General features: G+C 50.8%; 2 protein-coding genes across 9 annotated transcripts; both read right to left on the bottom strand.

Moving 5' to 3' along the window:
* Positions 1-8,599: 8,599 nt before the first annotated feature.
* On the bottom strand, positions 8,600-25,306 carry GAL3ST1 (galactose-3-O-sulfotransferase 1). Of its 7 annotated transcripts, XM_034637915.1 has the most exons (4): positions 13,663-13,939; positions 11,622-11,669; positions 10,810-10,949; positions 8,600-10,014 (listed from the first exon to the last, which is right to left on the bottom strand). In XM_034637915.1, the coding sequence occupies exons 2-4, from the start codon at positions 11,640-11,642 to the stop codon at positions 8,871-8,873; spliced, it is 1,305 nt and encodes a 434-aa protein (XP_034493806.1). In that variant the 5' UTR covers positions 11,643-11,669; positions 13,663-13,939; the 3' UTR covers positions 8,600-8,870. The 7 variants fall into 7 exon arrangements, with proteins under 7 accessions (XP_034493806.1, XP_019651220.2, XP_034493804.1 ...); XM_019795661.2 differs by lacking the exons at positions 11,622-11,669; positions 13,663-13,939 and adding an exon at positions 23,414-25,306; XM_034637913.1 differs by lacking the exons at positions 11,622-11,669; positions 13,663-13,939 and adding an exon at positions 23,414-25,306 and having other exon boundaries at positions 8,600-10,011.
* Positions 25,307-25,461: 155 nt separating this feature from the next.
* On the bottom strand, positions 25,462-40,610 carry PES1 (pescadillo ribosomal biogenesis factor 1). Of its 2 annotated transcripts, none has more exons than XM_002915562.4 (15): positions 40,459-40,610; positions 37,193-37,272; positions 36,270-36,423; positions 34,917-35,026; positions 32,285-32,456; positions 32,105-32,194; positions 29,426-29,542; positions 29,233-29,307; positions 28,963-29,049; positions 28,695-28,825; positions 28,200-28,325; positions 27,901-28,085; positions 27,261-27,433; positions 26,952-27,113; positions 25,462-25,957 (listed from the first exon to the last, which is right to left on the bottom strand). In XM_002915562.4, exons 1-15 carry the CDS (start codon positions 40,480-40,482, stop codon positions 25,874-25,876), a joined length of 1,770 nt encoding a protein of 589 aa, XP_002915608.1. In that variant the 5' UTR covers positions 40,483-40,610; the 3' UTR covers positions 25,462-25,873. The 2 variants fall into 2 exon arrangements, with proteins under 2 accessions (XP_002915608.1, XP_034493802.1); XM_034637911.1 differs by having other exon boundaries at positions 26,952-27,110.
* Positions 40,611-58,373: the final 17,763 nt, after the last annotated feature.

Raw genomic sequence — 58,373 nt, 5'->3', positions numbered from 1 at the left:
CTGCCTCACTGGGTCGTTATGCAAAATAAATAAATAAATAAAATTTAAAAAGGCAATAAAAAACACAGATTGTCTTACTCAGTGCCCGGCACAGAATAAGTCCTCAAAAGATAGTAGTCATTCTTATGACTCCTGAGAGTAGCCAGCCAAAATGGCCCCCCGTGAGCCATACCTCCTGATTTTCACCCCCTTGTATAGTCCCCTCTGATGCTAAGCAGGGCTGATCTGTGTAACCAAGAGGATACTGCAGGAATGATGCGGTATGACTTCCAAGGCTTGGTCATAATGACGTTGCCACTTCCTCCTTGCTCTCTTGGATCGCTTGCTCTGGGAAAGCCAACTGCCATGTTGTCTGGAGAGCTCCCTGTGGAGGAGGAACTGAGACCTCCTACCAAGAGCCAGCACCGACTTGCTGGCTATATAAGACAGCTTGGAAGCACACCCTCCAGGCCCACTCAAGCCTTCAGATGACCACAGTCCTGGCTGACACCTGACTGCAACCTCACGAGACATCCTGAGCCAGAACAAGTCAGTGATACCACTCCATAATTCCTGACCACAGAAACTGGGAGATAAGAAATGTTTGGGACCCCTGGGTGGCTCAGTTGGTTAAGGGTCTGCCTTCTGCTCGGGTCATGATCCCAGAGTCCTGGGATGGAGTCCCGCGTCGAGCTCCTTGCTTAGTAGGGTGGAGGGGGAGGAGGGGGGCCCTGGTTCTCCCTCTGCCTGCCTCTCTCTCTCTCTCCTTCTCTCTGACAAATAAATAAATAAAATCTTAAAAAAAAAAAAAGAAATGTCTATGGCCAATTTAAATGGTTATGTTTTGGGGCGCCTGGGTGGCACAGCGGTTAAGCGTCTGCCTTCGGCTCAGGGCGTGATCCTGGCGTTGTGGGATCGAGCCCCACGTCAGGCTCCTCTGCTATGAGCCTGCTTCTTCCTCTCCCACTCCCCCTGCTTGTGTTCCCTCTCTCACTGGCTGTCTCTATCTCTGTCAAATAAATAAATAAAATCTTTAAAAAAAATAAAAAAATTAAAAAATTAAAAAAAAATAAATGGTTATGTTTTGGAGTAATTTGTTATAATTGATATAGCGATAGCAATAGATACCTAATACACTCCTCTTTATGCCCGTGACCTTCATCCCACTCCACCCTCTACCCCCACTTTAAGCTGGAGTAGGAGGCAGTCGTCCCGAGGGCTGGGCAGGGCAGATAGCACATCCTGGATATTGTCCCGGAGCAAAGTACGGAGTGGGGAAATACTCAGGTCAGAGGGCCTCCATAGTGCGGTCAGCCACCGTCAGGTCTACAGACCTCACCTGCCCTTGGAGAGGACCCACTAGTGCTAGAGGAGCCAGGGCCTGGGGCAAGTCAGGCAGTAGCTTTCCCCCTCTGGGAAATGGGATAGTAACAAGCCAGTTGCCCAAAGCTTCAGAAAGGATTAAACATGGCTTAAAAGCAGTGTGGAGTTACCTGCCAGACTCTTCCCTCAGGCTTGTGGGGGCAGGCAGGAGCCCTCTTGAGACGCTTGATCTCCATCCTCAGAGCTAGTTCTGGTGGGAGGGTAAGCTACATGGAATCTGAGGCTCAGAGAGGTTGAACAATTTGCCTGGTGTCACACAGCCAGTGAGTGTCAGAGTTGGGAAGCAAATCACGCATCTGGCCAAGAGCCCATCATCCTGGCCTAAGTGAGGGGTAGCTTGACCTAGTCTGTGAGGGGATCTTCCACAAGCAGGCCCTAAGAGTGCTGACCGTGGCTCAAAGCCAAACTTCAATATTGATGAATCTGGCAGAGGAAAGAGCACTGGACAAGGAGTCAGCAGCCCCAGGATGGCCTTAATTGGGTCACTTCCTCTCTCTCTGGGTCTCGGTTTGCTCAGCCTCCAAAAGAGGGCTCAAAGGTCTTTCTGTGAGCAAACCCCCACCCCAAATGAGCTGTTAACCTTTGTTTTCAAGGACATAAGGGAGTGTTTGGTCCTGGGCTAAGCATGAAATTAATCCCAACATGATACTGTTATTATACCCATTCCCCAGGTAAGGAAACTGAGGCTCAAACTCATGATGTGATTTGCTCAGCCCAGATCTGAACCCAATTCTTGACCCCAGCTGTCTTACAACAAGGTTTATTCCTGACCTGGGAGGAAAATGCCCTCTTCCTGATGCCGAACACTTTGAGGACAGGAATCAGGGCCTCCACTGCCTAGTTGCTCCCTCTGTGTTCATGGAAGTGTGTGAATCTCCCTGGAGCCCATGCTTGCCATGAGTAAACACGAAGGAAAGACCCTAAGGACCCTCAATGGCTAGAGAGGAAAACCCATGCCTACCCCACCACCACCACCACCACCTAGGCCAGCATAGCTAAGGTCATGACCGGCCTCTCCCCCCTCCCAGGCCAGCAGCCCTTACCTGTGCCGTCCACAGTTAGGTAACACTGGAGGTGCCTAGTGCGAGTATGAAATACACACAGGATTCCAAAGACTTGCTACCAAAACAAACAAACCAACCACAACTCAGTTGTGATTTCTGTATGGATTACATGTTGAAATGATAATAGTTTGGCTATATCGGGTTAAATAAAATATATTATTAAAATTTATGTCACTTGTTTCTTTTTACTTTTTTTGAATGTCGCTACTATAAAATTTGAAATGACACATGTGACTCGCATTTGTGGTTTTTGTTATATTTCTATTGGGTAGCGCCACCAAGACCCTCAGAGTTGGAAAGAGACCCAGAGCTATAGAGCTCAGAGGGACTTCAGGGCCTTGGGTGCTGCCTTTCCTAGGACAGAAGGAGAAACAGGCCAGTGTAGGGGTCTTTCCCCTGACTTACGTGGCCCAGTGTCTTCTATTGTGATCAGATCACCCACTTGTCCATGCGCATTGCCCACAATGGCCAGGATGGGGTCTGACTCTTGTCTTGGGTCCAGGTCCCATTCTGTGGCTTCCTCCAGGCCTCCTGTCTTTTGCCCAGTGGCAGCCCTGCCATGCCTACTCCTTCCCCAGAAAGCCAGCCCCTTCCTGTCTGGCCTCTAGTCCCTACCTCAAGGTGACTTGCAGGGCCCATTCCTTGCTAGGTCCCTGAGGCACTGGCCCCTGGACTTGCTGCCCTGGGTTCAAATAGTCATTTGTAAAATGAGGACAGTGATGCTTGCCCCACTGCATTGATGTGGGTGTGTTGAAAGTGACACCATCTGCTGTCACACACACACACACACACACACGCACACACACACAGAGGCAGCTGTCCACCCTGCCTCAGTACCCCATCCTCTACTCCTGTGGTCCCATCAGATGCCTCCTTGAGCTGGGTTGGCCACTGCTCACCCCCAACAAAGGCCTGGAGCCCACTGTCATTGTGTCCCAACGTGTCCCAGGCTCCATCTACCACCCAATGTATCAGGAACAACTGCCCATGATTCATACAGTTGTTAGAGCGGGTGGCTTCGGGGTGAGGAGAGACTTCCAGGGTCCAGACCCAGCAGGTGGGTGTGTAACCTGACCTTCGGGTGAGGGGTGATGGGGGACTCCTGGCTACAGACTGTCTCCACACCCCCTGGACAAGCAGAAAGCCAGAGCCCAAGACAAGGACACATGAGATTGTCACCGGTGAGACTCCCTGACTCCCTGAACTCAGGACACTCCTAGGAGCTTCTGCCTAAAACTCTCCATTTCATCTTTTGGAAACTGACAAAGTGCTGGACAGGAAAAGAAACATTTGAGGAAGTTGCCTGTACAGGTAAATCATAAATTGCCCAACTGTTAGCTTCATTCTCACGTTAAAACCTCCCTCCGAATATTCATCCCAAGCCCTAAGAAAAGGAGCCTGCTTACCCCTGTTCAGGGATCATGGCTTTGGGAATTATTCCCCTAGATCTCCTTATTTGCTGCAAATAAAGATCATTTTGAGAGGTAGTGCCACGTGGTGTAGTCTCCGCTTAAAGCTCACCAAGGAGCGGCCCCCTTCAGTCCGATAACAAGACCACGCTACGTCCATTGGGCCTTGCACACAGTAGGTACTTGTCTCAGTCTGGTTCGCCCAGAGGCAGACTTGGAGACCAGGACTCCAATGCAGGTAGTTTATTCCAGAGATGATCCCGGGAAAACCCAAGTAGGGGAGAGGGGGTAGTGAGCCAGAAGATGGGCGGCAGCTGCGCAGGGAGGGTAACCAAGGGAGCGAGGCAGAGCTCTATCCCCGTGTGGACTAACGGAAGGCGGTGAGCTCCCACCTGATGGTTTTGATGGTTTGAGGGTATTTACACACCAGCTTCCCTCGGTGAGAAACTGCAAAACCCTTAGACTGAAGTGCAAGACCATTTGGGGTCCTTCTGGAGCTGAATTTTCCTGCTTGCCCTCTTATTCCAGGCCCCTCACCTCTCCACCGTTCCCTGTCCAGGTTTTTCTTCTGCTGTTTCCTCTCCCTGGAATGCCTTTCCTTGCAGTATCATCCTGCATCCGATGCCTGCCTCCCTCAAGGCTTACTTCAAATGCATCCTCTGCTCCTTCTAATTTGTTCTGTGAGTCTCCCCACCCTGACTGAGGTCTTATACCTCATTGTCATCTCTTCTCCGCCCAGCTGTTGTGAGCCCCTCACAGGTCCCTGCCTCGGACTCCTTGAGAGTCTGGTTCATCTTCGTATATTCCCACCTGAGCACCCACCATGGTGCATTGTACACAGAAGGTGCTTAATAAGAGCTTACCAAAGATGTGATGGCAAGGGAAGTTGGCAAGGGCCGCCTCTCCTTTCTCAGTTTCTCTACTGCTCTCTAGCGCCCCGGGGTTTCCAGCCTGCCCAGGGCCTGCCTACTCCCCAGAGCAAGCGTAGCCCAGGCTCCCTGCCTCTTCCCGCTCGTGTCAAAGATTACCTGACCTGTGTCCCATCCCAGCGACACATGACTTTCCATCTTGTGAACTCATTCCTGCACTTGGTGCACTGGCTAATGTGTTACCTTGCAGTGAAGATAGGGTCTTGGTCACTTAAGGCAAGTAGGCTCTGGAAGGCCCTCAAGGGTGGAAGTACCTTTTCCTCTCCCTACTGCCCTATTTTCACTCTCCCTTTTCTGTTTCCACTCTTCCACCTTCCCTCCTTTCCTTCTTTCCTCTCTTCCTTTTTTTTTTGGGGGGTGGGGGAGAGAGAGAATTTCAAATAGATTCCCCACTAAGCACAGAGCTGATGCGGGGCTCCATTCCAGGACCCTGAAATCACGACCTGAGCCGAAATCAAGAGTCAGATGCTTAACCAACCAAGCCACCCAGGAACCCTTCTTTTCTTCCCTCCTCCCTTCCTTCTTCCTTCCTCCCTCCCTTCCTTCCTTCCTTCTTTCTTTCCTCCCTATTTCCTTCCTTTCTTTCCTCCTTCAACATTTATTGAAAATCAGCTGTGTGCCAGGCACTGGCCTGGGCTCTAGAGGCTGATTGTGTCCAGACAAACGAACATCCTGTCCTGGAGGAGCATACCGTCAGGGCCTCGCAGACAGGCATATCCACAGTTGTGGCCCTGGGTGAGCGGAAGTAAGATGGGGGAGCCTGGAGGACCTGAGCTAGCTTGAGGGCTGGGCTGTCAGGGAAGACGGTCCAGAGGAGGGGGCAGAGCTTGCTTTGAAGTCACTTAGCAATGCTAGACCTGCAACAGGAAGGAGGGCTTCCGGTAGAGGGAACAGCATATGCGAAGCCCCGGGCGTGTGCAGCTGCATGGCTTCTCCCTAAGGGTGAGGGGGACCATGGAGGGCTCAGAGCCGAGGACGGCCTCTGGCTACAGGTGGGTCACAAGAGCAAGCCTGGGGGAGGGAATCCAGGTGAAGGACAGAGGCCTGACCCAGAGCAGGGACCAGGCACAGAGCACCTGTTTGTGTCCTAAGGCTGCTGTGTAACAAAGTGCCACAAACTGGATGGCTTTAAAACAACAGGAATTTATTCTTTCACAGTTCTGCAGGCTGGAAGTCTGAAATCAAGGTGTCAGCAGGGCCATGTTCCCTGAGACTCTGGGTAGAATCCTTCATTGCCTCTTCTTAGCTTCTGGAGGTCACTGTCGGCCCTCGGCATTCCTTGGCTGTAACTGCATCATGCCAATCCCTGTCTTCACATGGCATTGTCCCTGTGTGCAGATACACAGGACATTGCCACTTCTCATAAGGACACCAGCCGTATTGGATTAGGACCCACCCTAATGACTTCATCTTAACTTGATTACATGTACAAAGACCTTAATTCCCAAATAAGATCAGTCACAGGGAACTGGGGGTTAGGACTTCAACACATCTCTTTAGGGGTTACAATTCATCCCATAACAGAGAAGAACGGGTAGCTCCACTGAATTTCTCCCAGGGGACAGCCATGACCCTTGCCCTGGCTTTCACCTGTAGGCCCAGGCCTAACCTTGGGTGCCCCCAGCCCCTCCTGGCTGGGAATATCCTGACTGGATAAAACCAAATTTGGCACCATGGCGCCCTCTGCTGCCCAGGTGTGGCAAGAGCAGTCTGGCTCCTGCAGGCTACGAGCAGCTCCGCCCCTTGAAGACTTCATAACATTTTCAACCATGGAAAAGACCTCCGTCCAGAGGCTGAGGTGGCCAACTGGAGTGGCACCGACGGTCTGGAGGCTGCAAGCAACAGCCCTTGGTGTCTGACAGACCTGGGTTTGCATCCTGCCTCTATGGCTGCCTGGCTGGGTGACCCTGGGCTCGCTGCTTAGCTTCTCTGCGTTTTGGTCGCCTCCGCAGGAGAGCAAAGGGAATTGTCCGTGTTGCTATAGGGCACAGAGCTGAGCACAAAGTGCTCGCTCAGTACCAGGCAACCACTCATTGTTAAAATATTAATTATGTTAATAAGTGAATTAATGACTCTAATGTTCTTAAAACCAACCAGGCAAATAGTAAATGCTAATGGAGCAATTTATATTCTTGGCATCTACTATTTGCCAGATTTATTCTCCTTGGATCCCTAAAGGCTTAGAAGGGCCAATATTAATAATTAATAATTTGATGACATATAATATTGTTATTGGCATTTATAGGCCCTTAAGTGTCCAAGGAAATAAAATTATGGGGTTCCATAAACCCAAGATATTATCATATTGCACTAAGTCATATCTCTCTTTGATTAATAAAAATGTGTGTCTGGGGGAAGATTATCTCGTGAATTTGGAGTCAATAATTTTCTTTCTTTCTTTCTTTCTTTCTTTCTTTCTTTCTTTCTTTCTTTCTTTCTTCTTCTTTCTTTCTTCTTTCTTTATCTTAGCTCTTTCCATATGAATTTAAGGCTTCCAAGGTGTGCTTATTTCTTGCTGCAAAGAACTTTAGGGGGATGTGCACGTTCCTGGGATTTGGGAACTTTCAGTGCAAAAACTGGGACAGTCCCAGGGTACTGAGACAGTTGGTCACCCTATCTTCTTCCCACCCTGCTTGGACCAGAAACTCACTCCCAGGAGAAAGACCGATTCAAATCCAGGGAGGGGTCCAGAGTTGACTGATCCGGCTTGAAATCTGGTTCTGGCAGTAATTAGATGTGTGACCTTCAGTACATCACTTAACCTCTCTGGGCTTTGGTCTCTAAAGCAGGGATGTTGGCGATATTCAGATAAGGTGTACAGGTACTTGGCTTGGAGCCTGGTACAGACAGTTCTCCAATAAACTCATTTGCCTGTGGTTTCTGCCTTTCGTGTCTGGCTGCTGGCTCCTAGTTAGAGACCCAGGAGTCCTGGGCCCCAGAAAGGGCCCTTGTCCCCCTGGGGAGGCTGAGGGAGGTAGGTGGTTAGAGCTGATGCATCCTCACACTGCAGCAAGGGGTTTGGGGTCCCAGGGAGAAGGTTTAGTTTGCGGTCTGATGTGTACCTCAGTTAAGTCCTTTCTGATCTCTCTCAGAATGTCAAGTCCCACATCTGTAATAAGGGATGGTAATCAGGCCTACCTCGAAGGGTGACTGAGGATCAATGAGATTATACAAGGAACCCTCAGCCTGGGCCCGGGGCCTGCTGCTCAATGCTACACCAAGTACTCCCAATCTCTGCGTCTCTCTCTCTCTCTCTCTCTCTCTCTCTCTCTCACACACACACATACACACACGGACTCTATCTTAATCTGGCCACACACTCCATCCTCCCCGGCCCCTGTTCCAGTCCTACCGCTTACTTGCTGTGTGATCTTGGCCAGATGACTTTCCCTCTCTGAGCTCCCTTCCTCATCACCGGCATGAGGAAACGACAGTTCCCACATTGCTGAGTTTTGATGAAGCTGGACTGAGAACCCACTCAACCTAATGCCGGACACATAACCAGTGCTGGGCTGGAGTCGGTGACCGGTAGAGCCCCAGGATGATCACACACGCACACGCACACACGCACACACGCACGCACACACGCACACACACGCACACACATGATCTTCCAGGTCTTGGTAGCTCCTGTGAGTCCTTCAACCAGGGCTTCAGCACGTAACAGGTGCACACCAAACCCTGCCACACACTGGGCTCTGTCCCACAGACATACTCAGGCACCCTCCCCGCTCCCCTGCGGGTCCCCCCATCCTCCTCAGGCACCTCCCACCCAGGGCCCCACCAGTCAGCACCACTGAGGCTGATTAACAAAAAACACAACATCAAACGCCTTTACTTCTGAAGTCTCCCCTTTAAGGGGAGGCAGGAAATAGAACATTCTTTTTTGGAGGGAAGGGGATTTAAATCTTTAAAAAAAAAAAAGCTATAATTAGTCAAATACTGATCTGAGGACCTGTGTGCCGTGGGCCCAGTCCCCGCAGCAGCCCCACCTCACCCCCAGAGCTGGGGTGGCACCAGGAGGGCACAGGGGAGGCCGGCGTGCCCCCCGCCCAGCACCCCCTCAGCGATCCGGCGGGCAGAGGGGGCCGCCAGTGGGCGGGGCGTCACCACCTCAGAAAGTCCCGGATGAGCTTCCAGAGCTTAGTGACCCACAGGTTGACGCCAAGGTCCATCAGGTACTGGATCTCAGGCGTGAGCATGCGACGGCAGAGCTGCGCGTGCCGCTGCCCGATGCTCTTCTTGAGGTTGTAGCCGAGGATGGACTTGGCGCCCAGCGGCTGCCAGGGCTGCATGGCCGAGTCCTGGATGGCGGTGGCGTCCACGGCGCGGCCCCCGTCGATGCAGATGCGCCGCATGCGCTCGTTGGCACGCCGCAGCGCGGCCACCTCGCGGGCCATGCGCTCCCGCCCGAACGCCTCCACCTTGCGCCAGAAGCTGGCGTTGAAGTGGCGGTAGAGGCGGGCGTCCAGCACGTTCCAGGCCGTGGCGCGCCGGTACAGCTCCCCGGAGAGGCGCGGCACGGCCGAGGCGCGGCGGGCGTTGAGCTTGAAGTAAAGCACGTCCTCCAGCTCCCAGCACAGCAAGTCCTTGAGCAGCACCAGGGACTCGTCGAAGTACTCCTGCAGGAGCACCAGGTGGAAGCGGCGCTCCACCTCCAGGATGTGCTCCTGAACCTGCGGGTCGCCGGGGTCCAGGCCGCTGTCGTAGCCCAGGTCGAAGAAGAGCAGGTTGCGGAGGTAGTGGGCGTTGTAGCCGTTGGGGTCATAGTAGCGGTCTGGGTCCTGCAGGAACTCGGCCAGCTTGTCGCGACCCGAGAGCTTCCACGTGAAGGGCACCACCGAGCCAAAGTAGTGGAAGGAGGACTCGAAGAGGCGGGCGGGGGCGCGGAGCACGGTGATGAACGTGGCGTTGGGCGGCACCAGACCGCGCACCTCGTCGTAGTGGAAGCGCATGTGGTTGCAGATGATGTTAAAGCAGGCGCCGGGCCGGTAGTCCTGCACCAGGCTGCGAGCGAAGAAGGCCGGGTAGTCGAAGTCGTTGCGGCCGTTGGGGAAGGCGAACTTGAGCCCGTGCTTCTGGCCAAAGCGGAACAGGATGTTGAGCAGCGTGCTGCTGGCCGTCTTGTGCGTCTTCATGAACACGATGTCGCGCCGAGGCTGGCACCCTCCCGCAGAGCGGTTGGCCGGGGCCAGCGCCTCGGACTCACCCGGCGCCGGGGAGCAGGGTGCTGTGCCCTCTGGGGTCCTGCTGTGGGTGGAATGGTGGGGAGAGCCTCAGGGGCTGCTGGGGGCCCTCGGGTTGCAGAACCCCCAGCGCCCTGGTGTGTAAAGATCAGGGCTGTTGGGGACGGTGGGTATCAGGTGAGCCAGAACAGAGGACCAGACCAAGCGATGATGGTCGGCCGGGTGGTTTGGTCTGTTTGGCCTCACGTGCCTCCTCTGTGAAACGGGGAATATATCAGGCCCTCTGTGGTTCTGGCGTGAGGTCGAAGTGAGACAAGCTTGCTGGTTCTTGTCTCTTTCATGGCCACCACATCCTACATTTATCATGAATTAGCATTAGATTGGACCACATGAAATTTGGTAGGTCGGTTTTTGACAAAAATAGTCAATTCTCAGTAATTTCTTCTAGTTCACCTTCATACCACCAACTGAGAGCACAAACCATGCCAGGCCTAGGCTGAGCAGCCCCAGGAGGGGGTGGGCTAGCCTCAAGGTGAGAAGGCAGGCTTGGAGGCAGACAGACCCCAGTCTGAATCCGGGCCCTGCGCCAGTGGGACAAGTCACCCCCACCTCCCAGCCCCACTGGGGCCTCCGATGATGATAACCCCAGCCCTGTACATGGACAGCGTGATTTGATCCTCATGCCCCATGAGGCAGGCTCTGTTATTATGCCCACTTCACGGAGGAGGACACCGAGGCCCAGGGTTACACAGCTCTGCCCGCAGCAGCACCATTTCTGCCCAGCACAGCATGATGCAGGGCACAGGGTGCCCCCTCCCCTCCGGCCCCCACCCCTTGGCCCCCCAGGAGGGCCACTCACGTGGAGGCCAGGCCAGCGTGCAGCGGGGGGGCAGCGTAGGAATACAGCAGCAGCAGGAAGCTGGTGAAGAGTGCCCCCAGCACCAGCCCCTTGGCCATGGACACCCAGCGCTTCTTCTGCGGCAGCGGCATCTCAGACACCTGCGGGGGCGCAGAGCAGGGCAAGCGTTAGCGGGCCAGCCCCAGGGAGCTTCCACTGCTGCCCCAGGCCTGGCTGGGTCGAGGGCAGCCTTCGACATCGGGACTGCCCTTTGCCAGCTCTGTGGCCCCCCAGCAAGGTCCACAGAGGGACAGAGAGACAAACACATGGAGAGACGTGCGACAGGGGTGCAGACAGAGATGGTGGGCAAAGTCAATGCAGAGAGACACTGGGGGATGGGGAAGGAAGAAGTTTCTGCTGCCTGGTTCAGTTTTAATTTTTAAGCCGAGGGGTAGGGTGGGTCCCTGGGCGTCATCAGTTCATACGTTTTGGGGCTTCATAATGAGATCATTTTCTAAGACGGAAAAGAAGACCCTCTCCCAGTGCCCTGTCCGCCCCCCCACCGCCCCAGGCCTGGGACCAGGGCTATTCACAAGGAGGGGTCAGGGGCCTCCTGGGGCCTGAATCGCCCACCTTTCAAAAGACCCAACCAGTGCCACCTGTTCCCTGTGCCACCCTTCCCAGCTGCCCAGTGAAGGGCTGAGGCTCCTCATCTCTTTTCACTGGGCCCTGTGCCCCTGGGCCTATAGGGCAGGCAGATGGAGACACTGAGGCTCAGAGTGAGGAAGGAGAGGGCTCAGGTCAGACAGCCAGGCCTCTGCCCACACACCTACCTCCTCTCTGATTGCCAGCATGCAGGGTGGCCCAGGTAAATCTGAATTCTAGATAAACAATGAATAAAATTTGTGTAATTTTATTTATTTTTAAAGATTTTATTTTAGAGAGTGCACACATGCATAAGCGTGGAGAAAGGCAAGGAGAGGGAGAGAGGATCTGAAGCAGACTCCGTGCTGAGCGCAGAGCCCTACATGGGGCTCGATCCCACGACCACAAGATCATGACCTGAGCTGAAACCAAGAGTTGGGCGCTTAACCGACGGAGCCACCCAGGCGCCCCAAAAGTTGTTTAATTTTAATATTGCACAGGACATACTAAAAATCATTCAATGTTTATCTAAAAATTACATTTAACAGGGTGTCCTTTTGTTTGTTTGTTTTGGGTTTGGGGAGAAGTTTTTGATCTAGTCTTTTAGTCTAACTGTGGCCATCCTAACAGCAGGGGACTGAGACATGGACTGTAAGGGGGGTAGTTCATGCTGAGGGACGGGAGTCCAGGAGAAAGCCAGGGCTCAGGGCACCTTCCTCCCTCCCCTTAGCTGTAAGACCAGGGCTCAAAACTTTCCACTCCACTTCTGACACATGCAGCATGGGGGCCTTGGGCCTCTCAGGCCACAAGAAGTCATGCGTGCTGCCCCATGACCATACGCAGGGCACGTCTCCACCATCCCCGGGGGCAGAGGCTACGTAGCCTACCTGGAGGAGGACCCCACATACTTCCCTCTGGGAAAGTTACCCAAGGCACCCATAAACCCTTCTCGGAGAAGGGGCACTCCAGGCCCCACCCCACCAGGCAGCACCAGTCCCTGAGTCTTCCGCTCATCCTCTAGAAATTTCTCATCACAGGAAGCAATGTGCAGAGGAAGAAACTATGTAAGAGGGAATTTGGCCTCCCTCATGACAATAACACATCTCTGTTCACTCCTAGGTGGGCAAGGTGGGCAAGTCAGGGGTAAATAAGAACGGGGGAGAATGTTTCCAGAGGGCAGTTCGTTCTCTCAAACAATTCTACAGAAACACTTGGGCAAAGTCCCACATGGCATGGTGTTCATGGCAGCTTGGTCAGAAATTTAAAAAATTAGAAACGACCTCAACATCCATCAGTGGGCAACTATTACACAAACCAAGGCCTGTTCCCAGATGGAGTCCTTTGTACCCATTAACAAAACAAGACAGAGCTAAGTGGACTGGCTCAAAAACACATCATGATCTAATAATGTGAAAAAAAGTTCCAGAACACTATGCCCTCAAACCCGTATATGTATACATGTAGGCCCAGAAACAACTAGAGGGCGGTATTCTAAATTTTAACAGTAGTATCCTCTGCATAGCTAGGAGAAGGGGTATATAAGGGAATATTTTTCTATATTATGCATTTCTATAACAATTGCTTTTTAAAAGGGAGCATGCATTACTTTTTTAATTTAAAAGAAGGGCAATAAAATGTATTATATTTAAATAATAGGTGATAAAGAAAGCAAGGTGGGGTAAGGTGGCTAGTCAGTCTGGTCAGGGAGGGGGAGGTGCTGACCCCAGGCTCTGGAGGCCCCAAGCCTGTGTTTCAATCACAGGAACCCCCATGGAGCCTCACTTTCTCATCTGTAAAATTGGGAAGCTGACAGCCCCCCCTCACTGGCTCTTGCAGAGATGGAGGGGGCAAAGAAAGCAATTGGAACATAGTTATTTCTCAAAGAGTGTTGGCTGTTTCCCTCCTGAGCCCCTGGCGACCTGCTCCAGGTCTCAGTCTTTGTTCCCCTCAGGGTGGGCTCCCCTGAGCAGGGACTGGCTGCTGTCCACTCCCACCACAGACCAGCTCCATGCATCAAGTGCCCCAGCTGGGCTTCTGCCACCCCCCCACCCCGGGGGGGCCCAGTAGAAAGCAGGGCAGAGCCCTGGGCCGGGCCAGAGCCTCGGACTCGGGCCCAATCCCTGAGTGGGGCCTAGACCGCAGGTTCTCTGACTTTAAAACAGGGAAGGGTAAAATTCCTGCCCTGCCCCAATCCCCAGGGCCCACTCCTGCCCCAGCAGCCCCACTCACCAGGGCACTTTCCGGAAATCTGGGAGGCTGAGGGCAGAGACTCTGGGGTGGAGGCCCAGCAGCAGGGGGCAGACCAGCTTCCCAGAACCACCAATCAGGCTCCACCCAGCCCAGCCCAGGACAGCGCCCCCAACCTCCCCATCACGGCTTCACTCATTTGTCCACTCTGCCACTTGGGCTTCCTGAAACTATGCCTGCCCTCAGGTTTCACTTTCGAGCCCTGCTAGGAGCCAGGCCCTGGGCGGGGGCTTCTCTACATCATCTCCCTGATTCTGCTCAGCTATCCCAGCAGGCTGACCCCACTGTCACCCCCATTTTGCAGATGCGGAAACCGAGGTTCCAGGAAGTGATGTGACTTGCCCAGGGTCACTCGGCAAGGCAGGGGGCAGGGCTGGGATTCAGGCCCAAGTCTGTCGGCCTTCAGTATGCACCTTCCAGCTCTGTCCGTGGCAGCCCCTGCCTGGCATGTCCCAGGCCCGCAGGAAGGGTGTGTGCAGCCAGAAGAGCCACCACAGGAGGCCGAGGTGTGGCTAATGGGGCTCTGTCCCAGCAGCATAGCAGGGTCTGGCCTCTGTGGGCTGGGCCAGGGCAGCCGGGAGGAAAAGTGGAGAACCATCGGGGGCCCTGGTGGCTGGTCCCTACTGTGTCAGCAGCCCAAGGCATTCGAGGCTGGCGGCTCCCTCGCTGCCTGGCCTCTGTGAACTTGGGCACCCTGCTTAGCCTCTCCGTCTTAGCCTCCTCACGTGTATGATGGACACACAGCACCAAGATCGGCCCACACAGGGCCCTTGGTAACCATAGGCAGAGTCCCTGGGTAGACCGAGGTCCAGACAGGGGCTTGCTGGCAGCCAGGAGCCTGGCTGAGAGGAACAGTCATGCGACTGCGATCGGAATGAGAGAATGCATGTGCACACGCAGAGATCAATACACATTAATTATTATTATCATCACTATTGACCAGGGCCCAGGTTCCCAGGCCCGCCTTATGGGAGGAGAGATCCGCTCTGTGCTCAGCAGCAGGCAAGCCCAAAGGTAACTCATCCCTGCGCTGTCGGAGCCTGGCACCAGGTAAATGTTTGATGAATGACCCCCATGACGCTCAGGGCAGAATGTAGCCGGGGTTAACACAAGTGTGTGAGAGCCACATGTGTGAGTCATACATATTGGGGCCAGGGGCCTGGGTTTGAGACCTAGTTCTGCTGCTTCCTTTCTGTGTGCCCTAGGCAAGGCTGTGTCCCTCTCTGGGTCTCAGATTCTCCTCTAAAATGATGATGCCAACTCCCCTTCCATCACAAGGCACTATGCAGACCTTCCCTGTCCCACAAGGAAAGTGCCCAGCACAGGGCTCGCATAGAGCAGACACTCCCTGGGCATGGGTGGCCATCATTACTACTATCATCATTATGATTGCCTCCCAAACTCCCAGTCTTCACCCCTTCAAGGTGTGTGCCCATGGGCCACGATGGAGGCTTGCAGTCAGCCGACATCCCCAGGTCCAAGGCCATGTGGTACCAGAGACAATAACAGTGTGGCCCCAGCTTCATAGCCTCCAATCAGGAAGACAGCACAGCAGGGAGGCTAAGGCTCAGAGAGGGCAGGGCCACCCTCAAGGTCACACAGCACAGCCACAGCAGACTGAACTAGAACCTGGGTCTCTCTCTGCCTATGGTGGTGACAGTCCCAGGCACTCGGGGCTGATGGTTCTCTCTCCCTAGCCCACCCCATCTATTCCTATCCTTGCTTACCCTAGCCACATCACCCTCCATCTATGCTGACAGCTGGCTCCTGGCCAGGCAGAGCAATCCTCCTGTTCGTTTGGACCAGCACCCTCTAGAGAAAGAAGGAGAAACAGGACTCATCCCCACAGCATGCACAGAGGGAAACCGAGCCCAGGACGGTAAACCTTCTGTCCTACAGCAGCACTACTAGGCAGGCCTTGGTCCCAGGTGTCCTGCTCCACCAGGGACCCCTGTGCAGGGGTGGAGAAAGACACACTCACCTTGGGCCGTGGTTGGCTGCCCCTTTCCTCTCCCTGTCTGAGCCACATCTGACTCCCAGGCTGCCTCTGCGGTCACTGGGAAACAGGAACGCTCCAATGACACCCAGCAGTATTCTGGCTGGCTCCCTCACACTCCAGCGGGTGTGAATATTCATGAGTTCCCTCCGTGGGGATAGCAGGTGGCATGTGTCTGTACCCTGCAGGTGCTGCCTGGGCCCTCTGCCGGGGGCACCTTGCGGGTGGTCCCTGACTATCTTTAGACCTCAGCAGCCAGGCAGCTCCTTCACCCAAGGGCTCAGCAAGGTCTCGGGTGTCCTTGGACCAAGGACACAACCAGCTGCAGAGCTCTGCAGAGAGTCGGGGAGGCTAATTGCTCCTCGAACTGCCTCTCATTTAAGTCCCACGGCTGCCCTATGCATTAATCACCGTGATTAGCCCACTCTCCAGGTAAAGAAACCAAGGCTCGGAGAGGTGAACTCACCTGTCCAAGGTCACACAGTTAACAGGGGACAGTCAGAGCCAGACAGAAATCCAAATGCAGACTTGCCAAATTTCAGGACTTAAAGATGCCAAGACACAACCAGAGACCAAGGTTTGTCTAAAATCTGTGGAGCCCCGGGAGCAAGCAGCTCACCTGGAAGTCGTCCTGGGGGCAGAGAACCTGACCAGCTCTGGGAGGATCAGTCTGATGAGATTTCACCTCTGAGCTCCAAATCCTTCATCAAAGAAGCTATACAGATCGTGCCTCTGCTGCCTGCACCCTGTGTGAGGGATCAGTCCATGGGACACCGTGGGCTGGCTTGGAGGGACTGGGGCCCGCTGCGGGGGCCAAGCCTTCCCAAGGTCTTGGCAAGAAGAGGCAGTTCTAGGGGCCCTGTCCTAAACCCCAAGGGCCCTCAGGCTCACCTGAGGCGCCGAAATCTCTTACACCCCGCTCTTTGCTGGGTTCAGGTCTGTCTTTGGGTCTGGGTTCGGCCTTGCCATGAACAGAGAATGCCCAGAAAAGCACCTCACATCCTTCCGTCAGGCACAGGGGCTCTAGGGACCAAGGTTAATAGTAACTGACCATCGGTTACTAGTAGTCATTGTGAGAGTCATTTATCTCACACGGAGCACTTTCATAGGTGGACCAGGTGCCCGGTCCTCCCCGGAAGCAGCAGGCCTCTGACACTGCTCGACACTTTGCCCTCCCCCACCCCCCCACAGCCCCACCCAGCCTGGGAGCAGCCGTCAAGGCTCCACGAAATACCAGAGCTTAACCAGCCACAGGGAGGACCAGAGTCCATATCTCTCTGTGGGCTGGATTGGCACGGAGTAGAGTAGTCTCATCTGTTCTGGACTGAGCTAGTTTGAAAACAGATAAATAAATGTATGGGGGCGAGGGGTGAAGCAGGACAGAGCTGGTATCAAACAGCAGAGAGGTGGTTTATGAGTATGGCCTCTTGACCAAACAGAGTCTGGTCCTGTGCTCAAGACTTCCCATGCATCACACAGCCGCATAACCCTTGCCCTGTTACCGCCCCGACTTTATAGAGGAGAGAGCTAAAGCTCAAGGATGCCATGTGACAAGCCCCAAGTCACAAGAGGTTAAGGATCTTGGGCCGGAGGGAGTGGAGGAGGTCAGGCTCTTGAACAAAAGGTGAGGTTGCCGTGGGGTGGGAAGGCAGGTAAAGAAGAGCCATGTGAAGCAGAACTTTCTAGAGTAGGAAGCATTGATAGCAGAACCTACATTTCCAGCCCTGCCAGGGGGTTCTCTTCTCAGGGTATCGATAGTGACATCATCTTTGGCTGGGTCTCCCCCAACCCCAGCCAAAAAAAAAAAAATTTTTTTTAATGATAAAAGCAGTACATGATTACCATAAAAAAAAAATTCAGACAATTACAGAAAAATGTAAAGAAGACAATGAAAAGAGCTCCATCCCCAGAGGTCACCACCCTTAAAACTTTAGCACAAGCCTCCCCACATTTTTTCTGTCTATAAACCCATACAGATGCTAGAAGGGGTCTCTCTGGGGGAGCGCATTTTGTTTTTAACTTGCTCCCCCTCTCCCATGTCAATAGATTGTGGACATCTTTTTGCGACCACAATGAGTTTTAAATTGATCTGTTCCACAGTTATTTAGGGAACACCTGCACTGTGCCTGGAGCTAGTTCATGATTCCCGTGTCAGAGTTCTGGGCTCACAGTCCTGGGGGTGAGAGGACAGGCAGCCGCAGGTGCTGTGACAGAGGACACATTGGAGGGGCTTGCTGGAACGCAAACACCTGATCCAGCCTGGGGGGCAGGAAGAGCATGCTCAGGGAGGCTTCCTGGGGTTAGGGGCCCCAGGTAGCAGAAGCTGCTATGTGTTTTCTGATTTCCAAAGGCAGTTAGCTCCCTTTTCTCCCTGAGTACATGGCTAAACTACATTTCCCATCCTCCTTGGTGGTTCGGTGTCCTCGTGCAACCAAATTCTGACCAACGGAATGTGAGCAGAATAATAGCTGTTGAGGTTAGGTGGGCGGACCTTCTCTGTGTTCTCCTTTCCCGTAAATTGGATGGATGAATGGGGCCATTTCTAAAGATCTGGAGATGGGCGGGGCCGTGAGATGGGAGGAGGCTGGTATTCGCATCAACACACTCACGAAACACCCGATCAGATCTCATGAAAATGACAACTCAACTTCCATTGTGTTAGCCTTTCAGAACTTGGGGCTTGTCTGTTACAGCAGCTAGCATTAACTAATGCACTTGTTACCCTGGAATGAGCCAGGCAGAGAGAAAAGCATGTGCAGAGACCCAAGGCCACTGAGAAACTAATAAATGTTCAGCTTGGAGTGTCCAGTATGTGCATATGTTAGAGGATGGATGTGCAGGGGAGACTAGAGGCACAGCCAGAAAGGGGGCAGGGGCAGGGGCAAGCAGGAGACTCAGGGTCTCAGGGAAGCATGCTAAGGACTCTGGCCTGTATCCTGTGGGTAATGGGGAACCCTGGAAATTCTTCAGCAGAGAAGTGAGGAGATGGGATTCCCATCAGGCTGCTGGATGGAAAATGAACAGTAGGGCTGGGGAAGGACTGGGAGAAGCCAGCAGTGGTTGTTATAGCTGTCTAGGTGTGAAATGACCTGGACCAAGAAGGCTGGGAATGAACTGGAACCATCGGTAGGCCATGGCATAGACAACATTTGGTGAATGATAGGGTGTGGAGGAGGGAAAGGAAGAACCCCTGTTGGGGTAACCAGGGGTGGAGCTGGCTGGGGGTGGAGCTTGTCCTTGAGTGGGGGAAGCTAAGAGAGGGGTATGTTTCATATTGCGGTTGGGTGGGCAATGTCAGTTTCAATTTAGGACAAGTTGAGTCTGAGGGATGTGTGGGATGCCTGCAGAACATGCCAAGAGCAGTAAGACCCCTTACCTGCAGCACAAGAGGGAGATCTCAGGGGAAAGAGATTGGGAACCATGGGCACAGAGATGGGATCTGAGGTCAGAGGAGCAGATGGAATCGCCAGAGAAAGGGAGAGGAAGGTGAAAAGCCCTGCAGGAAGAGCAAGAGTCCCCCAAGGAGATAAAGACAAAGGGGCCTCTAAAGCCACTGGCTGCAGAACAGTGTGTGGAACACTGCTCCCCACGAACCATTCCCTGACTGATGGGCATCCATGCTGTTCGCTCAGTGCGCACACATAAAAACAGGGTTCTGGGGGCGCCTGGGTAGCGCAGTCGTTAAAGCATCTGCCTTCGGCTCAGAGCGTGATCCCGGCGTTCCGGGATCGAGTCCCAAATCGGGCTCCTCCGCTGGGAGCCTGCTTCTTCCTCTCCCACTCCCCCTGCTGTATTCCCTCTCTGGCTGGCTGTCTCTCTGTCACATAAATAAATAAAATCTTAAAAAAAAAAAAAAAAAAGAACAGGGTTCTGGAAGACAAGGTGATGGGGTGAGAGTGGCCGAGGGCTATTTCTTGTAGCTGGAAGGGAATCTCATGGGGACATTGGAGGAGACTTGAAAAGTGAAGCAACAAGACTCCCCCTACAGTGCTCGGACTGCATATTTGACGGCAACTATTATAGTTCTAAGGTGCCCATCCTCAGACCCAGCAATTCCATCTGTGGTAATTTGTTCATGGAAGATAATCTAACAGGAGATCTGAGGTGGGTGCAAACGTTTAGCAAAGGGGAAAAATAGAAACTAATGTCCAACAATAGGGGATGGTTAAAAATATTACATGACATTCACTCCATGGTTTATTATGTCCTCATGTAAATGATGTCCACAATATATAATGAAGTCAAAATATATATACATACACACATGATTTTGCTTTACAAAGAGTCTGTATTACTGTGGGAAAAAATTAAAATGAAAAATAAAGATACTTCCACTTTTGAAAAACTGCAGTCCAGCTGGAGGAGGAGAGAGAAGCGGCTAATATGAGCCATACCCCACCTGCCTGTGTGACCACAGCCGTCTCCGAGCCTCAGGGTCCTAAAGTGGGGAAGAGGCAGCGGGGGCCTGGGGCAGAGAAGCTGGCAAGTGTGGGTGGCACGGTTAAAGGTGCAGATGGGAGAGGTTGGCCCTTCACCCAGGAGCCCTGGACAGTGCTCTGCAAGGACCCAGAAGCCTCCTCGCTCTGCCCCTCTGGAGTGGGGTGCTGGAGTAGAGATGGGGAGGATCACCCAGAGAGGGAATTCAGTGGAAACCCACTTGCTGGCTCACAGGACCACCCCCAAACTGTCAGCCTGGACATCTTGCCCCTCCTGCATGCCCCCGGGGCTGGGGGAATGGCTGCCAGCTGGGTACCAGGTCCGGCAGCTGACTGAGAAGAGGGCAATGTTCTTTGATGATTCAGAAGGCACTTTTTTTAAAAAAAAGATTGTATTTATTTATTTGACAGAAATAGAGACAGCCAGCGAGAGAGGGAACACAAGCAGGGGGAGTGGGAGAGGAAGAAGCAGGCTCATAGCAGAGGAGCCTGATGTGGGGCTCGATCCCACAACGCCAGGATCACGCCCTGAGCCGAAGGCAGACGCTTAACTGCTGTGCCACCCAGGCGCCCCCAGAAGGCACTTTTTGATCTTGCTGGGTCACCTATCTCTACTGTTTCAAATGGCAACCATGTCTGGGACCCCCAACAGACTTCCCAGGGTCACCTGCTAGCCAAGGGATGAGTGGGAACACAGAGCGGGGTGGAGGGGGGCTAACCGGCAAAGTCAGAACTACAAGCAAGCTCTTCCTGCTACGCCGCCTTGTCTGGGTGAAGCCATCACCAGGGCTGAGATGCCCCAAAGTGGCTTCAGAGGGGCAACACACGGGGTAACCAAGAAGTCAGTGGTTTCTTTACTAGCTCCCAGTTACTGAGAACGCCAGAGGTGAGTATGTGGAAGTTGGTAATATCATTCGCTGTACCTTCTAGCATGACTGAGATGATTTTTTAAAGGAACATCATGCACTTGTTTGCATAAATATATTTAACTGCATAAAGGTTTTTAAAAGGAGCTGAGCACCTGCTATGCACAATGCCCTGGATCTGCCCCCCTGCCTCTCCCCTCCTGGAGAGGCTGAGATGCTCTGGCTATGAATTCTGACTCCACCAGTCCCCAGCTGGGTGATCTCGGGCAGGCAACTTCCCCTCTCTGAGCCTCAGCTTCTTAACAATGGGAATATTTTGCCCCTCTCAGGGTTCGCTATGAAGATCAAATGGGATGAGGCATACAGAGCCCTTTGCTCATACCTCGGATTATCATCATGACCCTTCTAGACCCAATTGGCAGAAGAAACAGTGCAGACTCCTGGAACGCAACCCTCCTCATCCAAACCCCCATATTTCCCATGCTCCAGACCCAAGTTTCCTCACCTCCAGATTTCACATTGGGGGAAACTGAGGCACGGATAGGAAAGGATCTGCCTAAGGCCCCATAGCAAGTCAGGGCACTGCTGGGATCAGGTCTGGGAGTGCCCAAGCCACCCGGAACTGGCAGGTGGGAGAGAAGGTATCACCTGGGACCCCAGTTCTTCCCAACCATCGCTCCTCACCTGATGATTCCTCCAGCCCCCAGCCCACTGACCCCCATGGGCACCTCTGCTCACTCCTGCCCTTCCTGTCTGGAGTAGAATAGCCCTCATAAAAGGGGTTGTTCTTCCCCATATTCCTCACCCAGTCCACATGAAGCAAGAAGCCCTTCACCGGCCTGCTGCCGTGCCTGGAATTCCATCTGTCCCTCCGTCGCTTAGGTTAATCATTGCCTCTCACCAGGGTGACACACTCAGTCCCCGGTAGAGGTAGAGCCAGGAGTGGGGACTGTCAGGGAAACACTCCTTTCTTGCTGGGTGACAAGAGGGCATCCGCCCCATGCTCTCAAACAGCAGACCCATGCCCACTGGACAAGGGGATATGCAGGGAGCAGGCAGGCTCCTTTGTCCACAGGGAGCTTCCTTCAGGCAGGGCTCTGCCTGAGTGAGAAGCAGGGAATGAAGCAGCCCGAGGTGGCAGCTGGGAACAGGGCTCTGTTGTCTCTGCTCCCAGGGTAGCAGCCTGCCCACCCCCTGAGTGTCAGGCAGAGCTGGGAGCTAGGAAGGCAAGGGGGGGAGGGGTCCTGAGCTAGGGGTTTGGGGCGGTGCAGGCAGATTCAAGAGCCTAGGACCCCAGAGCAGCAGAGAGGTCTTGAGCAGGGCTGCAGTCCTGAGATGCAGGCTGGGCAAGACTCCTGTGATTCGTAGTCAACTCAGCCACCTTTGAACTATGCATGACCTTGGGCAAGTCACTGAATCGCCCTGGGCCTCAGTTTCCCCCTAAGGATAATGGGAATGCCCTCCTTTGCAGGGCAAAGTACAGTGCAGCACTACCGGGGCTGCTGTAGCCCAGGCCTGCCCGTGGCCTTACCCTCTCTGGGCCTCAGCTCACCCCCTTGGTAAAGGAAGAGGTTGGATTCTCCCAACTGGACTGTCTTCCTGAGGATTTTCATGGCACCTGTCACCTTAGCAACCCTGGTGATCAGGTGTCAGGCCTGTGGCCCTCTCTCCCTTCTCCCTCCCTCCTACTCATGTGGGTTACTGAAGGCAGATGTGCAATCATCACCTTCCCTGCTCTAGGAAGGTGGGAAGAGGGGCCCTATTGGGAAGAGAACACAGTCTTGCTCTGTGCTGTGACCAAGTACCAGCTTGATAATGAGGAGGCAGACCAAGGAGGACCCCCTCCTGGTCATTGGTCCTGGAAACTCAACAGGCTGCATTTCCTATGGGCCCTTCCTGGATATCAGGGCTTGTACCATTTCCACAAGCTTCTCTTTGGTGGCCTTGCCCCCTCTGTGGTATAAGACAGGGCCTTCCCCAAGCAGAGGGGGATCCATCCCTCCCCCTGGTCCCCAGGCCCTGGTCCAATTTCCCCCCCTCCCCAAACACCCCTTCTGGAGAGTGCTGAGAACAGGGGAGATCCCTGCCCTTCCTCCCCCAGGGCTCAGGCGGCTGGGTCCAAGATTAATCATTAATATACTTCCAGTCCCAGCCCAGCGCCAGCCCCACCCACCCATGTCCAAGGTCTGGGAAAACCCTGGCAAGGGGGCTATGAGAAAGAAACCAAGGGCAGAGCATACATCAACGTGTCCTCCAGCTGCCCCCTGTCTGTCAGCCCGCAGAGCACCGGGACCCTGGAGCAGTTGTTAGCACTCCCACGTCACTCAGGTCTGAGAGTCTGACTCCCCCTGTCCCAGTTTGGAGGTCTGGGTAGTGCCGGCTGCAACCCAGACAGGGCACAAGCAGGCAGTGGGTGCTGGGCCCCCAGGACATACCTTGGCCCGGTTCTCCTCGGGCCTGGCGTGGCTGCTTCGGTCCCGGGCCGCGACGCCCGGGCGCTCACTAGGTGGCGGGGCGTAACCGCCCGGGCCCCCGACTCCACCGGGCCTGGACCATGCTCCCGCCGCCGCCGCCACACTCACCCCGGCCAGGTGCGGCCGCCAGCCTGGCCCTTCCCCCGGTACTGCGGCCAATAGGCGGCCTGGCCCCGGCCCCCTCCCGGCCCCTCCGCGCCCGGCCGGGACGCACAGAAGCCGCATTCAGCGTCCCCGAGCGCAACGCCGCGCCCCCGCCGCCGGCTCAACAAGGCGCGTTTGTCTCGGAAGCGCCAACGGGGCCATTGTCCCACCGCTGGACCCTGAAGCTCGGCTGAGCTCCCAGCCCCGGAAGGGAACTCGAGGGTGCCTGGGAAACGGGGTGGCGTGGTGGTGGTGATGCGGGCAGGCCAGCTCTGGGCAAAGGGAGGTGGCTAGACTAGTTGCTGAACTTTTATTGGGGGCTCCGGAACCCTGAATATCCAATGTGAGGTATGGCCTCCTGCTGGGGACACACGTTTGGGGTCTAAAATGTGGATGAGTGGGGAGGAGAGGGAGCCAGAATCCCTTGAGGGAAGCTCAGGCGAGGGGCCCATCTCCAACCAGTCATGCTCTAGGAGGTCTCCGCTGACCCCTCCTCTCTAGGGTGTCCATAAGGGCTGAGCATAGCACCATCAGCATGCAGGTGCCCCATCCATGGGCCACCTTCTTTCAGTACCTGGTTTCCCTCCTCACCGCAGAGGAGGACCAAGGATGGGAACTAATGCCCGCCTAGGCTGGGAATGTGCAGCCCCAGCTGTGGGCATTGCACAGTGGGACATGGGCTGGCCACTCAGTGGGTCATGGGCTGTGTCAGAGCCCCGCTGCCCCCGCCATTACTGGGCGACTCTGGAATGGGGAAAATTCCACATCCGCATGGCTGCCAGGGATTTTTCTGGATCCGATTGGCTTGCTCTTCAGCCTTGCCCTGGCACCTCCAGCATGGCCCTGGGATACACATGCACCCAGGCAGGCCCAACTCATTCCCTAGGGTGGCAGGCTTTGGCTCCAGACACCCTAATCCCATCCCTGCCTCTGGAAGCACATCTGCACATCCACATCTCCCATCCCCACGAGCATGCCAGAGTATAACATAGCCCTCTCCACCCACAGCAAGGCCCGGGCAAGACAGGGGCCCTGGGTTCTCTGGCCCCTCTGCCGGAGCCTGCCCAAACTCTCCCACCACCCCATCCCCCCTCCTCTGGGTGGGTCTGCAGCCACTGCCCAAAAACCTTCTACAGAGCCTGGGTACAGTGAGGGGCAGAGAGCCAAGGCCCTCAGGTGCCTAGATTGGGGGTACCCCGAGCCCAATTCCAAACCCACACTCCGCCGCTCCGCTACCCTGGCCCCTGCTCCTGAGAGCCCTCAGCCCCCTGGGGGCTATTTAGAAATTCCCTGCCTGATCTGGGAGGAGCTGAGTGACCACCCTGAGCCCTGGTATCTGGCCCTGGCTCTGCTGTGAGACACTGGCCGTCTGGGCAAAAGCAAGTCTCTCCAGACCGCAGCAAGGGCACTGTCAGGGACAGGTGGGAAGCTGCAAGGAGGGCCCAGCAAGGGTCACAAGCCAGACTGCATGCAACGCCCACATTGGGAGTTACTGGGAGGTTCTGCCCATGAGCCTACAAGGTAAAGCTAGGTACCCGCAACTCAAGCCCCACAGATCCTTCAGGTGCTGGCTTCCATGTTCTGGGCTCACTCCAGCAGCAAGTTATGACAATCACAGTTGGTATGTACAGAGCACCTTACTTACTAAACACCTGACACTACTGAGTCTGCATAACATTATCACTGAACCCCCCTCCCCCAACCCCCAGAAAGGCTCCAGAATTTCTACCCCAAATTACACAGGAGGAAGCAACATTCACAGAGGAAAAATACCTGGGCTGGAATGTGAACCAAGGGCAAACTCCACTTCACTAGGTGGCCCTTCTCCAACCCCACGAAGGCTCATGAACATAGAATTCAACTGGTTCTGAAACTCCAGCTGTTTTTAACAAACGCTTCCCCACCCTCACCCCATCACAGCAGCAGGAGAATCACAGGTCCAACCGTGGGGGGAGGGATGCACTGCAGAAAGCCAGGGAAAACGGAAGCAGCCGGTGAGCTGTTCAGGCCCCTACCCCCCATGTCCTGACTCCTGGGAGCATCAAGTTGGGCTGGGCACAAAGGCCTCTCCACTGCCCAGCCACCAGCAGGGAGCTCCATCCAACAGAGGCTGGGGCTCCAGCCAGAGAGCGTGAGAGGAAGCCAGGGCCGGCAGGGGGAAGAAAGGGATGAAAACAGAAGAGACTCTGGTCTGCCACCAAGCCTGGGTCCTCCGGCCTGCCTGTGCCAAGTCCAGCTGCCGGGAGCGGGCCTCGCCCATCAAGAGGCTGCCGCCACTCACACTGGCCTGGCCTTCCTGGCTTTCTTCTGAGACCTCACAGCCTCATCGTGGGCTTTCCGCTTCTCTGCCAGTTTGTTGGCCTGTGAGGAGGAAGGGGGGGATCAAGCTGTGATTATGGGGTACTTCTTCTCCTACTCAAGGCTGTCCCTTAAAAGCAGGGCTTCCAGGAAAGTTAACTAGGCAAATTACCAGGAGGAAAAACAACTATTCGAACAACCTCAGGCAATACAACAGGCTTTTACCTTTGCTTTTAGGGCTCTATTTATTGAATGGGCCCATAACAAGTTAGGAGGCTCCCAGGCTCCCAGAGCTGGAAGCAAATGCCCCGTTTACCTTCCTCCTTGGGAAAGCTGAGTGCCAGTCAAACCTTCACCGGGCTGCTGGGGAGGGTTCCTCCCCTGGGGCCCATCTGGCAATATCAACTACAAAACATACATAAGGCTTTCGACCTGGCAATTAGTGCCTGTGAATGTACCCTGCAGAGACTTCAGAGGGAGGCAGGCATGGGCTCAAGGGTGTTTTCTAAGAATGCCTCAAAATGAAAACAATCTAATCCTATCTAGAAAACAGGTCACTTTTATGAGGTCATAGCAAGAAATTCACCCTATGGTTAAATGAAAAACAGAGTTCTGGTGTGCAAAAAAATTCAAAAAAAATTTTTTTTTTTTACAATGAGCATCTGTGGCTTTGTGAACAAGAGGAAACAAAATAGAAACCTAACCCCAACCTCCCACAGTCCCTCCTGCTTTATGCACATCTGTTAAGTGGTCGTTTGTGAAAGCAGGCCCTGAGTCTGCTGGGACACCTCTGTCCCCAGACGCCAGTAAACTCAGAAACAGCTGGGCGTCAGGAGACCGAAGCCCTGAAGAAAGCCCAGGCACAAGCTGTTGACATCAAGATGCCCACTGAGGCCTGGGTGGGGGCCCCAGGGACTGGGCCAGGCCAGGCCAGAGGGGCAACCTCAGAAAAAGGCCCAGAGTCCACGCAGAGGAGAGCCAGCTGGCCCCCAAGTTCACCTGTGCAGCCACATCCGGTGGCCACACCTGGTGTCTCAGGCAGGTGGCAGGGACTCACCTCTCGGATTTTGCGTCTCTTGCCGAACATGATCTTGTTGTAAAGGTACTTCTCCCGCTTCTTCATCATCATGATGGCCAGGCGCTTGGCTTCATTTTCCTCCTCCTGGGCCAGCCTCTGCTTGTCCTCCAGCTTCACGGTGCCTTCCATCACTCTGGGCTTCTGGGGACACAGGGCCGACACTTGTGGATGAACGGTCCCTCACCCCCACCAGTCCCCTGGCTCTTGCTCTTCTGGGCCGGGGCTAGCACCAAAGATGGCCAGTGGGGCTGCTTCCCCGGCTGCGCCCCCCCGCCGGCTGCCCAGTACCTTCCCCTCCATCCTCTGCTCCTCCAGGGCTGTGAGCCGGGCCTCTTCTTCCTTTTCTGAACCAGCCTCTGCATCTTCTTCCTCCTCCTCTTCATTTTCTCCCCCTTCATCACCATCACCATCACCATCATCAGCTTCCTCCTCATCCTCCTCTTCAGATTCATCCATATTTCCTATAAAAGGCCAATGACTTCTGAAAACCCTGCGAGCCTCTCCTTGCAGGGCAAGAGCTGGGCCCAGGCACCACACTCTTCAGCCATGAAGACGCACCAAAGACAGTGCAGGGTTGTCCCAGTTGTGGCTCCCTCTAGCACCTCTCCCCACAGCCCCAGCTGCCTTCAGAGGAAACTCCAGGCCCCAATCCTGAGCTCTGCCACCTCCTGCGTAAATACCCATGACAACTTCCAGACCACTCCTGCTCGGTTACTCCGAACTTCAAGTAACAGCTGACTGTGGGACACACATGTTCCCTTCTCCTAAGCCTGACTCCAAAGGTTGGTTTAAAGGGCTCTGTGCCCCTGCTGTCCCGTTCTCAGGAGCTTGCCACCTTTGTAGCCAAGGAGGGACACAAGGTGGTGAGGCCAAAGAGGCCAAAACCAGCCCGGAGGAACCCATCTGCCCCACTGCCCGGCCCACTCACCTGGGTGCTCTCCCCGTTGCAGGGCCAGCAGCTTCAGCTTCTCGGGAGGGATGTAATCTCCTTCCTTCTCCGACACGAAGGGCGAGAGGTGTGGAGGCAGCTGCACTCCGGGGAAGTAGTCTGCCACGGGGAGGAGGAGCCGGGCGTTCACACAGTCAAACACCCACTGGGGCTGCACGTAGTACCTGGCGGCAGATGGGTCATGGAAGCAGCCTGAAGCCCCTCTGCATCTGGGGCTAGAGACAGACCTCCGCCCCCAGAAACCCAAACGGAGGAAGACGAGAGCCCTGGGGACCTACCTGCCGATAACAGATGTCTGTTGCCCAGGCCGGTCCACGATCTGGTGGGTGATGCAGGAGTCTGTGACATCATACGTGGCCCCAATGCACAGGGACCTGTCCCAGGACACATCCCCCCCAAAGCTCCTATAGGCACAGGGGGAGACCACAAGAGTATTCAGCATCAAGTGTCTGCCCGGGGACCCAGTGGCCCACAAGCTCACCCTCCTGGGACAGGCCTGTCCCCTCCCCTACCCCAGGATCTCCCCCGTCTCGGGGCCGACACCTCCAGGGCTGGCCCAGTGGAGGCCTGCCCCAAGCTGGTGAGAAGGTGGTGCCAGCTGCCCCGTGCCGAGTCCCTCTGGCACGCTCAGGCTGAACGTGCTCCTCACCCACTCTGGTCAATCTGCAGTGTAGCCCTGCAGGGTGGGTGCTGCCACCGTCGATGCTACTGCAGGGCATCCAGGGCGGGACCCAGCCCAGAGCGGGGCAGAGCCAGGGCCATCAGCCTCCCACCTGATGACGAAGGCCAGGGCCTCGCGGGGCACCTCACGGTTCAGGAAGAACTTTAGGCCCTCAAAAAGTTTCTTGTGCTTTTCCTGCGCCTCCAGCTCCTTCCTGCGGTCCTCCTCCTGCGCAGTCGTCTCCTGCCACGAAAGAGGCTGTGGCACCATCGGGCCTGCCCACACCCGCACTGGAGGGCAGAGGGTGGAGATGGTCCCCAGGTGACATCCGGACCCCTCAGTCCCAACGCTCCCCCACCACCCTGGCACACGCTCCTCACCCCATCAGCAGGGAACTCATCCACCTCGGCCTCCTCCTCCACAGGCACCACCATGCGCGTTAGACTGGCCCCCAGGGCCGCCAGTTTCTGCAGGAAAGAAACAGGGCTGCTGGTTGCGGTGGGAGGTCTTGTCTGGGGGCATGGTCAGGGTGGGGAAGGGGGAGCAGTGACAGTTCTGGGATATCAGTGGGCTTGGGTACCAAGGGCAAGCCCCGAGCCCACCACCCTTCTGGGGGAATGCAGGGCCTGTGCTCTGGAAGCTTCTCTCACCTCCATGGAGCTCTCGGAGTCCAATGCGTAGGTGTCCTCACTGGCCTTCGCCTCTGTATGGGCCTGACCCTCCAGCTGGGAGGCAGGGGGAAGGTCAGAGGGAGAGGATGCCAGAGCACCAGCCTCCATGTGGGGAGAGCAGGGCTATGGCCCTTGAACACTGAGAAGGACCTGGGCTGGGCTGGGGTCCTACCTTGGGCGGGTAGTGCAGGTTGAGCGACTGGTAGAGGCGGAAGTTGACAAAGCCCAGCAGAGTGGTATAGAACTCGGTGAAGGTGGCCATGACCCTGTAGTCCACATCTGTCGGGTGCTGGGGGGCACAGGGGACCCATTGGCAGTGCGGGTGCAGGTGAAGGGGAAAGACGGCACTGACGACCCCCCCCCAGGAGGGGATTCCAGCCTGCCCAAGGCTCCTCCATGGTGGCCCTGCCTTCAGACCGCTGCGCAAGAAGGGGCTGTGTGGCGTGTCCCACCACAAGCACTTTGGGGGAGGCTCTGGACAGGGTTCCCCAAGGTTGGGGGCATCCTGAGGCCATTGCCAGATCTCCAAGCCATAAAGAGGAAGAGGAACGGGACTGGCTGGAGCTCCCCTGTCCCTGCCCCAGCTCCCCACTCATCCTGCAAGTCCCAGCTCAAACCAGACTTCAGTCACAGAGGCGGCCTTCCAAGGCCAGTCTGGTCAGAGCTCACCCTTCTCCACAAGTCATCCCACAATCTTCCTTTAAATGTCTTCTCTGGGGCTTGCCTGCTAGCCTCCCCGTGCCTAGCCCCATCTCCAGCCTAGCTGGGAGAGGCAGCCCTGCAGCCGTCTGTCAGCCTGGGTGGATGGAACTCAGCACCTACACACCTTGGCAGGAGCCTTGGGATGGACACTCAATTCAGCGACCCAGTCTCAGGCCCAAGCCAGAGACAAACGCTCAACTTGAGGACCCAGAACAGGACAGAACAGCTGCCTGGCTCAGCCCCAGGAAGCTCTGGAGATATGGCAGGAGAAAAGCTGCCTGCTTGAGGCAAAAGCACACGGCTACCCTCGAAAGCTGCCAACCCAGCAAGTAGGGGACATGACAGGGCTCATCTCTGCCCTTGAGGAGTTGACAAAGCAAAACAGGGGAAGAATCTGAGAGCCAGACAAAGTCTCAACTCCTGAGCAACACTATCCCCCATAACCAGGGAGGCTAGCCCAGCCCTGCTGACCCCCCAGGACCTGGGTGGCAGAATATCTTAAACAATGTCAAAATTGGTAGTGATCACAACGTCCCTTTTATGCCAGGCGTGCCGATGACCTTGAACTGTTTTTCTCTTCTGCCATTAGGCAGTGTGAGTGTGAGAGTGCACGGACCACGAGGTACTCCACCTGTGCCCCTACTCACACCTCTGTCCTTCCAAGAGCATCTGCTAGGGAAGCATCTGAGAACGAACTCCATAACTCCCATTTTCTGCAGCATAGTGCCGAGCAGGGCCCCATCACCCCCCGTCCCAGCCCACCCTACTACTTGCCTAGGTCCTACTTCGAGGAGCCAAGCACTAGCTGCTCAGGGGAAGAAGGCACATGAGGGCCCCAGTAATGACCCAGGACCGGTCCCCCATCCTCCTGCTCAGAGGAAGTAGTGGCAGTGAGCTGGCCAGGGAGGAAGGAGGAATGGGCGGCCTGTTCCCTTCCCCCAGGGCCAGCTGTGTGGAGGCTAGCCTCCACAGGGCCCTATTCACCACTAGGAGGACATACAAAGACCAGTCTGAGCAGCATGGGGGTGGGACATCAGAGAAAAGGAAAAAGAGGGAGGGCTAGAGAGGAAGGGAGCATGGCAAGAAGACAGGAAGGAAGGAGGAGGAGAGGAGGGACGGAACGGGGAAGAGGGAAGGACCACAGGCTCTGGCACACGTGCCAGCCCCGGAGAGTGGGAAGAGGGGACTGCTGGGGGCCAAGTCGCCTCTCACCCACGGACTGCATCTTGCCCCCAAACATGTCCGCTAAGGTCAGAGTGGATTCTGGCCTTGGACCCCTGCCAGCCCAGAGTAAAGGGGAGGGGCCCAGATCCCCAGCTCACCCCGCAGCACCTGATAACCTGGTCAGCAAACAGACTGTCCAGCCAGGCTGGCGAATCTGCTGCTCAAGGCACAGGCAGGAGACCGGGCCACATGCAGACCCACAGGACGACAAGTCAGGCAGAAGGAGAGCCTGGCCGAGACCATATGGGGAACTAGAGGCTAATACTGCCCCAGGAGGAGGCAAAACCAGGGTTTCTCTCTGTGAATCCCTGCCAAAAATACCCAGTCTAAACCAAGATAAATAGGAAGTTGTGCCATGTGCTAATGGCTTCTCATGTACTCACCCTCCCCCACCTCACCAAGTCCCCCAGCCATGGGTGGGAGTCAGGGGAAGCTGAGGACTTAAGCACAGCAGCTTAGCCAAGGCCTGGCAGCCATGAGCGGCAGAGGGACAATGACCCCACGGATCTGAAGGTAGGGCTGGGCTCGGCTACTGTCCCAGCTTGGGCAGCTGCTGACTGTTCACTCAGCAATCCCGAAGGGCCAAGCACCAGGCACTTGGAAAGCTTTCTTTCCTTAAATCCTCAGAACAAGACTTAGAAAGTGGAAGCACATCGTTCATTAACTGAGACACAGAGGGATGCAGGAACATGTCCAAGGTCACCCAGCTGGGGAGGGCTGCGCAAAGGCTGGCTCCAGCTCTATGACACTATGCGATACACTCCTCACCCCACATCCTACCCTGGCCGCACTCGGGAACCCAGCACGTGCTGGACTATGCAGGACAACAAAACCCCCCTCTGCCCAAGTCCTTATGTCTGTCTAGGAGCCAGAGAAGAAGCAAGAGCCCAGCACAAGCCCCCGCCTTCCCCACGGGCATACTCACGTCATGGGAGAAGGCATAGGGTGTGATCCACACGATGGGCTGCCCCAGCACCTCGGCCTGGTAGTAAATGCCTTTGATGGACAGGAAGACCTGGGGGGACGGGACAGTAGGGTGAAAAGCACTGGGAGGCAGGGCAGGGAGCAGAGCGGTGCCCCCTCCCGCAGGCAGCCCTGGGCTTACCTTGCGCAGGGCGCGGGCAGCAATGACGTAGTGCAGGAACTCCACAGAGAGCCGGCGGCACAACTGAATGGTATGCACGTGGCACTTGCCAGTCCGCGGGAAGGTGGAGAAGAGGAAGCACATGGAGAGGGCATCATCTAGGTCCCGCAGAGCGTCTATGAATGTGGGGTACCTGCATGGCCAGGGGGGGCAGTGCTCACAGGCTTCGTCAGCCTGGGCTCCAAGGGGGGCCCTGGACTCCTTGTCCACTCTGTCACCCACCCCAGAGGCCCCATTCCCAAGTAGGCCTTGCCATTCCCACCTCCTGACCACAGAGTTGGGCATTGTCCAGGGGCCTGGCAGTGCCAGCTTCCCCACCGCCTTGGAGGAAGCACGGAATGAGGACATGCCCACTTAGCTCTGAGGATCAGAGAAATTCCAACTGGGTCCTGAAGACATCCACTGCCCACCAAGGACTCAGCCTGGACCCACTTCTATTTGTGGTCAAAGAGGGTAGACTGAGTCAGTGGCTCTCTAACTCTTTTCCAAGGTGGGAACTGCAGTTCAAAGCAACATATCCGGATGTCTAAACTGAAAGCAGAAAAACGCACTGCTGCCCTAGTGGGTCAAGGCAGAGGATGGGGGCCTGCCGGCGACAGGTCACCAGACTGAGTTATGTCTCAACCCTCATCACCCAGCCCTCTGTCTAGTTTGCAGAACCAATTGGACGCAAATGGTAAAAACGTTGGGATTTTTTCAGTCCTGGGCCAGGAAAAGCCAGAGCAAGAAAGCGCTTCCAGGAATCCTGTGACAAATTAGGAAGCTGCCAAGAATGAGCCATCCTTGGCAGGATTCACTACTGAGTGGCTGCCCTGCTGAGGGATGGGGGCCTGGGGCATGGAGAGGACACTGGAACATGTGTAATGACACCCGGATTCCAGTCCCAGTTGTGACCCAGCATGGATCTATGGGCCTCACCCAACCCTGGTGATTTCATTTGGAAAATGACATTGTTGGACAGACTGTTGGTTTAAAATTGGGCTCCTGTAGCTCCCTGGAAACGCCTGGGGACAAGTGGACAGACAGGGCCTCGGGCCTCCCTTCCCTAGCCAGGGTGGCTGTTGGTGCCTCTGGCACCCAAACTGCCTTCCAGGAAGCTTTCTTCTGCTGGCAGTGTTCTGTTGCTTCAAAAAGGGACTCCGAAAGCCACGAGATCAGAGATGGCCAGGGTCCTTCCAGCCCGAGATGCCATCACTCCCTGCAGTGCGCCAGGAGGGGCATCTGGTTTTCTGGTGCACAGGTGGAAACCTCAACCGGCCTGGTGCCTCCAAGTTTCCTCCCTCTACACCTGACGCACAAACCCACGCCGGGCCAGGACCTTTGTAGAAACAGCACCAACTATTTCTGAGCCACCTGGTTTTCTGTAAGCGATGGCTAAGGAGATGGGGGTGACAGAGATTTGGAACACCATAACCACACTGCCACCTGGTGTGGCATGAATCCAGACACTGGGCTTTTTCCTAGTGCAAGCTGTGCATTTGCTCCACCCGACAGCTGTGTGTCGCAGGCAGAACAGGAGCTATCATCTCTCTCTGAGAGGAGGACGTGCTCAGAGCAGGAACTGTTCTCAGGCTGCCCAGCCTGCAGGCTGCAGAGCTGTGGTGAGAACACATGTTGGGCTCCCAGGTCAGAGCTCTCTCCGTGCTAGCCCATGGCTGGCCTGACTCAGTGACGCCCAGTCCATCCAGCCCGGAGCAAGTGTTTTGTTTCCAGGCCATCGGACCCCAAGGGAAGATGGACGTTCATTAGCCCAGGGTTTCTGAATCTTACCACCACTGACAATGTGGGCCAGGCTGCTCTGTGTGGCAGGGACTGTCCCATGCACTGTATGGTGTTCAGCAGCTTCCCTGGTCTTTACCCATTAAACACCAGTAGGACCCCTTCCCCTGCCCCACATCCAAGTCATGAGAACCCCAAGTGTCTCTAGACATTGCCAAATTGTCTCCTGGGGGCCAAAACTGCTACTGGTGAAGAACCACTGACTTAGCCAATGGATGAGTGGGACTACTGAGAAGGCCGGGCAAGAACACTTAAGATCAGAGGCACCCAGGGGCGCCTAGGTGGCTTAGTCGGTAGGCATCCACCTTTGGCTCAGGTCATGATCCCAGGGTCCTAGGATCGAGCTCTGCATCAGGCTCTCTGCTCAGTGGGGAGCCTGCTTCTCCCTCTCCCTCTACTGCTTCCCCTGCTTGTGCTCTCTGACGAATAAATAAACAAAATCTTTAAAAAAAAAAAAAAAAGATCAGAGGCACCCGGCCACATCCACCACGTCTGCCCCAGGTGCCTGGGTGCAATCCCAGAACTCTAGCTCTCGATCACCACAGGGCCTTTGCATCTGCTGTTTCCTCTGCTTGGACCATATTTCCCTTGGCTGGCTCAAATGTCTGCCCCCAGACACCTCCCCTGACAAACCTGTAGGTTACATATGTCCCCCAGGTACCTTCATGCAGTTAGCATCCCACATGGCACTTGCTGTGACTTGCAATCATTCTAGCCATTTTTTTTTTTTGGTCTGCTTCCTCCAAAAGGATGCCAGCAACTTGAGCAGGGTCCTGGTCTTAGTCCCAGTGCTAGGACTGAGTCTCCAACTCACCGCTCCTTTACAATGTGGTCGAGTTTGTAGTTGGGCTTGTTGTCCTTCAGACGCTCCACAGTGTTCCACTCACTCTTCCCATAGGCCTTCCGGAGCTTCCGGACAAACACCTGGGAGAAAGGAAGAGATCACTGATGCTGGGGCCAAGGGCTCCTGGAGACCACTCTTCCACCAAAGAGGGATACATGGGGTGGGAGGACTCTCAAGGCCTCCTGAGACTGACCACAGCTGTCTGATTGTGCCATCTGATCCCCTCAGCCTGGGATGGATAAAGTGAACTCCAAAACACATCAAAACTGAACCACATGGATGAGCAGAGCCAGCCTGCTGCACCCCTGTGATGGATGACCAGAGATAACCACTCACATGTGCTGACTCCACACGTTTACATGAAAACATCATGTTTTCAGCCCTATTTTCCAACTGAGGCCAAGTTACTTGCCAGCAAGGCAGCTCAGGGCCAGGAAAGCTGGCCTTCACTCTGAGCACCAGTCTGTGTGGGCATGAAACAAGCTATCGGTGCATACATGGGGCTAGGTGACAGGAAAATGCAGCTGAGGCCAGGCATGGGCCCAGAAGGCCCTCCAAACCAACTGATGTCTTCCCTGTAAGTACTTTCGGTCCGGCCTGCCCTTGGTGCTCTTCAGAGGCTCTAAGGCTGCCTCTGCTGAAGAAGAACCAAGATAGCCATTTCCCACCATGGGCCCACTTCCAATGCAGTGAGTTTAGGTAGTTAAAAAAAACCCAGCAGCAAAATAGAGCCAGCCACCTACTTCCTGGACTTGGAGAAGAGGGCCAGGAACAGGTGCTGGCCAGTCTCCTGTGGCCACCAGGTGGCGCCTCACCCCTCCCAGCCCAGGTCTCAGTCTGGCCATGCTGCTCCGCGAAGGCTTCAGTAACAGCAGTCTACTTTCGCTTATCAGCATTTGGTCCAATGAAGTTTCTATTTTCCCTGTGGTATTTAAGCATTTAATGGTTTCCATTTATGGAATGGAAAGCTTAGTCTCCTGGGAGCAATTCCAGAAAGAATTTGAAAAGGAGCAGTTTCTTCGGGCAGAGCAGAATACACCAAAGAGCCCCCGAGATAGTACCATCTTTGCATCTTTGCTTCAAAGGCAATAAATTTACTTTCCAAAAGAATCAGGGGAAAGGTTCAACAGGTAAAGCATTAATCATTTGCCAGGTTCTGTGCAAATGACTTCCACACATGGTCTCAGTTAATCCTCGAGACATTCCTCTGAGGTACAATACCTCACCCTTCTTGCTCAGAGAGGTTAAACCATCTGCCCAAGGCCACAGCTGGTGGGTCACAGAGCAGCGATGGACGTCCAGACCCTAGAGGTCCGGTCTCACCTTGTATTCCCGAAACTTGTTGACGATGGGTTCGTGGAGGAGGAACTTGATGTCTTTAAGAAGGTAAAAAGTTCGGGCCGCTGTGGAGCCCTTGTTAACCTTCTTCTTATGTTTGGGTTCATGGGGGTAAATGCCCTTCAAGATGCACAGCCGCCTGGAAGATAAAGGCCATTCCTGCTGTCAGTAAACGTGCCAAGCACTGGCTACACCAGGCCTGCAAAATAGCAGTGAACAGAGAAAACAGGGGCCCTACCCTTGGAGAATTCATGTCCCTGTGCAGGATCTGACAATCACAAGCCCCCGAAAATCACCTAATGTAGATTGTCACACGAACCAGAAAGGAAACAATCTGGATGTTGGCAGGGGCCAGATGGCAGGTACCCCTTTTAGCAAAGAGAGTCAGAAAAGGCCTTCCTGAGAAACCGACATTTCAGCCATATAAAAGGTAAAGGGAAAAGCATCTTAGGAGGAGAAGCTATAAGGGTAGAAAATGCTGGGTGACCAAAAGTGGGCCACATAGAAGGGCCCACAGGCTATGGAAAACTATGGATTTGACTCTACAAGGAGCTGAGAACCCCTAGCTGCAGGATAAGGGGTCTCTTCTGCCAGAAGAGAGGGGATGGGTGACAAGGACCCAGCCAGAGAGCAGCAATGCACTGTTAACAGCAGGCCCATTCTGATGGCACAGAGTGGCATGACCCATTCTCCAGCTTCCCCACAGACCCACCCCTGACAAAGCAGAGCTCATTATAGCAAAGCCAGACAAGAAAGAGGAGGGCTATCAGAATTCTAGACAGTTTGTGGGAGCGCAGGTAAGACAGGGATGCGACTGAGTTTTCACCATCACTGAGTATGACTCATGGCCCAGGCACCCCACCCCCCACCCCCCGCAGTTCCCCTATTCCACTCCTGTCCAACCTCACCTGAAGTCAGCCAGGCTCAGCTGCAGCTTCTTCCGGGCTTTGTTTCGGGTGATGTAGTTGGTGGCAGAGCCTCGTTCATACTTGGGGAGAAAAAAACCAATTGACCATTAGCAGTGATTGCAGTGATGACATCAATTTCAGGGCATGCCTCATGCCAGAGGCAACGATCAGTGTGGACAAGTAGCCAAGAGGCTTCTGGGACACGAAATGCTATAGGGAGGGAGTCCACCTGCCTGAACAAGCTCTCCTGCACTGTCCTTGCAGTAACCAGTGTAATGCATACACACATCTGCAAGATCTGGGGACCACAAGGTTGCTACGGATCAGCAATGCCAAGCACTTGGTAGTGACTCTAAGTACTAGCCATCATGATTAGTGATTTCCACACATTATTTCATTTAATCCTCACAACACTGTGGCATGGGTGCCATTAAAATTCCCATTTTACTGAGAATAAACAGGCTCAGTGAAATAACCTATCTAGGTCACATAGGTTTTAAGGGCTGGGATTCAAACGTAGGTCTGAGTCCTGAGCCTCAGTCCCTAACCCCCTAAAATAGTTTTTTCAACTTTTTCATTATAACCAACCCCTACCATCAAAAGCCTTTTTAGACTGTTTCCCCCCTTAATTGTTCCCTCTCACAGCCCCATGAAATGTTAGTACTACAGACATACCAAAGATCTGTTACATAATGCAGTCTTTTTTGTTTATTTTTTTTAAAGATCTTGTTTATTTATTTTAGAGAGGAGAGAGCCAGAGAGAGCTCTCGCGGTACAGAGGAAGAGACTCTCCAGCCTCGCTGAGGGCAGAGCCCGGATGACCCCGAGATCACAACCTGAGACGAAGTCAAGAGTCAGAAGTTTAATCGACAGAGCCACCCAGGTGCTCCTGTAATGTGGTCTTTTAAAGGGCCACAAATCATTGAAATATCTAAGACCCCTTCAACTAATTCTTGTTCCCTTGTGGGTGACATCCAGTTAAGAATGCATGCTCTAAGCCAAAGCCTCTCCCCTCTACCATTCATCCATTCATTCATTCAACAGAAAATAAGAAGACCTCTACTGTGTTCCACCCAAGGAGCATACTGTCTGATGCAACCATGTGGATGTCTGTAGTGCCAAGACACTGCCTCATGTTTACATCTCTGCATTAATGATAAAGAGTAGCAGTGCACTGTACCAACAACGTGTTTTCCAAACAAGATCATTCTCTGCAGTAAAACAGCAGGGGACCTTGATGGCCAGGTCTAGCTCTAAAGAGATAAACCCCCTGAAGAGTATGTTTATGACCCCCCCACCTTCCGATCACCCCGTCACAAAATACACTCTTCATTTATTCTTTCCTCCAGAAATTGTCTACTGGGGCTACAAAGATGAGCTTCAGACTGTCTCAGAAAGTTAGGTCTTCACTAAAAGTGTTATCCATTGCCTTACATCACACATACGTCTGTCATCATGCTTATCCTTTTATTTTTTTTTTTAAGATTTTATTTATTTATTCGACAGAGATAGAGACAGCCAGCGAGAGAGGGAACACAAGCAGGGGGAAGTGGGAGAGGAAGAAGCAGGCTCATAGCGGAGGAGCCTGATGTGGGGCTCGATCCCATAACGCCAGGATCACGCCGTGACCCGAAGGCAGACGCTTAACCGCTGTGCCACCCAGGTGCCCCAATGCCTATCCTTTTAAACATCAAGCAGATAAACAGTACTCAACTAGGGTCATTCTGTTCCTTGGGTGTGCGTGGGATGGAGGGAAGGGAATTAGGCATTTTGGATTGTTGAGCACCAGTGGCACCTAGCGTGTAAAAGTTAGGATGCTACTGAATACCTTATGACGCACAGGACAGCCCCCTCGACGATAAAGCGTTATCTGCCTCGGGGCGCCTGGGTGGCTCAGTCGGTTAAATGTCTGCCTTAGGCTTGGGTCGTGATCCCAGGGTCCTGGGATGGAGCCCTGAATCGGGCTCCTTGCTCAGCAGGGAACCTGCTTCTCTCTCTCTGCTGCCTGCCACGACCCCTGCTTGTGCTTTCTCTGAACAACAACAAAAAAAAACCCCAAAAAACAAAAACGAAACAAAAAATGTTATCTGGCTCAAAATGCTTGTGAAACCCAGTATTAAAAACTGTTGTGATTTATTTACATAGCGGCATCTGTGCTGCAAGGGAAGATTTTCCATCTTATATCTTTGCAATTCCAAACTAGCACTTACTGGTTGTTCAATAGTATGTGGGTTAAACATAAACACTCAACAGAAACTTTTAATCTGAAGGAAACAGGAGGCAGCTACCTTCCTCACCTTCATCCCTTCCCCAGTCTTTTCATACCACCAAGGTGACTGTCTATACAGCAACAAGAGATCCCTGAAAAACCCACCATGGTACTTCCCCTTTAGTTAAGGCCTACTGCACTTGGAATAAAATCCATGCTCCTCCCAGTGGCTCCAAAGACCTTGCACATCTGGTCCCTATCTAACCTCAACCTCACCAAATGCCATTCTTCCCTTGGTTTACTATACCTGAGCCACCTTGATGTCCTAATTTCTTGCACGCAGAAAGCCTTTGTTCCTAACGGTCTCGGCACTGAACTTCCCCTGCCGGCTTTGCTCGCTTACGCACTTCCATGACCCAGAACCCATCTGGGATCTTCTGATCTTTCAGATTTCAGCTAAAATGTTGAGTCAGAGAGACCTTCCAACACTAACTGAAGTAAGTATTCTTTTATATTCTCCATCCTTATCTTTCACATTATATTTAACAATCTGTGACCATTTTACTTGGTTGTTTCGTGTCTTTTCCCCGCTAGAAAGTGAGCTCAGGGAAGGCAGGGACCACACTTGACTGTTAATGTTTGCCTCCCCAGTGTCCAAGGCAGGTTCAACCGAGAAGGGATAACAAGTTTTGGAGATGATAAACTTGACCTTATGGTAAACTTTACATAATGTTTATTACTGTTTCAGTAAACAGTTGTCTTTCGGCCCGGTCTGCATTTGGGGTGAAGCTTTCTTTGGCAACTCCCAACTTTCTTTTACAGCCCTACTCCAAAGTTCTTTCCTGGACTTCACCGGACGAGCACTGACATCCTCGCCCAACCTCGGACCCCTTTTCTTAGCTGTCTCTCATCCCGTTGATCCCAGCCGTTTCTGAACGCACGAGGGGCCACGGCCTAGAAAGGTGAGGTTCCCTGGCTCCCTCGCTCCCTCGCTCCCACCTCCCTCCCCGCCCCTCTCTCCCCAGCGCCACCCCGTCCGGGCTTCGGCCCCACTCACCTTCTTCTTCTCCAGGCCTCCCATAGCTCCACGCTGAAGGGTCTACGAGCGCCGCGCGGACGGACAGCGCCACTTCCTTCCGCACGTGCCCTGCCTAGGGCCCCGAGGCCCCCACGCCGCGGGTCTGAGCGGGCTGCCCGATGAGGTGCCTGAACAAATCTAGGAAAATATTCGGCTTTCCGCCTCGAAATTTACAACTGAACTTTCTGAAAAAAAACCCACTGAGATCAGTCTTTAGAGTTCTTTCTCATCTGTGGACCTATTACGAGAAGTTATAATGTTTAAAGAAACGCAGCTATTCAGGCGTTTCTATAACCATCCTGGTGACGATCGGCGGACTTTATGAGCCCCGTTGCATGTTGGGATGGAGGGTGGCGGAAGACTTAGCGATAGCGCAGTACCTTCTGGGATGCAGGCGACAGCCACACTCAGAGGTAAGTGGCGGTCTGTGGTGTTGTCACGGTAACGGTTGCGAGGCGCCCTCGGAACTAGGCTCCTCCGGAGGAAAAGCGGCCGCCAGGGGCGCTGAGTGAGGCTGGGCTGTGTTCCCCGCCGGCCCCTTGTGTCTTTCCCTTTGGTTCATTGGCTCTCAGGGGGATGAAGTACATCAAAAACAGACTTTTTTCCTCAGAGAAAAGTACAGTGACCCGAGAGGCCCCTTATATGTTCTGAGCCTTAAAGATAAATTGAAAAATGACGAAGGCGAAGCAGAGCTATAGAACTTGTGGTATATTTTAAATGTCCATTGAGGGGCGCCTGGGTGGCTCAGCCGTTAAGCGTCTGCTTTCGGCTCAGGTCACGATCCCAGGGTCCTGGGATTGAGCCCCGCATCGGGGTCCCTGCTCGGCGGGAAGCCTGCTTTTCCCTCTCCCACTCCCTTTACTTGTGTTCCCTTTCTTGCTGTCTTTGTCAAATAAAATCTTAATAATAATAAAAATGTACATTCAGAGCGTTTGAGCTTCATATATATATGTCTTTCTGTTGTGTTCCTCAAAGGATAATTACAACGTTTATACAAATATTCACACCACCTTGGGATGGTGCGTGATACGGAGAACAAAGGCGAAAGAAATATAGAAAAAAAATTAAATTTCCTTATAATGTACAGCCCATTGACAAGTACTTAGGACAGACAGGTTGACTCCTCCAAGGAACTCAGCTGCTCAACGATAATACTTTGCTAGAAGCGAAAGGCAACCTTTACTTGACATTAGCCCAACCTCCAGGATCTTGTAAATCTTCAACATATGAAAACCTCTTTGGAAACTTCTTTTATCTCTACCCCCCCCCCAAATATATATGTTAGTAATTGATGTACATCTGAAGGGTCTCACGACTAATATTCTACTAGAGGGTAGTAAATGACCCCTCAAGGTCCTGGAAACCTTGCTTCCAAATTCCTTAGGGATTTACGCTATCCCTAATCCCCTCCCAACTTGAAAGTATATCATCAGCCACTCCTCAGTCTCAGTGCAGCTCCTTCTGCCCATGGGTCCTGTCCCTGTGCTTTAACAAAATCACGTTTTTTGCAAGGTAAAACATCTCAAGAATTCTTTCTTAACCATTCCCTCCAGACCCCAACATCTCATATCATTTTGGTGTCCCAGCATGCACCCTATCTTCTCATCTGGACTCAGCCTCGGTGCAGATTTTCTCTTCTCTTCATTTCAGGGGCTTTTCAAGGAGTACGGTCTTATTGGAACACTTTCATCTCTATTGCTCAGGCGGCAGTCTTCTGGTTCATGGCTGCTCTACGGGAAGTAAAAGGCCTGCCTTTTGGCTGGAAGTTAGTCCCTTGGCCAGCATGGTAGTAAGACCCAGAAACTTGATGTCCTCTCTTCGTTTCTATCCTTATACAAAGTTGTCTTTTTTGGGGGGACGGGGACATGGGAGAGCCACCTAAGTCACTAGGACAGCTGCCAATCTTAAGACTCCTATGTGAGGTTTCCTCCTCATTGGTCTAATGTGGTCCCCTCCACAGCTCTGGCCATGCCACTTCTGGCCGTGAGACCTCCGTTCGGAAGCTAGCCAAAACCAGTACCCACCCAATTGAATTAAAACCCAACCCAGGATATTTCCTCTGGATATTAGCTGTAAGGACTACATGCGTTAGAACGTCACTTAGATCATGATGGATTTCTACCTTAACTCTTTTCCATCAATGTCCCCTATCAACTACTTAAATTACAAAACTGGGAAATTTCCCCTTGTAAAGCTTTTCTAGTGTTTTCCGTGGGTTAAAAAGGGCGGGTTCTTCGTGGCAAGGGAAGGCATGGGATGGCATCTCCATCCATACACTGGCACCCATTTGTAGTCTAGAATGCAGTGGGGAAGCTGGGGGATGCTGGCATCCCTCCTACAGGGCAGGGTGGTGATCATAGGGATTTCATTCGAGGGACACCTCGGGTCACTTTGACACCTGGAACTTCTGACATATCCTGCGTGGGAAGCCGCCGGGAGTCGGGATGGGGGGCAGATTTTCTTGGCAATGGACCTTCTTTTCTTCAGTTCCCAAGGACTCTCCCTTGGAATGCCTTTTAACCCACTGGAAACAATTCGGGTTGCAAAATTTACGAAAGGACTGGTCTTCTGTAACACTGCATGGCCTCAGTATGGTCTATCAGTTAAATCTCTTCTGCAAGAAACAGGGGAAGAGACGGAGGTATCATAGGTCCAGGCCTTCATGGCTCAAAATCAGGACCCGGACCTAAGGGCCTGTTGCAGAATGTGTTTGGCTTCAAACCAGACTGATAAACTCCCTCCTGACGTATCTAAATAGGCCTCCTCCTGATCAATCCAGGTTGCTGGAAGAAACACAGGCTATCCCTAACAAAGGGAATGCTGATCCTCTCTTAAACTTCCTCCTCCTGATAGATGTGGGAGCCTCTCCTTCATTCATTTTCCAGATTAATGGCTATGATAATTGGAGCCGACTGTGGTTAGTCTACCTTGGGATGGGAACTTTAAGGAATATTTCCCCAACAGCAGCTGAAATCTCCTTTTGTTTTGAGGAGGTTCCCTGTCTTCAGACGTGGACTGCATATTCCCCTTTGTTGGCAGAAAAAAACACGGTGTCTGCTCATCTGTCTGAGCTGACAAACTGTAGAACCGGGAGTCCTCTTCTCTGCCCTCTGGCAGCACGTCACCTCTTCTGCCTCCCCCTCCTCCTCTTTCTGCACCACTTTGGGTGCTGCCTGCATAACTAGTTCCTATACCATCCTCAGTGCTTCCGCACCATTGGCTCCTCCTCCTACCCTCACCATCAAGGAGCAAAGAGCACCCCCTTGGATTTAACACCACCCTTGGATTTAACACCACCCACTTCAAATTTCCCCACCGGTGCCCTGGGTAAAAATTAACAACGAGGAACAAATTGATTGACCTTTAAGTGAAGCCAGGTGGAACACAATTCAGTATTTATTTTATTTTATTTTTTTTTAAGATTTTATTTATTTATTTTGACAGAGATAGAGACAGCCAGCGAGAGAGGGAACACAAGCAGGGGGAGTGGGAGAGGAAGAAGCAGGCTCATAGCAGAGGAGCCTGATGTGGGGCTCGATCCCATAACGCCAGGATCACGCCCTGAGCCGAAGGCAGACGCTTAACCGCTGTGCAACCCAGGCGCCCCACAATTCAGTATTTAAACTAATTTAAGCTTGTTGGTTTAATTAAGATAGGCACGTCTTTAGAGTTATCAACATTAAATCTGAAACCTTTATTCTACCAAGGCTTACTGAAGGTCAGATAAGCTCATATTTATCTCTGTTGGAATTTGTCAGCAAAAAATAACTTAAATGATGGTTAATTTTGTCTGTCTCTAAGTTTTCATGCGTAATTGTTAAGATAGCTTTCAAAGTCTGAAACTTTAAGGTTTTGCTTGGATGGTAAATTGGAATTGAATTCATTGGACATCTAAGTCTTTTCCAAATGAGATAAAACATATTAAACATATTAAAACATTGATTACTGAATGTAGGTTTGTGCTTTTGCCTTCTTATTGCAGAGAAACTAAGGGTATTTGAGTCTTGGAAAACATGCTTTGTGTTTAATTGATTCATAAATCTGCCATCTAAAGAATTCTGGTATAACAGTTCACTGTTGGTTACTAATTAGTTTCCACTGGAGACTAAGATTTCTTAGAGTTAAAATTCTGCTAAATGTAATTAAGACTGGTGGAAATAGGAAAAGCAACGCGTAAGAAAGATACAAGGAATAGGAATACATTTTTATTGAAGGAAAGAGAAAGTAATTTAGTCCTAAAATGAGACTGCTTGTTTGAAAAGGCTTGAGACAGAATTCAAATGCAAAGGAAAGTTGTAGAAGGTTTGTGAAGGGAAATCTTTGGAAAGGAATTTTATATGTGGTCAGGACAAAGATTGAAATGAATGGAGTTTAAAAGTACACTGGTATAGGGACGCCTGGGTGGCTCAGTCGGTTTAGTGTGTCTGCCTTGGGCTCTGGTCATGACCCCGGGATCCTGGCATTGAGCCCCGCATTGGGCTCCCTTCTTTGTGGGGAGTCTGCTTCTCCCTCTTTGCCTCTGCCCCTGCTCATGCTCTCTCTCTGATAAATAAATAAAATCTTTAAAAAAAAAATACACTGGTATAAGATTGAAATTCTGCTTTGTCTCTGTTAAAAAGACAAAGTTTTCTTAGATTCCTGGTCTACTCCTGATAAGCAAATGTAAACAAAGTTGTTTTCTCTTTTCTTTATCTGCCCGGAAAAACCAGTTTCTGTGTTTTGTCTTTATCAGGTCTGTAATCCTATTTAGGCATGTGCTTTCAAACTTTCTGAGGTTTTTAAACAAACATCCAACGAAGTCTCTGACTTGTTTTTTTGGTCTGTTATGTTCTGGTATAAGATCATCACTCAATATTCTGATTATTGAAATGTTATATGTCACAGAAATAACTGAATTTCCTTGTCAGCTACATCGTAATGAACTCTCAGAACTTTAACCATGTCCATTTTTGAGTCTTTTGTCATTTATAGTTATTGTTCTTATTCCCTTATAAAACGTGTTTCATCTTCAAGGAGATTCATTAAAAGGGCTTTTAGGACAAATACAGTTACTCGCTATCTTCAAGATCATAAAACTGAAATGGCTAAGAAATTCCGGAACTAACTAAAAAGCTGCATTCAAACTGAACAAGAATTAGTAACATGGGACTAAATGAATTGAGGAACATGATTATAGTTTTTAACTCTTGTTTGAAACATTGCTGGTTCTCTAATGTTTGCTCTTCCAAACTTTCTCTTAAGATATCTAGGACTTACAGAAATATGTTTTCTTATAAGGGATAAAGTATTCATTTGTGTATATGAAGGGATATATATGTAAGAGATAAAGTGTTCGTGTATATAAGGAATATTCATTTGTGAACAGATTAAAACATTTAACTTTCTACCTGAACCCTCTGAAATTCAAAAAATATCAGTATTTTCTTTCCTGGCAATCATAGTTACTTGCATAAGTTCAATACAAGTCTGTTCTCCTTGTAACAGGACACCATTGGAAACACTGGTTATTTTACCAAGGCTTCAACTGGAATGTCATATTTGAGAGAGACGTGCATAGACTCAAATATTACCAGACAGCTTGAAGGAACTGAAGTTGACATTATGAAACATGGAGCCATAAAGCACCTTGGAAATGTTGCTTACACCTTGGTTACAGAATTCCCAGCAGCCTTACCAGATGAGTAAAGAATGTCACTTCCTGGAAGGTGCAAGAAATTCAGGATATTTTAGGGTCCTCGAGAAGAGGAATTTGTCCAAATATACAGGTATTGCAGGCATGTCTGATGACAAATATTTGGCTTGGCTTCTGGCCTGGGGAGGCTACTAAAAGTTCGGTCTAGATTCCATTCGAAGAGTTCCAGCAAAGCAAATTTTGAAAGATCTATGTGGTCAATCACTATTCTTGCTCAGCTTGTTTAAATTATTAGGCCAAGTTTGTTAAAATTGAACTTGTTTTTCAAACAAATTACTGTTGATTTGGCTATCTCTAGAAATAAGGGTAATTACAGAAAATTGTTTCAATAACACACCCTTGCAATGTTAAATTCTGGTTCTAATTGTCTTTAAATGTTGTTTGCCTAAGCTAGACAACTTGAGGTAAACTTCAGGGAAATTGCCACAATAGCTCACGTATACAATCTTCTTGTTATTCTGTGGGGATGATAACAGGACCCCATGCGCATGCGATTATTTGAACTGCTGGAAACTGGACTAGATTCCCCAACAATTGTGTAACTCAGCTATCACCTTGACCATTCTGTGTGGCTGGGATGATAAAATCATTCCTTAAAAGCCAGAGTGTACCCCACTCTGTGGGATTAACTATGGACTTAAGGAAATAATGGATGGCTATCATCAGGAGTATGCTCACAAATCATTATTCTCCAGGCCACTGATTGGTTTGCTACTGACTGGACAAGGAAGCCCAAAACTAGACGGCTGGCTCCTAAGGCCTAAGGGGACCCAATAGCTTGCAGCTCTAACTTGTCATGGCTTCCCCCAGACTGGATAGGCCTCTTTACTCTGGGTTTTGCCTGGATGCACAGACACATTAAAACCATTACCAGCCAGCCAAACTTGCAAATTTTTTTTTTTTTAAGATTTTATTTATTGGGGCACCTGGGTGGCGCAGCCGTTAAGCGTCTGCCTTCGGCTCAGGGCGTGATCCCGGCGTTCTGGGATCGAGCCCCACATCAGGCTCCACTGCTATGAGCTTGCTTCTTCCTCTCCCACTCCCCCTGCTTGTGTTCCCTCTCTTGCTGGCTGTCTCTATCTCTGTCAAATAAATAAATAAAATCTTTATTTTATTTTATTTTATTTTATTATTTTTAAAGATTTTATTACATTTATTCCACAGAGATAGAGACAGCCAGCGAGAGAGGGAACACAAGCAGGGGGAGTGGGAGAGGAAGAAGCAGGCTCATAGCGGAGGAGCCTGATGTGGGGCTCGATCCCAGAACGCCGGGATCACGCTCTGAGCCGAAGGCAGACGCTTAACAGCTGTGCCACCCAGGCGCCCCTAAACTTGCAAATTTAAAACAACGGTGGACATATTCTGTATTTAATTGGTATGAACATCTAGCATCCTTCTTTAGGACTGGAGGATGTCATTTGGCACATGAAAGCTCTTAAAAAAAGTACATGGTCAGAGCCCTAAATGATACTCAAAATAGCATTTACCTATTAAATACTGAAGTAACACAAATACATAAAGCAGTTTTACAAACTAGAATGGCATTAGATGTTTTAACTGTGCACAAGGTGTAAGTTGTGCTAGCATAAAAACAGAATGCTGTCTATACATTCCAGATTACCCCCCGGAATATTTCTGGGTTTCTGACATGAGTACTCAAATTGGCACTTTCATTTCAATGTACTTACGATCCTTATGTATGGATCTCCCCAAGTGGAAAGGATCATCCATGGGCTTGAAGTTATAGCAGTAAAGAGGATAAAGTGCTCATATACGTAAGGAATAAAGTATTCATTTGTGAACACACTGAAACATTTAACTTTCTCTCTACCTGAACCCTCTGAAATTAAGAAAGTCACAATGAGTATTTTTTTTTTCTGGCCATCATAGTTATTTGCATAAGTTCAATAAGAATCTGTTCTCCTTGTAAACAGGACAAGGAGTCTTGCCCCTAGGTAGGGACGCTGCAGGATCGTGGAGCCCAAAGCTCAAGAAAGAATTCTTGAGACTTTTTATAGTAAGAAAAAGGTGATTTCGTTAAAGCACAGGGACGGGCCCCATGGGCAGAAAGAGCTGCATTATAAATGTGAGGAGTAACTGATCATCTAGGGTTTTCTATCCTATGGAGGGGAATGTGACCTTAGGGCTCCAGGAATTTAAGTCTATAGGTTTCTGGAGGTCTATTCTCAAGATGTGTTTATCTTGTAAATCATTAAGACAGTGACAAACAGATGGAGTTTCATGTTCTTCATGACTGTGACCTTTATCAATTGACCATTGGCTTTTTCCTTCCTTTATTCTTGGTCAGTCATGAGTGCCTGAGAAATATTACAATATCCCATTTGATAAGGGAGCAAAGGCAAGCTGAGAGCAAAGCACGAGCTAACACCCTGCAACCTCCACCCCCTAGGTGGGATCTGTGTGACATTTCTTTTTCTTTAAGATTTTATTTATTTATACGACAGAGAGAGAGAGAGAGTGCAGGCACACAAGTGGGGGAGTGGCAGAGGGAAAGGGAGAAGCAGGCTCCCGACTGAGCAGGGAGCCCGGATGCGGGGCTCGTTCTCAGGACACTGGGATCATGACCTGAGCTGAAGGCAGCTATTTAATGACTGAGCCATGTGTGATATTCCTAAGCACTCCTGGCTGCCCAAGAGGAAGGAAAAGGGTAAAATAAATTGTTAACTGATAGAGATCGCAGTCATGCTGGACATGAGTCTCCATCATTTGCAACTGTCTTTAATAATTTAATCTATAGACTCAGTTTCCTGGACCTAACATCACCCTCCCCTCCACAGGATAGAAAATCTTTTATGATCAGTCTATCCTCACACTTAGAATGCAGCTCTTTCTGCCCATGAATCCTATCCCCATGCTATAATAAAAACACACTTTTTGCGTAGAAAACATCTCAAGAATTCTTTCTTGGCCTTTGGCTCCTGTACCCTACTTCAAACCACATCACCACTCCCACCTTGAGGGGGTGGGTATATGGAGTATCAGTTTAACCTTTTGCCTCAGCTTGCCTTTTCTTTTTTTTTTTTTTTTTAAAGATTTTATTTATTTATTTGACAGAGACAGAGACAGCCAGCGAGAGAGGGAACACAAGCAGGGGGAGTGGGAGAGGAAGAAGCAGGCTCCTAGCAGAGGAGCCTGATGCGGGGCTCGATCCCAGAACGCCGGGATCACGCCCTGAGCCGAAGGCAGACGCTTAACCGCTGTGCCACCCAGGCGCCCCTAGCTTGCCTTTTCTTATCTAATCATTTTCCCCCTGAACAATTCTGACCCTTAAATTTTTTTTAGACTTTATTAGAAAGAGAGAGAGTAGGAGGAGGAGCAGAGGGAGTGGGGAAGAATCTCAAGCAGACTCCATGCTGAATGCAGGGCCTGATACGGGGCTCGATCTTACGACCCTGAGATCATGACCTGAGCCAAAACCAAGAGTTGGATGCTTAACTGACTGAGCCACCCAGGTTCCCCAACCCTTAAATCTTCCAGGTTGTTGAAGGCAGAAGGTCTCATCTTCTGTAGCTTCTTCCTGCTGAATAGGGGCATAGAGATGTCCCTACCTATGGGTTAACATTGGTCAGTTAGGGAATGTATGGGGAGTTACAAAAGGCAGTGGCAGCTGAGTCCAATTTGGACAGCAAAGAAGTATCTCTGTAGGTGGTAATAACCATCTGCCAATGTGAAATTATTGTAATGATGGAGTCTGGGCAGAGAAACACTGAAAAAGGCAACATGTGAAAAAAAAAGAAAAAGGCAACGTGTTAGAATTAAAATGGCTGAATTAAGAATGAGAAGTCCAGGGGCGCCTGGGTGGCTCAGTCATTAAGCGTCCGCCTTAGGCTCAGGGCGTGATCCCAGCGTTCTGGGATCAAGCCCCATATTGGGCTCCTCCTCTGGAAGCCTGCTTCTTCCTCTCCCACTCCCACTGCTTGTGTTCCCTCTCTCACTGGCTGTCTCTGTCAAATAAATAAAATCTTAAAAAAAAAAAAAAAGGAATGAGAAGTCCAACAACGAGACCAAGAGACCTTAATAGTTGACCACAGTCCTCCCCTGAACCAGGAACTTAACCAATCATTGAAGGAGATAGAAGGATTTGTAGAGCCTTAATTTGAGTATTCATAGCTTTTTTTTTTAAAAGATTTTATTTGATTGATCTATAAGATTTATTTATTGACAGAGAGCATGCAGAAGCAGGGGGAGCAGCAGAGGGAGAAGCAGGCTCTCTGCTGAGCAAGGAGCCTGATGTGAGGCTCAGTCCCAGGACCCTGGGATTATGACCTGGGCTAAAGGCAGATGCTTAACCAACTGAGCCACCCAGGTGCCCCAGTATTCATAGCTTTGGTAGTCCTGTGACATTTTTGTGATAATCTGGGACGTATACACAGCATTCTGTTAATAATGGCACATGCACCTCCTTGTGCTATTAGGACATCTAAAGCCATTCTGAGAGTCATTTAAGGCTTTAATTGTGAAGCAGGTGGTGTTAGCCATCATATACTGTTTTGTTTAGCAAGTAATTGCGTAATTAATAAGAGGCACCTTTATGGAAACAAAAACATAAGGTAATGGTTGGAACAAATTACAACCCCAGTGTCTTGAGTCTTGAGTGCTTAAATCTAATTATCTACAAAGATGGGTTCTTAAATGTATTTTCTCTTTATAATCACCTCATTTTTATCAAAGATAGCCAAATCAAGACTAATTCATTTGAAAAACAAGTCCAATTTTAACAAATTTGGCCTAATTATTTATATAAGCTCAACATGAACAGTGATTGATCATGTAGATCTTTTAAAATCTGCTTTGCTGGAACTTTTATAAGAAATCTCAGTTGAACTTTTAGTAGCCTCTCCAGTCCAGAAGCCAAGCGCTTGCCATCAGACACGCCTGTAATACCTGTAGATGTCAGTGAATTCCTCAAGGTCCCCAAAATAACCTGAGGTTCCTCTACCTGCCAGGAATTGACATTCTTTACTCACTTGGTAAGACTGAGGGGAACTCTATAAGCAAGATCAGGCTAACATTTCCAAGGGGCTTTATTGACTTCATGAAGCATGAAGTCAATCTTAGTTCCTTAAAGCTGGTTGGTTATGGGGCGCCTGGGTGGCTCAGTTGGTTAGGGGTCAGACTCTTGGTGTTGGCTCAGGTCATGATCTCAGGGTTGTGAGATCCAGCCCCAAATCAGGCTCTGCCTAAGATTCTTTCCCTTCCCTCTCCCACCCACTCTGCTCCTCCCCCTGTTCGTGCTCTCTCTCTCTCTCCCTCTTTTTTTTTTTTTTTAAAGATTTTATTTATTTATTGGACAGAGAGACACAGCGAGAGAGGGAACACCAGCAGGGGGCGTGGGAGTGGGAGAAGCAGGCTTCCCACCAAGCAGCGAGTCTGACGTGGGGCTCATCCCAGGACTCCGGGATCATGACCTGAGCCAAAGGCAGACGCTTAAGGACTGAGCCACCCAGGTGCCCCTCTTTCTTCTTTCTATAAAAATAAAATCTTAATTAAAAAAAAAAAAAAGCTGTGTGGTTATATCTGAGTCTATGCATGTCTCTCAAATGTCACATCCTGTCAAAGCCTTGGTAAAATAACCAATGTTTCCAATGGTGTCCTGTTACATGGAGAAGATTCTAACTGTGCTTATGCACAGACAGTTGTAGTTGCTGTGGAAGAAGGAATATTCACTGAGAGTTTCCTGGATTCTGGAAGGGTTCAGGTAGAGAGAAAAGTGAAACACTTTAAATTGTTCCCGAAGGAACATTTTATATTTCTGTGAGTCATGGTTATCTTGAGAAACTTTCCTTAATCTGGAAGAGCAAACTTTAGAGAACGAGCAATGTTTCAAACAAGAGTCACAAAAACTATAATCATCTTCTTTCATTCGTTTAGTTCCATCTTACTAATTCTTGTTCAGTGTGAATGCAGCTTTTAAAAGTTAGTTCTGGAAATTCTTACCCATTTCAGTTGTATGATTTTACAAGACCTCAAAAACCCGTGTTTGTCAGAAGCCCTTTTTATGAATCTCCTTGAAGATGAATGTTGTTTTGCAAGAGATTAAGAACGATAACTACAAATAACAAAGACTCAAAAATGGACATGGTTAAAGATCTTATCTGAGAGTTCGTTATAACGTAGCTGACAAGGAAGTCCAGGTATTCTGTGACACATAACACTTCAATAATCAGAATATCATGTGATGGCCTTACATCAAAATGCGTTAAAAATTTTAGGAATTGCATATAATCTGTAGTATAGTTATAGCATTTATCCAAACACCATAACCTAAGGTTTATCATTTGTTTAACAGTGGCTCCGGAGTAACTTAACATACCAAATAAAAATGCCTAATTAGTCAAAAAGACTTCATTAATACTTTAAATCTTGGGGGAGTTTGTTTCAAACCTCAAAGTTTAAAACACATGCCTAAATAGTATTAGGGATCATTACTTATACGGATCAAAACTTAAAACTTAATGATTTATTTAACCAAGGCGGCAATAAGAAACTCCCAAGGGCAAATAGGTAGGGTTATATAATTGTTAGCAAAAGTTAGCTCCTTTAACATTGAGTTTTAACTATCTTAGATTATGCTAAGTGAAATAGGTCAAGCAGAGAAAGGCAATTATCATATGGTTTCACTTATTTGTGGAACAGAAGGAATAGCACGGAGGACATTAGAAGAAGGAAGGGGAAAATGAGGGGGAGAGGGGTGTAATGAGAGGGCGGGAGATGAACCGTGAGAGACTATGGACTCCAGGAACAAAAACTGAGGGTTTTAGAGGGGGTAGGGGATGGGTTGGCCGGGTGATGGGTATTAAGGAGGGCACGTATTGCATGGAGCACTGGGTGTTATACACAAACAATCATGGAACACTACATCAAAAACTAATGATGTACTACTCTATGGTGACTAACATAACATAATAAAAAAAATTTAAAGAAATTAAAAAAAAAGTTTTAACTATCTTAAGTAATCAAAGACCTATGGGGCACCTGGGTGGCACAGCGGTTAAGCGTCTGCCTCCGGCTCAGGGCGTGATCCCGGCGTTACGGGATCGAGCCCCACATCAGGCTCCTCTGCTATGAGCCTGCTTCTTCCTCTCCCACTCCCCCTGCTTGTGTTCCCTCTCTCGCTGGCTGTCTCTATCTCTGTCAAATAAATAAAAAATCTTAAAAAAAAAAAAAATTAAAGACCTGATAAAGACCAAACATAGAAACTTTGGTTTTCTGGGCAGACAAAAGAGAAAAAAAACCCAAAACTTTACTTATAAGTTCTTATCAAGAGCAGATCAACAATCCAAGAAAACTTGTCTTTTTAACAGAAAGAAAAGCAGAGTTGTAGTCTTACACCAGTGTACTTTAAAAATCCATTCATTTCAAACTTAGTCCTGACCACTTATAAAATTCCTTTCCAGTGATTTCCCTTTGTAAACCTTTACAACCTATTCATTCAGATTTTGACTGAAGCCTTTTTTTCTCCATCAGTCTTAATTACATTTAGCAGAAGAATTTTAACTCTTAGAAACCAGTCTCCAGTGAAAACCAAATAGTAACCAATTGTGAGCTGTTAACACCAGAATTTTTAGATCTGAAACTTATGAAATTTATCTCAGATCTTCTAGATCTGAATTCTTTTAGACCTGAAATTTATGAATACATTTTACAATTTTAAAAGCATATTTTTCCACAGTACAGTCTTTTAATAAAGCACAAAGCATGTTTACTGACAGACCCAAGTATCTTTAGTTTCTATGCAGTAAGAAGTCAAATGCAGATAAACCTTATGCTCAGTAATCAATGCTTCAGGACCTTATTTTATTTGGAAAAGACTTAGACGTTCAATTGTTTGGAGTGGTGGGGTTCGGAGCCGACAGCCAAGAAAGAACTCTAGAGACGTCTTTGGTGCAAAAAGGCAGTTTTATTAAAGCAGGAGGACAGGACCCCTGGGCAGAAAGAGCTGGGCCTGAGGATTTTGAGGAACTGATTATATGCTATAGAGTTGGGGGAAGTAAAGACAAGGGAAGTTTACAAAAGGACTTTCATATGCTACAGAAGACTCACAGGATACTGGAGGCCTAGCTATTGTCAAGCTAAGGTGGTTTTTACCTCTAGCAAGGTATTAACATTAAGAGAGTTCGGAGTTTCCTGGAAAAATAATTACACTGAGTGCCTCAAGTATTTGTCAATGGGCTGCAAGTTATAAGGAAATTTAATTTTACCTTTATTTCCTTCTGCCTTTGTTCCCCACATCATAATGAATTCAATCCTATTTATCATCCAAGCAAAACTTTAGTTTCAGGTTCCAAAGACTCTGAAAGCTATCTTAACAATTTACTCATGAGAACTTTTGAGACAGACAAAATTAACCATTATTTTAAGTCATCTTTTTGCTGACAAACTGCAACAGAGATTGATGTGGCTTTGGAATACAGGTTCGGTTCGGTGGGGTGAGGTCCAGAGCCAACGACCAAGAAAGAATTCTTGAGACGTCTTTGGTGCAAAATAGTGATTTTATTAAAGCAGGGGGACAGGACCTGTGGGCAGAAAGAGCTGCTGTACTGGGTTGTGAGGGGTGGCTGATCATATACCTGGGGGCTGGGGGAGGTAAGGAAAATGGAGGTTTTTCCTGTTAAAGAAGACCCACAGGATATCGGAGGCCTTGCCATTGTCAAGTTGAGGTTGTTTTTCCCTCCAGCAAGGCATTAACATGAAGACAGTTGAGAGCTTCCTAAAAGAACATCACACATATCCCACCCAGGTCTGGGTGGGGAGGGGAGGTTGCAGGGGGTCAGCTTATGCTTTGTCCTCAGCTAGCCTTCTGCTCCCTCATCAAGATCATGAGCTTATTCGACTTTAGTAAACCTAGGTAGAATAAAAGTTTCATATCTAATTTTGATAACTCTAAATGATGAGGGAACAGAAGGCAAGCTGAGGAGAAAGCAGAAACTGACACCCCGCGACCCACCCCCCAAGGGATGTACGTGACATTCCTCAGGCACTCCTGGCTGCCCTAAAGGACAAAGAAATAATTAACCTATAGATACCACAATCCTGCAAGACTTGAGTCTCCCTCAGTTTACAAATGTTTTAGCAGTTTACAAGAACGAAACATTTCTATCAATAACTTAGCTTCCGGAAGGGAATGTAGATACAATTAAATGGGCTTATAATCTGCAGCCTCCAGGAAGTTCCCAACCATCTTAATGTTAATGCCTTGCTAGAGGGAAAAACCTTAACTTGACAAAAGCAAGGCCTCCAGTATCCTGTGAATCTTCTTTAACATATGAAAGTATTTTCTCAACCTTTTTCCTTACCTCCCCCAACCCCATGGTATATAATCAGCCACCCGTCACGACCCCGGGGCAGCAGCTCTTTCTGCCCACGTGTCCTGTCCTCCTGCTTTAATAAACCACCGATTTTGCACCAAAGACGGCTCAAGAATTCTTTCTTGGTCATTGGCTCCGGACTCCACCCCACTGAACCTCACCTATATCCCAACCTCATCATAAAGACATGAAACTCAACAAATTTAAATTAGTATAAATATCAAGTATCTTCCACCTGAGTCCACTTAAAAGTTAATCAGTTTGTTCCCCATTGTCAATTTTTAGCTGGGATACTGGGAGGGAAAACAGAAGTGGGCAATGTATGTCCAAGGGGGTGCTCTCTGCTCCTTGACAGTGAGGGAAGGAGGAGCTGTTTATGCAGGCCGCAATCAAGGTGCTACAGAAAACAGGAGGAGGGGAGGAGGGGAAGGCAGAAGAGATAAGGTACTGTCAGCCAAGGCTGGAGGTGGATAAAAAACTTCTGAGGGGCGCCTGGGTGGCACAGCGGTTAAGCAAGCGTCTGCCTTCGGCTCAGGGCGTGATCCCGGCGTTATGGGATCGAGCCCCACATCAGGCTCCTCTGCTGTGAGCCTGCTTCTTCCTCTCCCACTCCCCCTGCTTGTGTTCCCTCTCTCGCTGGCTGTCTCTATCTCTGTCAAATAAATAAAAAATAAAATAAAATCTTTAAAAAAAAAAAAACAAAACTTCTGAGGACAGAGAAAGAGGCCCCCCAGTTCTAAACCTCATCCACTTGGCAGATGAAAAGACAGGTTTTCTTTCCACTAAAGTAGAAATAGGCAGTCCATGTTGGGCCAGAGAAGACAGGGAACTTCCCCCAAAACAAAGGGAGTTTGGCCGCTGTTGGAAATATTCCTTAGAAGTCCCCTTCTTGAGATAGACTAAGCAGAGACCATTGGTTCCAGTTATCATGGCCATTAACCCTGGAAATGCATGAGGGGAGCAGCTCCCACATACAACAAAAGTAACCTGGGTCTATTAGGGGGAACAGTGAGAGAGTTAGCATCACCTAGTTAGTGTTTCCTCCAGCAATCTGGGTTTATTTGGAGAACTGTTTATAGACAGTTATCATCCCAAATATCAGGAGGGGGTTTACTAGTCTGGTTAGTTGCCAAACACATGGGGCTAAACACGTTCTGCAAGAGGCCCTTGGATTGGGATCCTGATTTAGGGCCATGAAGGGTACCTCTTGTCCATTTGCCCTGTTTCCTGCAGAAGAGATCTCACTGATAAATTGTACTGAAGTTTAATGTCCCATTAATGGGCCATTTTTCCTCGTCTCCTAAGGAGTACTGAGGCTATGCAGTGTTGCAGAAGACCAGTATTTTTTTTTTTTTTAATCTTGTAATCTGAATTGTTTCCAGTGGGTTAAAAGGCATCCCAAGGGAGAGTGCTTAGAAACGGAAGATCCTAATGAGGAGGTTGGAATACAGGTGAGGTTCAGCGGGGTGGAGTCCGGAGCCGACGACCAAGAAACAATTCTTGAGGCATCTTTGGTGCAGAATGGTGGTTTATTAAAGCACGGGGACAGAACCCATGGGCAGAAAGAGCTGCTGCCCCGGGGTTGTGAGGGATGCCCATTATATACCCTCAAGTTGGGAGGGGGTTAGGGATAGCGAGTCTCCAAGGAATTTCAGAAGCAAGGTTTCCAGGACCTTGCGGGGGCTAGCTATTGGTGGGAAATGGTCATTTATTACCGCCTAATAAAACCTTAGTCATGAGACCCTTCAGATGTATATCGGTGGGCAATATGCTTGGGGGAGGGTGACTGCCAACACGTATCTTGGGGGGTTAGAGATAAAGGAAGTTTCCAAAGGAATTTTTACACGTTAAAGTAGACTCACAGGATCTTGGTGGAGGGAAGGGGGTCAGGCTAGGACTGCCTTTTGCCCTTAGCAAAGTATTAACATTGAGGCAGCTGAGTTCCTAGAGGAATGTCACTGTGCCTGTTTCAAGGACTTGTCAATGGGCTGTAGGTAGTAAGGAAGTTTAATTGTGTCTACATACATTCCCTTCTGGAAGCTAGGTTACTGATAGCTTTGTTCTTGTAAACTGCTAAGACATTTTTAAACTGAGGGAGACTCAAGTCTTGCAAGATTGTGTTATCTATAGGTTAACTGTTTCTTTGTCCTTTAGGGCAGCCAGGAGTGGCTGAGAAATGTCGCATACATCCCATGGGGACTGGGGGGTGGGGGTGTTGCAGGGTGTCAGCTTCTGTTTTGTCCTCAGCTTGCCTTCCGTTCCCTCATCACTAACACTCCTAGAAAAGTAGAGAAGGTCCATTACCATGGAACTCCTCCCCCCGCCCCCCCGCCCCCGCCTGACTTCCTAGAGGTATTCCACACAGGGTATGTCCAGGAGTCCGAGGTTCCTGGTATCAAAGCAACTGGAGGAGTCCCTCAAATGAAATCCATAAGATCACCACCCTGCCCTGCAGGAGGGAGCTTCCACATTGCATTCTAGACTACAAATGGGTGCCAGTGAATGAACCAAAATACTGTGCCAGGCTGCGAAGAGCCTGCCATTTTTAAACCACGGAAAACACTAGAAAAGTTTTACAAGGGGAAATTACCTGCTTTTGTAATTTTAAGTAGTTAGTAGTGGATACCGATAGAAAACAGTTCAATCGGGTACTGGTTTCGGCCCGCTCCCACTGGAGGTCCCTCAGCCAGAAGTGACTAGAAGAGGGATGTGAAGGGGATCACATTAGATCAATCAGAAGAAAACCTCACAGCGAAGTCTTAAGAGATTGGCAGCTGTCCTGGTGACTCAGGTGGCAGTCCTGTGCCCAAGACAGACAACTTTGCATAAGGAAAGGAATAAAGTGAGAGCATCAAGTTTCTGGGTCTTATTAC

This window comes from Ailuropoda melanoleuca, chromosome 12 (genome assembly GCF_002007445.2).
Source record: "Ailuropoda melanoleuca isolate Jingjing chromosome 12, ASM200744v2, whole genome shotgun sequence".
In the NCBI taxonomy this organism is placed as follows: domain Eukaryota; kingdom Metazoa; phylum Chordata; class Mammalia; order Carnivora; family Ursidae; genus Ailuropoda; species Ailuropoda melanoleuca.
The sequence above is the reverse complement of the archived record's forward strand: the minus strand, read 5'-3'. Positions and strand labels throughout refer to the sequence as shown.

Bases quoted from the DNA above. Each gene is read 5' to 3' on its own strand.
- PES1 (XM_002915562.4), bottom strand. From the start codon at position 40,482: ATGGGAGGCCTGGAGAAGAAGAAG. The intron at 36,424-37,192 runs GTGAGGTTGGAC...TTTATCTTCCAG, and splicing joins CTGAGCCTGGCTGACTTCAG to GCGGCTGTGCATCTTGAAGG. The intron at 28,826-28,962 runs GTGAGGAGCGTG...CTTTCGTGGCAG, and splicing joins ATGAGTTCCCTGCTGATGGG to GAGACGACTGCGCAGGAGGA.
- GAL3ST1 (XM_019795661.2), bottom strand. From the start codon at position 23,677: ATGCGGCTTCTGTGCGTCCCGGCCGGGCGCGGAGGGGCCGGGAGGGGG. The intron at 10,950-23,413 runs GTATGTCCTGGG...GCGCCCCCGCAG, and splicing joins CCGAGGAGAACCGGGCCAAG to GTGTCTGAGATGCCGCTGCC. The intron at 10,015-10,809 runs GTGAGTGGCCCT...TTCCACCCACAG, and splicing joins CACGCTGGCCTGGCCTCCAC to CAGGACCCCAGAGGGCACAG.